This window comes from Pleurodeles waltl, chromosome 7, assembly GCF_031143425.1.
Source record: "Pleurodeles waltl isolate 20211129_DDA chromosome 7, aPleWal1.hap1.20221129, whole genome shotgun sequence".
Taxonomy (NCBI): domain Eukaryota; kingdom Metazoa; phylum Chordata; class Amphibia; order Caudata; family Salamandridae; genus Pleurodeles; species Pleurodeles waltl.
Genome location: NC_090446.1, coordinates 134,365,984 through 134,438,072, shown reverse-complemented (window position 1 = coordinate 134,438,072; position 72,089 = coordinate 134,365,984). Strand labels below are relative to the sequence as shown.

The window sequence follows — 72,089 nt, the reverse complement described above, 5'->3', positions numbered from 1 at the left end:
TGCCTGTGCCCCAAGTGTGGCCAACATCTATGTTGGCTCATTTGAAGAAACCCATATCTACAACGAGATGGCACCATTTTATGAAAATGTCCACTGTTGGTCACGATTCATAGATGATATTTGTTTCATTTGGACAGGTGAAGAGGACGCTCTAACAGAGTTCAGTCAGTGGATCAACGTATGTGATCCCAATCTCAAGTTTACTATTCACACCAGCAGAGATAAAGTTGAATTCCTAGACATTTGGATTGGTCATGCTAACTACAAACTTGAGATGTCGCTGTTTATCAAACCTACAGCGAGGAATACTTTATTACATTATGACAGCTTTCATCCCACCAGTCAGAAACAAGGGATACCCTTTAGTCAATTTCTACGGGTTCGCAGAAATTGCTCCAATATGGGAGACTATGAACACCACGCCAACATCCTACAACAGAAATTTCTGTTACGAGGATACCCCAAAAAATTGATTAGGGATTCATACAAAAGAGCCAAATACTACAACAGAGCAAGTATGTTTGAGAAACAAAATAAAAAATCTATTTCTCCCATAACCTGTGTTATTCAACATTCCAATCTTAATGACAAAGTCAGGAAAATAATATTCACCAATTGGCACATTTTAAACAGTGACTCTAGTAAAGCATCATTAGAGCGCCCTCTCCTGTCTTTTAGGAGAAATCAAAACATCGCGAATAAACTCGTTAGAGCTATTCTACCCAAGAACGAGACCTTTTGTCAAAAGTCGATACATGGCAATCGACCTATTACAGGTAAACATAAATGTGGTAACTGCAAAGCCTGCCCGAGAGCTATTGTGGGCAATATATTTTCATGGAATGGTACCAACTTCCAATTATCAGATATGACTAACTGTAAAACAGTCAACCGTATCTATGCAATTAGATGTCCCTGTCCTCTCCTCTATGTAGGAGAAACTGGAAGAGAAGTGAAAATTCGAATATTGGAGCATATTTCCAACATCCGAAATAGCAAAGAAAATGCTCCATTGGTCACCCATTGGATACAACATGGACATAAAATTGAGGATCTCTCTTGGATTGTCTTAGAAAAGATTAAGAATTCTGGACAGAGAGAAGATCACATAATTCGGAAAAAGAGAGAAGTCTTTTGGATATTTACATTAAATAGCTGCGAAAAGGGATTGAATGAATATACTCCGTGGGAAAATGCCATCATATAAATTTACCTTCTATTATAATCTTTACTTCCACCTTTACCTTTTATCACGGTACTAGTCTTAGCATAACTTGTTTTATGCTATAAGAAGGAGATTTGTATTTGGAAGTAAGTCTGTCAGTGTTTAACTTCTATCCTACTACCATTTAGAGTATACCCTATAGATGTAGTATAGCCAACAATGTCTCCGGCTTCTTGAATTACTATTTCATGGCCAGTCTCAGTAACATATACTATATATGCAATTCACGTTCTGTCTACGATAATATTTTATTTAACATCGATATCTTGGATGCCTCTGTTCAATATTTACAGGCTGTTTCTTAAAACTACTTGTGTAAATATTTAAATTGGGGAGTAAGAGGTATTGATCAAAGCATATTTACTACCCGTTTTGCTCTACTCAAATACTCCCGATACAACCCCAATATGGCCGCCATAGTAGCCTGCCTATTTTTTCCCTTCTGTGCGGCCCAGTAACAGAGATAACATCTCTGCACAGCCGCTTAAATACGTCCTCTATCGGCGGCAGCTGACTTCGTCAGCGAACGCGGGAAGATCCAACGCCGAGACCGGTATGTTTTTATTCGAGTCTGTATCGCTCGTTTCAGTATATTTGTATTACCATCATTTGATTACTGTTACTTAGCTCCTCATGAGCTATAACCACATAAGGGTCTAACTATCTTGGTTTTTTTTCCTTCTTGTCTGTCTTCATTTATTGTTATCTATAAGAGCCCAAATCAATGTATCCAGGCTTTCACTTCCCGAAACCACTCAGTCCATCGGCAAGATTCTGAGGATTTATATCTATACACAGGGGCTCATTTGCACCCAAATTTAGAAACTGACATCAGCCTATATCGAGGTGATTTGTAGACTATATTATTAATAGTAATAATAATATATATTGATTAAATCTTCCACCTATTATCACTATCTCTTTATTTATCTATTTATCTACTCAGTGTTTCTAGGTTCTTATCCAGTCTATTTTCCTGTATCACAATAGGTACTATTATGTTCTGCAGCGAAGCAGCTATGGTCAGAAGAATCAATAGCCTACAAAAACGCTAGACAAGACTCTCCAAATAAGGTCTGTCTGTATTCAAATCTATCATTTTTCCACCATCCTGCATGTATCGAGCTGCATGTTCTTATTCTAAGGGAACTAAGGTATACAGATTAATATTAGACACCTATCACTGTGGATACACTAACTATTGCAACTTTTAATGGCATTAGGCATGCACGGCAGTAATTGACATCGCATGAACTACTCTCATGTTTTCCAATTAAGCAATTTCAGTCTATATTTGTTTATACTTTATACCTTATGACCTATGCATCTTTCCATTAACTACACTATATACAATTCATTCTACTTTCTCTGGGCATGCCTTTTCGATAAGACAATATGCCACTGCCGGTAGAGATATATATGTCATGCTCACAGAGGTGACCACTAGACCACTAGCACGAGAATTTTATACACAATGTTTATATAAATCAATTCTCCCATTAGATTTTTGGACTACACTATCAAAAAGAATATCATGAATTTACAATTGACCTGACCAGAAGACTTGGCTGCCAAGATTCGAGTATTACACATTATTACCACTGGGAACGGCCCTGAGGAAGGTTGTCTTCTATATTACATAACACCGAAACGCGCGTAGGCCTTCGGTCACTATGGTATCATTGGTTCCTTAATATGTTGGTTCACTTGTAAATACTTTGGTTATTTCCCTGTCTGAGCTACGTGCATTATGTTCAGGGAATCCCCTTATAAATATTGCTGTCTAGTTACGACACTTTGTCGTTGGGGGTTAATTATTTTGAGTATTGTCTATATATGTACTTTGCTGATTTGTTTTTCAGTTGTTTGTTCTTGTAGTCTTTTTCATCATATTATCTATTATTAGCTTTTCACGTTCTAGCCCTAGTGGTCACCTGGTCATTTTATCTCCTATTTTTCTTTGAACACTATATGCATGATATATCTATCGTCCAATACACTAAGTTTCGGATATATTTTCTCATTTATCTTTTCTATCTAGGGATAAAGTCCAAATTAGATTTAAAAGGAAAAATAACGAATAATTTCCTTACATATTTGGTTAGATTCTACCATGGAGTCGATTAAGACTTTTGGCTTTAGCGAGGAAGATCTAGCCAAATTATTGGAACAACCTAGATCAGGAACAGGAAAATTCACTTCCTCCAACCAACCCAAAGAAGGGTGGTTCAAATTATTGGAACTCAAGAAAAAAACTAAACGTACAGAATTACATGCAGATTATATTTTAGAATATTTTAGAGCCGGGATCATTCCTGCAGGATTACGAGTGAGAAACATTCCAGGTCTCTTTGTAGAGATTAGACAATTCCTAGAAAAATGGTCCCTGATCTCCAATCGTTGTTCTCGAGATTGGATGATCCTTATTATAGAGACCGCTAGAGAATTGATGGAAACCCTTATTAAAGAAATTCAGTCACTCGAAGAAGAACTGAAAACTCATGACTCTATACAGGAAGCGAAGAAACAGCTAGAGACTATTGAACAAGAACTTGAATCGTTCAATTTATATCTGATTAAGAGAAAGACAGACAAGCTTAGAAAGGACATCAGATGGTTCACCAAAGAACGAGCGTACCCATACTTATCAGATGGATATTATGCGAACCAACAACGAAACGTATCACAACAAGACCGACAATTTTGGACTACGAAGAAAATCGTTACCTTCTCTGACACCTCAGAATCTGAGGGAGAAGGAACTCTTAACCAGTCTGAACAATATAATGTGAGGGTAGACCCCAATGAAGGCCCAAGCCGCTCGAACCATTTTTTATCCAGAGGAGGGAGACTTCGCATGAGATACAGAAACTACCAGAGGGGCAGGTTTCAGAATGTGGACAATCAACCACATACCCTCCAAACCAGGAGACAACAATATGGGAGGGACTAAAGACAGCACCAGTCTTCAATCTAAGTACTTCATCCATGGATATAGATACTGAGTCCCTATTGAAGAAAGGGTTGTCATTTATCCCCACTACTCCCATTAACAAATTCGGTCTTATCTCCGATTTGCATGCCTTCTTTCGAAAAATCAGGCTCTCTAGATATTTTGAAGACAAAACAGATCTTAGGGAACGAAATCTTTCTGGACTAAAACCTGCTTCCACCTTCACTCCCCACCTTGATATGGTGGGACCTGAAATTAGAATTTTTGAGAATATAGTGTTGAATAAGATTCAATCACTGTTGAAATTTGTCCCTAAGCCATATTTCAACTTAAATCAAGGAGAACATCAAGCCCTACAAAGACTGCAAAAAGATAAACTTACTACAGTCAAACCATGCGATAAGGGAGGAGGTATAGTTCTGATGGAAACTGAAGTCTATAAATCCAAAATTCTAACCATGTTAAACCAATCAGACTACTATCAGAAGACAGGTAAAAACTGGCAAGAACGAGTTAAGAGAGAGATAATTAACATAAGCACTGAAGCTTTAGAGAATGGGATCATTTGTCAACAAGAGTTCTCATATCTCAATCCAGTAAAAACTAGGACTCCTGTGTTCTATGGGGTCCCTAAAATACATAAAAATAAGACAGACCCCCCTATGAGACCCATTGTCTCCACGGTAGGAGCACTGACAGAACCTCTATCTAAATACGTTGAGAAATTTTTAAACCCGCGAGTAGCACTACTACCAGCATTCATTCGCGATACCAGCCACATTATTGCCAAACTAGAAGGTCTTCCATTCAATTCGATCACCCAACTACTAGTAACTATGGAAATTGAAGCACTGTATACTAACGTCCCACAGAAAGAAGTGTGGCTAGCTGTTGCACGCCTCTTCGAAAAAGAAGGTAATACGGAACATTCTTCCTTCATTTTACAGTGCCTCAACATTGTCCTTCAAGAAAACTTTTTTGAATTCGATGGCCAAACTTACCAGCAAAAGAAAGGGGTCAGTATGGGGGCTGCCTGTGCCCCAAGTGTGGCCAACATCTATGTTGGCTCATTTGAAGAAACCCATATCTACAACGAGATGGCACCATTTTATGAAAATGTCCACTGTTGGTCACGATTCATAGATGATATTTTTTTCATTTGGACAGGTGAAGAGGACGCTCTAACAGAGTTCAGTCAGTGGATCAACGTATGTGATCCCAATCTCAAGTTTACTATTCACACCAGCAGAGATAAAGTTGAATTCCTAGACATTTGGATTGGTCATGCTAACTACAAACTTGAGATGTCGCTGTTTATCAAACCTACAGCGAGGAATACTTTATTACATTATGACAGCTTTCATCCCACCAGTCAGAAACAAGGGATACCCTTTAGTCAATTTCTACGGGTTCGCAGAAATTGCTCCAATATGGGAGACTATGAACACCACGCCAACATCCTACAACAGAAATTTCTGTTACGAGGATACCCCAAAAAATTGATTAGGGATTCATACAAAAGAGCCAAATACTACAACAGAGCAAGTATGTTTGAGAAACAAAATAAAAAATCTATTTCTCCCATAACCTGTGTTATTCAACATTCCAATCTTAATGACAAAGTCAGGAAAATAATATTCACCAATTGGCACATTTTAAACAGTGACTCTAGTAAAGCATCATTAGAGCGCCCTCTCCTGTCTTTTAGGAGAAATCAAAACATCGCGAATAAACTCGTTAGAGCTATTCTACCCAAGAACGAGACCTTTTGTCAAAAGTCGATACATGGCAATCGACCTATTACAGGTAAACATAAATGTGGTAACTGCAAAGCCTGCCCGAGAGCTATTGTGGGCAATATATTTTCATGGAATGGTACCAACTTCCAATTATCAGATATGACTAACTGTAAAACAGTCAACCGTATCTATGCAATTAGATGTCCCTGTCCTCTCCTCTATGTAGGAGAAACTGGAAGAGAAGTGAAAATTCGAATATTGGAGCATATTTCCAACATCCGAAATAGCAAAGAAAATGCTCCATTGGTCACCCATTGGATACAACATGGACATAAAATTGAGGATCTCTCTTGGATTGTCTTAGAAAAGATTAAGAATTCTGGACAGAGAGAAGATCACATAATTCGGAAAAAGAGAGAAGTCTTTTGGATATTTACATTAAATAGCTGCGAAAAGGGATTGAATGAATATACTCCGTGGGAAAATGCCATCATATAAATTTACCTTCTATTATAATCTTTACTTCCACCTTTACCTTTTATCACGGTACTAGTCTTAGCATAACTTGTTTTATGCTATAAGAAGGAGATTTGTATTTGGAAGTGAGTCTGTCAGTGTTTAACTTCTATCCTACTACCATTTAGAGTATACCCTATAGATGTAGTATAGCCAACAATGTCTCCGGCTTCTTGAATTACTATTTCATGGCCAGTCTCAGTAACATATACTATATATGCAATTCACGTTCTGTCTACGATAATATTTTATTTAACATCGATATCTTGGATGCCTCTGTTCAATATTTACAGGCTGTTTCTTAAAACTACTTGTGTAAATATTTAAATTGGGGAGTAAGAGGTATTGATCAAAGCATATTTACTACCCGTTTTGCTCTACTCAAATACTCCCGATACAACCCCAATATGGCCGCCATAGTAGCCTGCCTATTTTTTCCCTTCTGTGCGGCCCAGTAACAGAGATAACATCTCTGCACAGCCGCTTAAATACGTCCTCTATCGGCGGCAGCTGACTTCGTCAGCGAACGCGGGAAGATCCAACGCCGAGACCGGTATGTTTTTATTCGAGTCTGTATCGCTCGTTTCAGTATATTTGTATTACCATCATTTGATTACTGTTACTTAGCTCCTCATGAGCTATAACCACATAAGGGTCTAACTATCTTGGTTTTTTTTCCTTCTTGTCTGTCTTCATTTATTGTTATCTATAAGAGCCCAAATCAATGTATCCAGGCTTTCACTTCCCGAAACCACTCAGTCCATCGGCAAGATTCTGAGGATTTATATCTATACACAGGGGCTCATTTGCACCCAAATTTAGAAACTGACATCAGCCTATATCGAGGTGATTTGTAGACTATATTATTAATAGTAATAATAATATATATTGATTAAATCTTCCACCTATTATCACTATCTCTTTATTTATCTATTTATCTACTCAGTGTTTCTAGGTTCTTATCCAGTCTATTTTCCTGTATCACAATAGGTACTATTATGTTCTGCAGCGAAGCAGCTATGGTCAGAAGAATCAATAGCCTACAAAAACGCTAGACAAGACTCTCCAAATAAGGTCTGTCTGTATTCAAATCTATCATTTTTCCACCATCCTGCATGTATCGAGCTGCATGTTCTTATTCTAAGGGAACTAAGGTATACAGATTAATATTAGACACCTATCACTGTGGATACACTAACTATTGCAACTTTTAATGGCATTAGGCATGCACGGCAGTAATTGACATCGCATGAACTACTCTCATGTTTTCCAATTAAGCAATTTCAGTCTATATTTGTTTATACTTTATACCTTATGACCTATGCATCTTTCCATTAACTACACTATATACAATTCATTCTACTTTCTCTGGGCATGCCTTTTCGATAAGACAATATGCCACTGCCGGTAGAGATATATATGTCATGCTCACAGAGGTGACCACTAGACCACTAGCACGAGAATTTTATACACAATGTTTATATAAATCAATTCTCCCATTAGATTTTTGGACTACACTATCAAAAAGAATATCATGAATTTACAATTGACCTGACCAGAAGACTTGGCTGCCAAGATTCGAGTATTACACATTATTACCACTGGGAACGGCCCTGAGGAAGGTTGTCTTCTATATTACATAACACCGAAACGCGCGTAGGCCTTCGGTCACTATGGTATCATTGGTTCCTTAATATGTTGGTTCACTTGTAAATACTTTGGTTATTTCCCTGTCTGAGCTACGTGCATTATGTTCAGGGAATCCCCTTATAAATATTGCTGTCTAGTTACGACACTTTGTCGTTGGGGGTTAATTATTTTGAGTATTGTCTAGATATGTACTTTGCTGATTTGTTTTTCAGTTGTTTGTTCTTGTAGTCTTTTTCATCATATTATCTATTATTAGCTTTTCACGTTCTAGCCCTAGTGGTCACCTGGTCATTTTATCTCCTATTTTTCTTTGAACACTATATGCATGATATATCTATCGTCCAATACACTAAGTTTCGGATATATTTTCTCATTTATCTTTTCTATCTAGGGATAAAGTCCAAATTAGATTTAAAAGGAAAAATAACGAATAATTTCCTTACATATTTGGTTAGATTCTACCATGGAGTCGATTAAGACTTTTGGCTTTAGCGAGGAAGATCTAGCCAAATTATTGGAACAACCTAGATCAGGAACAGGAAAATTCACTTCCTCCAACCAACCCAAAGAAGGGTGGTTCAAATTATTGGAACTCAAGAAAAAAACTAAACGTACAGAATTACATGCAGATTATATTTTAGAATATTTTAGAGCCGGGATCATTCCTGCAGGATTACGAGTGAGAAACATTCCAGGTCTCTTTGTAGAGATTAGACAATTCCTAGAAAAATGGTCCCTGATCTCCAATCGTTGTTCTCGAGATTGGATGATCCTTATTATAGAGACCGCTAGAGAATTGATGGAAACCCTTATTAAAGAAATTCAGTCACTCGAAGAAGAACTGAAAACTCATGACTCTATACAGGAAGCGAAGAAACAGCTAGAGACTATTGAACAAGAACTTGAATCGTTCAATTTATATCTGATTAAGAGAAAGACAGACAAGCTTAGAAAGGACATCAGATGGTTCACCAAAGAACGAGCGTACCCATACTTATCAGATGGATATTATGCGAACCAACAACTAAACGTATCACAACAAGACCGACAATTTTGGACTACGAAGAAAATCGTTACCTTCTCTGACACCTCAGAATCTGAGGGAGAAGAAACTCTTAACCAGTCTGAACAATATAATGTGAGGGTAGACCCCAATGAAGGCCCAAGCCGCTCGAACCATTTTTTATCCAGAGGAGGGAGACCTCGCATGAGATACAGAAACTACCAGAGGGGCAGGTTTCAGAATGTGGACAATCAACCACATACCCTCCAAACCAGGAGACAACAATATGGGAGGGACTAAAGACAGCACCAGTCTTCAATCTAAGTACTTCATCCATGGATATAGATACTGAGTCCCTATTGAAGAAAGGGTTGTCATTTATCCCCACTACTCCCATTAACAAATTCGGTCTTATCTCCGATTTGCATGCCTTCTTTCGAAAAATCAGGCTCTCTAGATATTTTGAAGACAAAACAGATCTTAGGGAACGAAATCTTTCTGGACTAAAACCTGCTTCCACCTTCACTCCCCACCTTGATATGGTGGGACCTGAAATTAGAATTTTTGAGAATATAGTGTTGAATAAGATTCAATCACTGTTGAAATTTGTCCCTAAGCCATATTTTAACTTAAATCAAGGAGAACATCAAGCCCTACAAAGACTGCAAAAAGATAAACTTACTACAGTCAAACCATGCGATAAGGGAGGAGGTATAGTTCTGATGGAAACTGAAGTCTATAAATCCAAAATTCTAACCATGTTAAACCAATCAGACTACTATCAGAAGACAGGTAAAAACTGGCAAGAACGAGTTAAGAGAGAGATAATTAACATAAGCACTGAAGCTTTAGAGAATGGGATCATTTGTCAACAAGAGTTCTCATATCTCAATCCAGTAAAAACTAGGACTCCTGTGTTCTATGGGGTCCCTAAAATACATAAAAATAAGACAGACCCCCCTATGAGACCCATTGTCTCCACGGTAGGAGCACTGACAGAACCTCTATCTAAATACGTTGAGAAATTTTTAAACCCGCGAGTAGCACTACTACCAGCATTCATTCGCGATACCAGCCACATTATTGCCAAACTAGAAGGTCTTCCATTCAATTCGATCACCCAACTACTAGTAACTATGGAAATTGAAGCACTGTATACTAACGTCCCACAGAAAGAAGTGTGGCTAGCTGTTGCACGCCTCTTCGAAAAAGAAGGTAATACGGAACATTCTTCCTTCATTTTACAGTGCCTCAACATTGTCCTTCAAGAAAACTTTTTTGAATTCGATGGCCAAACTTACCAGCAAAAGAAAGGGGTCAGTATGGGGGCTGCCTGTGCCCCAAGTGTGGCCAACATCTATGTTGGCTCATTTGAAGAAACCCATATCTACAACGAGATGGCACCATTTTATGAAAATGTCCACTGTTGGTCACGATTCATAGATGATATTTTTTTCATTTGGACAGGTGAAGAGGACGCTCTAACAGAGTTCAGTCAGTGGATCAACGTATGTGATCCCAATCTCAAGTTTACTATTCACACCAGCAGAGATAAAGTTGAATTCCTAGACATTTGGATTGGTCATGCTAACTACAAACTTGAGATGTCGCTGTTTATCAAACCTACAGCGAGGAATACTTTATTACATTATGACAGCTTTCATCCCACCAGTCAGAAACAAGGGATACCCTTTAGTCAATTTCTACGGGTTCGCAGAAATTGCTCCAATATGGGAGACTATGAACACCACGCCAACATCCTACAACAGAAATTTCTGTTACGAGGATACCCCAAAAAATTGATTAGGGATTCATACAAAAGAGCCAAATACTACAACAGAGCAAGTATGTTTGAGAAACAAAATAAAAAATCTATTTCTCCCATAACCTGTGTTATTCAACATTCCAATCTTAATGACAAAGTCAGGAAAATAATATTCACCAATTGGCACATTTTAAACAGTGACTCTAGTAAAGCATCATTAGAGCGCCCTCTCCTGTCTTTTAGGAGAAATCAAAACATCGCGAATAAACTCGTTAGAGCTATTCTACCCAAGAACGAGACCTTTTGTCAAAAGTCGATACATGGCAATCGACCTATTACAGGTAAACATAAATGTGGTAACTGCAAAGCCTGCCCGAGAGCTATTGTGGGCAATATATTTTCATGGAATGGTACCAACTTCCAATTATCAGATATGACTAACTGTAAAACAGTCAACCGTATCTATGCAATTAGATGTCCCTGTCCTCTCCTCTATGTAGGAGAAACTGGAAGAGAAGTGAAAATTCGAATATTGGAGCATATTTCCAACATCCAAAATAGCAAAGAAAATGCTCCATTGGTCACCCATTGGATACAACATGGACATAAAATTGAGGATCTCTCTTGGATTGTCTTAGAAAAGATTAAGAATTCTGGACAGAGAGAAGATCACATAATTCGGAAAAAGAGAGAAGTCTTTTGGATATTTACATTAAATAGCTGCGAAAAGGGATTGAATGAATATACTCCGTGGGAAAATGCCATCATATAAATTTACCTTCTATTATAATCTTTACTTCCACCTTTACCTTTTATCACGGTACTAGTCTTAGCATAACTTGTTTTATGCTATAAGAAGGAGATTTGTATTTGGAAGTGAGTCTGTCAGGTTTTAACTTCTATCCTACTACCATTTAGAGTATACCCTATAGATGTAGTATAGCCAACAATGTCTCCGGCTTCTTGAATTACTATTTCATGGCCAGTCTCAGTAACATATACTATATATGCAATTCACGTTCTGTCTACGATAATATTTTATTTAACATCGATATCTTGGATGCCTCTGTTCAATATTTACAGGCTGTTTCTTAAAACTACTTGTGTAAATATTTAAATTGGGGAGTAAGAGGTATTGATCAAAGCATATTTACTACCCGTTTTGCTCTACTCAAATACTCCCGATACAACCCCAATATGGCCGCCATAGTAGCCTGCCTATTTTTTCCCTTCTGTGCGGCCCAGTAACAGAGATAACATCTCTGCACAGCCGCTTAAATACGTCCTCTATCGGCGGCAGCTGACTTCGTCAGCGAACGCGGGAAGATCCAACGCCGAGACCGGTATGTTTTTATTCGAGTCTGTAGTGCTCGTTTCAGTATATTTGTATTACCATCATTTGATTACTGTTACTTAGCTCCTCATGAGCTATAACCACATAAGGGTCTAACTATCTTGTTTTTTTTTCCTTCTTGTCTGTCTTCATTTATTGTTATCTATAAGAGCCCAAATCAATGTATCCAGGCTTTCACTTCCCGAAACCACTCAGTCCATCGGCAAGATTCTGAGGATTTATATCTATACACAGGGGCTCATTTGCACCCAAATTTAGAAACTGACATCAGCCTATATCGAGGTGATTTGTAGACTATATTATTAATAGTAATAATAATATATATTGATTAAATCTTCCACCTATTATCACTATCTCTTTATTTATCTATTTATCTACTCAGTGTTTCTAGGTTCTTATCCAGTCTATTTTCCTGTATCACAATAGGTACTATTATGTTCTGCAGCGAAGCAGCTATGGTCAGAAGAATCAATAGCCTACAAAAACGCTAGACAAGACTCTCCAAATAAGGTCTGTCTGTATTCAAATCTATCATTTTTCCACCATCCTGCATGTATCGAGCTGCATGTTCTTATTCTAAGGGAACTAAGGTATACAGATTAATATTAGACACCTATCACTGTGGATACACTAACTATTGCAACTTTTAATGGCATTAGGCATGCACGGCAGTAATTGACATCGCATGAACTACTCTCATGTTTTCCAATTAAGCAATTTCAGTCTATATTTGTTTATACTTTATACCTTATGACCTATGCATCTTTCCATTAACTACACTATATACAATTCATTCTACTTTCTCTGGGCATGCCTTTTCGATAAGACAATATGCCACTGCCGGTAGAGATATATATGTCATGCTCACAGAGGTGACCACTAGCACGAGAATTTTATACACAATGTTTATATAAATCAATTCTCCCATTAGATTTTTGGACTACACTATCAAAAAGAATATCATGAATTTACAATTGACCTGACCAGAAGACTTGGCTGCCAAGATTCGAGTATTACACATTATTACCACTGGGAACGGCCCTGAGGAAGGTTGTCTTCTATATTACATAACACCGAAACGCGCGTAGGCCTTCGGTCACTATGGTATCATTGGTTCCTTAATATGTTGGTTCACTTGTAAATACTTTGGTTATTTCCCTGTCTGAGCTACGTGCATTATGTTCAGGGAATCCCCTTATAAATATTGCTGTCTAGTTACGACACTTTGTCGTTGGGGGTTAATTATTTTGAGTATTGTCTATATATGTACTTTGCTGATTTGTTTTTCAGTTGTTTGTTCTTGTAGTCTTTTTCATCATATTATCTATTATTAGCTTTTCACGTTCTAGCCCTAGTGGTCACCTGGTCATTTTATCTCCTATTTTTCTTTGAACACTATATGCATGATATATCTATCGTCCAATACACTAAGTTTCGGATATATTTTCTCATTTATCTTTTCTATCTAGGGATAAAGTCCAAATTAGATTTAAAAGGAAAAATAACGAATAATTTCCTTACATATTTGGTTAGATTCTACCATGGAGTCGATTAAGACTTTTGGCTTTAGCGAGGAAGATCTAGCCAAATTATTGGAACAACCTAGATCAGGAACAGGAAAATTCACTTCCTCCAACCAACCCAAAGAAGGGTGGTTCAAATTATTGGAACTCAAGAAAAAAACTAAACGTACAGAATTACATGCAGATTATATTTTAGAATATCTTAGAGCCGGGATCATTCCTGCAGGATTACGAGTGAGAAACATTCCAGGTCTCTTTGTAGAGATTAGACAATTCCTAGAAAAATGGTCCCTGATCTCCAATCGTTGTTCTCGAGATTGGATGATCCTTATTATAGAGACCGCTAGAGAATTGATGGAAACCCTTATTAAAGAAATTCAGTCACTCGAAGAAGAACTGAAAACTCATGACTCTATACAGGAAGCGAAGAAACAGCTAGAGACTATTGAACAAGAACTTGAATCGTTCAATTTATATCTGATTAAGAGAAAGACAGACAAGCTTAGAAAGGACATCAGATGGTTCACCAAAGAACGAGCATACCCATACTTATCAGATGGATATTATGCGAACCAACAACGAAACGTATCACAACAAGACCGACAATTTTGGACTACGAAGAAAATCGTTACCTTCTCTGACACCTCAGAATCTGAGGGAGAAGGAACTCTTAACCAGTCTGAACAATATAATGTGAGGGTAGACCCCAATGAAGGCCCAAGCCGCTCGAACCATTTTTTATCCAGAGGAGGGAGACCTCGCATGAGATACAGAAACTACCAGAGGGGCAGGTTTCAGAATGTGGACAATCAACCACATACCCTCCAAACCAGAAGACAACAATATGGGAGGGACTAAAGACAGCACCAGTCTTCAATCTAAGTACTTCATCCATGGATATAGATACTGAGTCCCTATTGAAGAAAGGGTTGTCATTTATCCCCACTACTCCCATTAACAAATTCGGTCTTATCTCCGATTTGCATGCCTTCTTTCGAAAAATCAGGCTCTCTAGATATTTTGAAGACAAAACAGATCTTAGGGAACGAAATCTTTCTGGACTAAAACCTGCTTCCACCTTCACTCCCCACCTTGATATGGTGGGACCTGAAATTAGAATTTTTGAGAATATAGTGTTGAATAAGATTCAATCACTGTTGAAATTTGTCCCTAAGCCATATTTTAACTTAAATCAAGGAGAACATCAAGCCCTACAAAGACTGCAAAAAGATAAACTTACTACAGTCAAACCATGCGATAAGGGAGGAGGTAAAGTTCTGATGGAAACTGAAGTCTATAAATCCAAAATTCTAACCATGTTAAACCAATCAGACTACTATCAGAAGACAGGTAAAAACTGGCAAGAACGAGTTAAGAGAGAGATAATTAACATAAGCACTGAAGCTTTAGAGAATGGGATCATTTGTCAACAAGAGTTCTCATATCTCAATCCAGTAAAAACTAGGACTCCTGTGTTCTATGGGGTCCCTAAAATACATAAAAATAAGACAGACCCCCCTATGAGAGCCATAGTCTCCACGGTAGGAGCACTGACAGAACCTCTATCTAAATACGTTGAGAAATTTTTAAACCCGCGAGTAGCACTACTACCAGCATTCATTCGCGATACCAGCCACATTATTGCCAAACTAGAAGGTCTTCCATTCAATTCGATCACCCAACTACTAGTAACTATGGAAATTGAAGCACTGTATACTAACGTCCCACAGAAAGAAGTGTGGCTAGCTGTTGCACGCCTCTTCGAAAAAGAAGGTAATACGGAACATTCTTCCTTCATTTTACAGTGCCTCAACATTGTCCTTCAAGAAAACTTTTTTGAATTCGATGGCCAAACTTACCAGCAAAAGAAAGGGGTCAGTATGGGGGCTGCCTGTGCCCCAAGTGTGGCCAACATCTATGTTGGCTCATTTGAAGAAACCCATATCTACAACGAGATGGCACCATTTTATGAAAATGTCCACTGTTGGTCACGATTCATAGATGATATTTTTTTCATTTGGACAGGTGAAGAGGACGCTCTAACAGAGTTCAGTCAGTGGATCAACGTATGTGATCCCAATCTCAAGTTTACTATTCACACCAGCAGAGATAAAGTTGAATTCCTAGACATTTGGATTGGTCATGCTAACTACAAACTTGAGATGTCGCTGTTTACCAAACCTACAGCGAGGAATACTTTATTACATTATGACAGCTTTCATCCCACCAGTCAGAAACAAGGGATACCCTTTAGTCAATTTCTACGGGTTCGCAGAAATTGCTCCAATATGGGAGACTATGAACACCACGCCAACATCCTACAACAGAAATTTCTGTTACGAGGATACCCCAAAAAATTGATTAGGGATTCATACAAAAGAGCCAAATACTACAACAGAGCAAGTATGTTTGAGAAACAAAATAAAAAATCTATTTCTCCCATAACCTGTGTTATTCAACATTCCAATCTTAATGACAAAGTCAGGAAAATAATATTCACCAATTGGCACATTTTAAACAGTGACTCTAGTAAAGCATCATTAGAGCGCCTTCTCCTGTCTTTTAGGAGAAATCAAAACATCGCGAATAAACTCGTTAGAGCTATTCTACCCAAGAACGAGACCTTTTGTCAAAAGTCGATACATGGCAATCGACCTATTACAGGTAAACATAAATGTGGTAACTGCAAAGCCTGCCCGAGAGCTATTGTGGGCAATATATTTTCATGGAATGGTACCAACTTCCAATTATCAGATATGACTAACTGTAAAACAGTCAACCGTATCTATGCAATTAGATGTCCCTGTCCTCTCCTCTATGTAGGAGAAACTGGAAGAGAAGTGAAAATTCGAATATTGGAGCATATTTCCAACATCCAAAATAGCAAAGAAAATGCTCCATTGGTCACCCATTGGATACAACATGGACATAAAATTGAGGATCTCTCTTGGATTGTCTTAGAAAAGATTAAGAATTCTGGACAGAGAGAAGATCACATAGTTCGGAAAAAGAGAGAAGTCTTTTGGATATTTACATTAAATAGCTGCGAAAAGGGATTGAATGAATATACTCCGTGGGAAAATGCCATCATATAAATTTACCTTCTATTATAATCTTTACTTCCACCTTTACCTTTTATCACGGTACTAGTCTTAGCATAACTTGTTTTATGCTATAAGAAGGAGATTTGTATTTGGAAGTGAGTCTGTCAGTGTTTAACTTCTATCCTACTACCATTTAGAGTATACCCTATAGATGTAGTATAGCCAACAATGTCTCCGGCTTCTTGAATTACTATTTCATGGCCAGTCTCAGTAACATATACTATATATGCAATTCACGTTCTGTCTACGATAATATTTTATTTAACATCGATATCTTGGATGCCTCTGTGGAATATTTACAGGCTGTTTCTTAAAACTACTTGTGTAAATATTTAAATTGGGGAGTAAGAGGTATTGATCAAAGCATATTTACTACCCGTTTTGCTCTACTCAAATACTCCCGATACAACCCCAATATGGCCGCCATAGTAGCCTGCCTATTTTTTCCCTTCTGTGCGGCCCAGTAACAGAGATAACATCTCTGCACAGCCGCTTAAATACGTCCTCTATCGGCGGCAGCTGACTTCGTCAGCGAACGCGGGAAGATCCAACGCCGAGACCGGTATGTTTTTATTCGAGTCTGTAGCGCTCGTTTCAGTATATTTGTATTACCATCATTTGATTACTGTTACTTAGCTCCTCATGAGCTATAACCACATAAGGGTCTAACTATCTTGGTTTTTTTTCCTTCTTGTCTGTCTTCATTTATTGTTATCTATAAGAGCCCAAATCAATGTATCCAGGCTTTCACTTCCCGAAACCACTCAGTCCATCGGCAAGATTCTGAGGATTTATATCTATACACAGGGGCTCATTTGCACCCGAATTTAGAAACTGACATCAGCCTATATCGAGGTGATTTGTAGACTATATTATTAATAGTAATAATAATATATATTGATTAAATCTTCCACCTATTATCACTATCTCTTTATTTATCTATTTACCTACTCAGTGTTTCTAGGTTCTTATCCAGTCTATTTTCCTGTATCACAATAGGTACTATTATGTTCTGCAGCGAAGCAGCTATGGTCAGAAGAATCAATAGCCTACAAAAACGCTAGACAAGACTCTCCAAATAAGGTCTGTCTGTATTAAAATCTATCATTTTTCCACCATCCTGCATGTATCGAGCTGCATGTTCTTATTCTAAGGGAACTAAGGTATACAGATTAATATTAGACACTTATCACTGTGGATACACTAACTATTGCAACTTTTAATGGCATTAGGCATGCACGGCAGTAATTGACATCGCATGAACTACTCTCATGTTTTCCAATTAAGCAATTTCAGTCTATATTTGTTTATACTTTATACCTTATGACCTATGCATCTTTCCATTAACTACACTATATACAATTCATTCTACTTTCTCTGGGCATGCCTTTTCGATAAGACAATATGCCACTGCCGGTAGAGATATATGTCATGCTCACAGAGGTGACCACTAGACCACTAGCACGAGAATTTTATACACAATGTTTATATAAATCAATTCTCCCATTAGATTTTTGGACTACACTATCAAAAAGAATATCATGAATTTACAATTGACCTGACTAGAAGACTTGGCTGCCAAGATTCGAGTATTACACATTATTACCACTGGGAACGGCCCTGAGGAAGGTTGTCTTCTATATTACATAACACCGAAACGCGCGTAGGCCTTCGGTCCCTATGGTATCATTGGTTCCTTAATATGTTGGTTCACTTGTAAATAAGACACGTTTTCTTATTTGAATCATTTAATGTCGATGTGGTATGTTTGACTTAGGTGCTTTGTATGTATTTTTTTCTATTTTTTTGATTTAATGTATATACTTTTTATGATTGTATCATTATGGAATAATAAAATATCTATATTTGTAAAATAAGCTTGTATCAATTATGTAATAGGATTCTGTTATTTGAGTACCTAAACTGAGTAGCCTATTAAAAATACTCTACTGGTCAGTCACATATAGTTAGTATCATCTCAGACCATAGTATTGGTACGTGAAGATGATGGTATCTTCATGGCTATCTTAGTAGCTTTTGTAGTAGTTTTTACCAACCCAGTGGAGTAACCAGCTAAGTAGAATATGGTGATAAGAAATCCTATAAGGTGAGCTGCAGAGCGGCCCAAAGCTGATAGCCTACTGAAAACCATAACTGTATATCTCTCACTCACACCTATTCATCTGCCACACTTCTAAGCGCTGTGGCCAAGAACATGATAATGGCAAACACATGACAAGGAAACACTCCACGTAGTATCACAAAACAAAAATGACCAACTTCGAACTAAGCACCCCACATGGCGTAGCTCGTAGCCCACAAAGGCAAGTGCTTCAGTGCCCCACTTATAGGCAGTAAGCGCGGTATATGTGCAGCAATAAAATCCAATACTCAGCCACTGGGCAGGGAACTCATTTGCTCGGATTAGAGACAGTGCTAGCGTTGCAACGTCACTGCTATTTAGCCAGCGTCCACTGCAAAGCAGCTCGTACTAGAATATTTATATCGGCATCTTTTAATGACGCCGTTTATCCTGCAGTTCTTCGGTTCTCAGAGACACCGTGTTCAGTGCGCTATTAAAATGGGTCTGCGGTACTAAGGACGAGAGCGCCTGGCTGCGCCCGGACTGCCGCCAGGATATAAACCAAGCTACGTAGGGCAGAGGTCTGAAGAGACGGTGACAGGATTCATGCGCCCGGGAAAAAACGCGCGTCTGGTGAATGGGAAATCAGTCTGTGAGCCCTGCGCGGCTACCAGACAAACTCTTGTGAAAGGAGAAATACGATCTCAGCCGAGGTAGGGACCGGCAGCAGTCTTCAGCAGTGGCGTAGAATGGCGCAATGGGCCGAAGGCCAACGAGAAGAGTAGGCCCCATGACGCCTAGTCTAGTGGTAACATACAGCAATCATTAGGTTTCAGTTGGCCCAGAGGCCGGTGGGCCGGGTGCAACTGCACCTGCTGCACCACTGATAGCTTTGTTCACGATCTTCATCTGTGGAATAAAAAACACAACTGTGGCCTTTCTTCAGAGACTGTTTCGCGACACCGTGTTTGCACTGTATAAATTGAGCTTTAGTGAATAAGAAGTGTGTTATGTGGCATTACTCAACATAGTTTTCCTGTCTTGGATGTTGAGTCATCAAAATGCTAGGAAAGGCTGATGAATATACCTCAACTTTTGGACATTGATGACATCACAGACAAGCCCTGTGATGTCACCAATGCTCAATGTGATGTTAGTTTCTCAATAGCCTTCTGTTTTTTTGCACAGAGGCAGTGCTTAATTTGTGCTTATTGTTTCCGGTGCTGAGCACCAGCACCTATTTTTGAGGGCCGGGGCTTATTCTTCTGCCTCAAGTGTTTTCTGCGAGTAAAATACTCATATGGGAAAGATGGAGGAAGGGAAAAATGAAAAAGCGTCACAAAGGGAGGAAGTAGAAAGCTGCACTAGTGAGCTGAAGGGGCAGGGAGTGGCTTTATAGGGATAGAAGAAGCCCGAGATGGCTTCAGGATTACGCCGCCTCAGTATTCCACGCTTCCATATTTAATTGCAGCAGCCGCGTGTTTAAGCAGAGGACTTTGGGCACCAGCACATTTTTATTTACAAATTAAGCACTGCACAGAGGGTTGGGAAATGACAAAGGGACTGCAAACTACAGAAAGTAATTAGGTCTATCAGACACATTCTTTACTTTCTGTTCCTGTGAAAAACCCCAGTGCTGCCCACTGAAGGTTTTCTCAATCAACATGACCAGTAGGGCAACACCAAGACTACCAAGGTGGCTCCAATATTTGCAGGCGTTCTCATTTGACATTAAGTTTGTACTGGGGAACAAGAACATTAATGGAGAGTGTTTATCCCATCTACCTATTCAGGTGGAAGAGAACAGTAATGATTTGTCAGATCATGGTGAATGGCTTGTGGCAATTGTGTCGGGTGCTGTAAATCGGCTATTATGAATCTGGAATGGCTCAAGAAACTGAAGATGTGGATTAAAAATTGTAAGTGTGCAGAAAGGCCGAAATAAAAGAAAAGGACACTACTTTTAAATAATTACAAGATGATCGGAATGAGTTGATGTGGACTGGTAGAAATTTTGAGAATAAGGCAGATTGAGATACTATATAAAGGTCTTGGTAGGACTGACGGCAATGAAAAGAAGGGCTAGAAGCTTTTCTTTTGGTGGAAAAGACCGCATACTTGAAAGGCATGGCTTTGTACCCCAAGTGATAAATTGTGCAAATTGCAAGAGACCTCTATTACTCCTTTGGAGTTCCCTAGTAGACCAGGGTTTGAGACATGCAGCCCATTTCAAGTGAAGAAATTACAGGTAAATGAACTCTGGTACTGATGGAATATTCTTTTAAATGGCCACAACTAAAAATTGTTAACAGTGTAAATACTGATGTTATGATAGAATTTATGGTTGTTGTATGGGAAGGATGCCTTGAGGCAATTCTGATGGGTATTAGCCCCCAGTTTGTTTCAATGCAGATGGAGTGTTACTTGAACAAGAACGGAGTTGATCATCATCATACTGCTTTGTATCATCCACAGTGGCTTGGACAACTGGATAGGTTCAACTGAGTGTTGACAGAGAGTACACAGCTGCTCGCAGTGACCCGCTTTGGAAGGGGGAGGTGCAGAAAATGTTATAGAACTATAGGAGTATTAAACGGAAATGTGACATGGAATTGGGGTGTGATAAGGTGTGAAAATATCCGGAGAGGTACTGAAACAGAAGCAGCAGAAGTGTCAGAAACGTTTGCCGGCAAGTAACATCTGCTATGTTATATGTATACACTGCAGTCTTTGTTCAATTATGTTATGTTCATTGTTATTTTAAGCATTTTCGTTAACTCTGCAATATTTATATGTACTTCACTATTTTATTATTATTGGGAGTGTCGTGTTTAAATGGAATGTTTCAGAGATCCATTCCATTTAGAAACTTGGGGAGTAATGCTAGGAACGAGGGCTACAAACTGTGGCAGATGCTGCCTGCAAGGAGAAGCTGTTGGATGCCTACCTGTAATCCTAATAAACTCAGATTTTACATGAGTCCCTGTGTACGTGGATTTATTGCAAACCATTGCTAAGGAAGTGTCAGGCTGCTGCACACAATTGAGCATACTTACAACCCCAATAAAACAACATACTCTAGCATCAATCACCCATACCCAAAGGAGTGGGCAAAAGTAAACTACAAACACTACACAGATACTAATAACCTACGAAAAGAACTCAACCTTGTAAATATGCAATTCAGCACACTTAAGGAATACATCAGGAGACAGTGGAGAGCCAATAGAAATTGAAGGTTTACACAAACAAGAACACTTTTGCAACATCACCCAGAACGTCTACAGAGGTTTTGATAGCATAATAGACTCCTTAAAATGACAACACCCACATCATGCACCAGAAAAACACATAGCAGGCCATGTCATCTTTGACAGTGCAGCTACGTCACTATGATCGTGCAATGATTTTTTAACAAGGGCCAGTAACTTGATCTTCTTAGAACATTGTAGTTTAAGAATACCTGCAAGACCTTCTCTAAAGGGTCGCAATTGTTCAGTAACCCAGATGCTTATCTAGTAGAATAGCGGCTTAGAGTGGCAACGCAGAGATGGGCGTAAGGTCAAGGTCCAATCTCTGGGGTGCCAAAAGGGCACCTCTCCCCAATCCTGTTAGGGCTCTGATAAAGTCGTTTTTGCTAATGCCCAATAAACCTGTTTGTCTGATAGAGACTTCTAGCTGCAGATTCCTTACCTTAGATTCCTTGGCATCATCTTCAAATCCGGAATTGTTTCTGCTGAGCAGTACCCTGCGCACACCGTCGGGTGGCATCGAACAGATCCGCGTGCGTCGTCCGGCTCCGCGTGGCTTGGTCAGCATCGTTGGAGCTGTCTGTGACATCACGGTCCTCTAAATAGGCACCACCCCGGCGCGCATACTTTTAAGCGCAGGTCCGGATAAACGACCCTTTTTCGATGTTTCTTCTAATACTTTTTTGATTGTCCGTGTGAATGACTTTGAGGAAGACTGGATTCAAACCGTGTGGCGCATGTCATCGCGCCATGTCGGCCACTGATCCGCACCAAGTTTGTATCTGGTGCCTCGAGAAGGACCACGATGCAAAGTCATGCTCCGACTGTCGGGCCATGGCTTCGAAGGCCTTGAGTGAGAGGTCTCTCAAACTTCTAGCGGACCCAGAAGCCATCTTCGGTCGGCGCGACTCCGAGGAGATCAAGGTACCGGTCCAGGAGGAGGTCGCGGTACCGCTCCAGGAGCCCTAAGTCATCTTTCTTGCATTCAAGGTCATCAGGGCATTCAGGTAAGAGGCACAAAAAGAAGAAGAAGTCCAAGCGGACTTTGACTTTGTCATGCCCGTCGGCCGACGAGGCGTCCAGGGAACGCCGACCCTCCGAGTGTGACTCCGCAGAGCCGCCGCCAGGGTTGTCTCTGCGTCTTCCCCCCTTTCTGGGAACCGGAGCGTTCCCGCTCAAATTAAGGGATTTTACGAGGCTTTGCACCTTGTTTTTGAGCGGGCTGCACCCTTGGGTGGGTCTTCGGGCCCTGTGGGGTCAGCAGGGGCCCCATCAGGATTCAACGTCGGCGGCTTTGGCCTCAGCACCGTTGGGGACCCCAGGATCCTATAGTGGATCTGGACCGGCGCCGGGTTCTCACAGTCGACCTCCTCCGGCACCGGGCCCTGACATTGATGCACCCTCCACCACTGGCGCCCACTGTTGGTGGTAGCCCCAGCCTCATTCCAGATGATCCGGAGCTGGAACCACGTCGTGCGATGCCGTATCCAACTTCGACGGCGCTGATTAGGCCCAGATCAGCCTGAGGCTTATTTGGAACAGCCAGGCACAGGTGAGGAGTGGGAGGGGTCTGTGGACCCTTTGGAATATGGAATGGAGCACGAGGACTGGTATGAGGATCAAGGAGAAGGAAGCAATTGGACTGGATACTTCTCCAGATACTGGCATGCTTTCTCCTCCTGCTGTGGCTGCGGAGGAGGGGGCATCTTATGCTATGGTGGTACATAGGCAGCTGAGGTCTTGGACCTAGACTTGCCTACGGTGCCAGTCAGGACTAATCACCATATAATGTAGCACCCCTTGGTTGTGCCTTATAAATCTCCACTGCAGGAAAAATCAGGTACCAGAAGGCCTTTTTGGTGAATCTAAGGATTGCCCCAGCTCTGTGCATTAACAAATGTCAGCTTCTAAGGATCTGAGAGGCTCGTGATCCTGAATCTGCCAAACAGGTCCCAAAATAATTAGATTTGGAGTCATTAAAGACGCAGTTTTGCCCTATCACATCCGTTAGTCTGCAGGGCGCTATGTTAAGCAACAAATGTACTCAAACCACATGTCGTACTGTACACCATCTAGCTCTGGACATCACTGTACGTTCAGTAAACACAGAGAAACACCAATACAACCCCAACCACAGAAGATACACAAAGCCAGCTATATAGCTTTTAGTGGTGCAGCCAGTTCAGTGTTACCAGGACTTCAGAGGTGAGGAGGCCAATACGACCACCACAGACTGCAGTTAATTGACATTTTGCTAGCCCAATTTTTTGTGATTGCCCGCTTGATGCCTGTCAGTATTTGTTCTTTCAGGAGGGAATTGGTCACACAGAGCAAGCGCAAGTCCCTCCCACTGGCACACCAAAGCTGGGAGCATACAACAGTGGCATGTATTGAGTTTCTGTGAGCATGCCGGGGAATTAAGCTGCTGCTAGCATGTGCCACACATGTGACTTGTTTAAAGCTGTTAGTTGGCCACTCCACAAGGTAGCCAAGCAGTTACAAATTGTATCTGAAAAAGTCTGTATGTGCCTGGCATGGAGAGACCTGACAGGCATTTGGAGATACATAGCTGAAATTACCAACCTAGCCACATACAACGTAACGTACCCAAGCAATTCACACATTTTGTTTCTTTTCTGCCAACATCAAGAATTTTTTACAAAGTGGGTATTTAAAATGTGATCTTTTGGATTTAATGCACTAATGAAGGCCTGTTGTTATATTATCATGTGTTAGTCTGTGGAAGAGTTCTATGTTTTAGGATTGTAGCCTCCCCCTTGGTGGCTTGCTTCATCATAGGGTACGTCCTCACACTAGTAACGGTTGTCACTAGCGTGGGTTACAACCCGGTAACACAGGGGATCTCATCTGGATCTTTTTTTAGGTACTTTGCCTATAAATTTTGGGTGTAATGGAGGTAACCTAAATGGACCGGGATGGAGATAGAGAAGTTATTGTTACCATCCATGATACAGAGATGCTGAACTGTTAAAAAAATCTAACATATGGCAATAATCTGTGTTTGCGTACTTGTATGGTATGGTTAAAACATAAAAGGGGAATACTTAAATCCTTGAGGGAAGGGTTTTATTTTGTTCTACATTTAAAATAAATATAGACAATTAATTTACACTGATTTTTTACATACATTGTTTTTACTTTTTTGGGGGGTAAATAAACTTTTTTACTTTTCCCTATGGTTTACCAGAAGGAGATTTCACAGTTGTGGGGGGACCACCATATAGTAACGTATAGATACATTTAAAAAAGTTTATTCAACTTTATAATACATTTGTAAATATTTGTGAAAATAGTTTATGTTAAATATTCACATAAATTAATTCAGGTATTTAATTTTAAACAATGATACATTAAGGTTTCCAAATGACTTTTATATCCCTGACTTTAAGTATTGATTCATAGCTCAAGCCAGAAGACCTCTTGTCTTCCCCAAGCCATCACAGCTCTCTGCAGAGGCATGTGTAAACACAAAAACACTTACTCAAATAAAATGAAATGCAAACACGTAGTTGCACTTGAGTGAGAAAGCTGATTTTTTAGTGGCTAAACCAACACAATGCAGCCCTCTCTCTTAACTCTGATTGGCTGGTGCCAACCAGACAGTGTGAAGGTATGTTTCACAACATTGAAAGTGTGTTGATATAGCTGAACGATGAGGAGTGAGAAGGATGATGCATGACGTATGAGAAGAAGAGATGATGGATGATGGGTGAGTAGTAGGTCTGAGAAGTAGAGATAATGGATGGTTCATGAGAAGTAGAGATGATAAATAGTGATAATGACTGATGGATGAGAAGCAGGGGATGAGAAGTAGCGAAAATGGATAAGAAGTAGGGATTATTGACGAGAAGTAGGGATAAAAAGAAGGAATAATGAATGAATAATAGGAATGAGAAGTAGGGATGATTAATGAGAATTAGGGGTGATAGATGAGAAATATGGATGAGGAGTGAGGAATGAGTATGTCCTAAAATCGATGCTGTACCTGTAGTGCAGGTGAGTCCTCACTGGTAGGTCTTGAACATACTGTTACGACTCTTTGCAACTGCTATAAATGTGCTGGTACTGACAGTTACCGGTACCTGCACTTCTATAATTTGAAGCAGATTGTAAATACCAGCACTTCTTAGAACTGTTGTAATAAATTTAATGTGAGAGTACCTGAACTTCACAAGAGCAAACAGATACTCTGAATGGTAAGTACCTTCACTTATATAATTTTATTTAAAGCACTGCTCTTTCCTGTTTTCAAACATTGGCATCTATGTACCTTTAATACACAGACGCACAGACACTAAAGTGCTCGAATAGTGTCTATTAATTTAGCACACAAATGTTTCAGGATTATCCTATTGGAAAAGGTAATTGTGTTAGTGGCCTATGATAAGTTGCTCTTTTCCCAGATATTCTAGAAGTAGAACTTGCCTAGTAAATTTGACCTTTCAGTGTCCGCCATGCCCAATGCTGCCCTGAGTGCACAGTTCAGGGTAATAAAAATGCTATGGAAACCGAATGGCGGAGTCCTGTCTCATTCACAGTACCACAATGACAGTTGTAATGTTTGTTATTTAATATTTGTTTCAAGTAGTTTTCTGCTATGTTTTAAATAACACGGATACAGGTATTTGAAAACTGTTAAATGAACTATATAAATCAACACTTGAAAACTATATGTGGCGAAAGTTCATTTTGGTTCAATCCTTTAACCACAGCTTGGTGCTGTCCTTGCACCCAAGGCAGGAAATCCCTCTGGTGCAAGCTTCCCCAACTGCCAAAGGCATTTTTCTATCAATGTAATGACAATCAGTGTTCATGGTGTGCTGATGTCATTAAATTCAAAGTGAAATGAGCTGACCGTCTCATTTTATTTTCACTGCATCAGGACTCGGGGACATATCTCAGCCACTTGAGCACCAATTCAGATAGGGGAAGGTGTCATTGGAAAGGGGTCAATCTCCCATTTCCAATGGTACCATTCCCCAGTGGATCAGTACTTAGTAATTGCTGCAGGAGGGTGATCTGTAAGTAGGGATCATCTCACTACACCCCCAGGGACGATTCTTAAAGAGTGGGAGACGCCCCCTGGCAATGGGCAAATGCTCCTCCCCTTCACCCAACACCAAAAGTCCTTCTGCCCCCCTAGGGGCAGATTGAAGGTGTTCGAAATGGCCCTTTTTGCAGGACTATCCTCAAACATTTTGCCTTCTTCCTCCTATTTTTCCAAGGCTGTTTTTGCTGGTTTATTGTCTCTGTGCACTGTACCACTACTAATCAGTGCTAAAGTGCAGGTGCTCTCTATATAAATTGTATTGGTGATTGTTTATCCATGATTTGCATAAGTGATTCACTTGTAAGTCCTTAGTAAAGTGCACTAGAGGTGCCCAGGGACTGTAAATCAAATGCTACTAGTGGGCCTGCAGCACTGATTGTGCCACCCACATAAGTAGCCCTGTGAACATGCCTCAGACCTACCACTGCAGTGTCTGTGTGTGCAGTTGTAAACTGCCAATTCGACCTGGCAAGTGTACCCACTGGCCAGGCCTAAATCTTCCCTTTTACTACATGTAAGGCACCCCTAAGGTAGGCCTAGGTAGCCCAATGGGCAGGGTGCAGTGTATGTTAAAAGTGGGACATGTACTGAAGTGGGTTACATGTCCTAACAGTGAAATACTGCCAAATTCGTTTTTCACTGTTGCAAGGCCTATCTCTCGCATAGGTTAACATGGGGACTGCCTTTAAATAACTTTAAAGTGTAGCTTCCCTTTGAGAGCAGATGGAAATATGGAGTATAGGGTCTCTGGACTCACAATTTAAAAATACATCTTATAGTGAAGTTGGTTTTTAGGTTGTTAGTTTGAAAATGCCACTTTTAGAAAGTAAGCATTTTCTTGCTTAAACCATTCTGTGACTCTGCCTGTTTTTGGATTCCCCGTCTGGGTCAGTTTGACTGTTGGGCTGTTGTGAATTCCCTCTAAACAGTGACACTAAGGGAGCTGGGGTGTAGCATGGATATCTCGATGATCCATCTGAGCTAGAGCGGACAGAGGAGTGGTCACTCACACCTGAAAGGGCTTTGCCTGCCCTCACACAATGCAGTCTCCAACCCCCTGGTGTGTGTCTGTGGCCTGGTCTGGACAAGGAAGGATCTTACAAACAACTGAGACTTTCCTTCGAAGTTTGCCAACTTCAAAGGCAGAAAGGGGTATAAGTATTAGAACCAAAACCCCAGACTTCTAGAATCTTTCTGGAATCAAAAGGAACCTCTGCCTAGGAGAAGAGCTAAAGAGCTGGAGGAGGAGTACTGACCCTCTGCTGTGTTGCTTTGCTGGATTGTCCTGCAGTTGCTACTTCTGTCTTAAGAGAGCAAAGGGTGAACTTTGCTGTGTATCCTGCTTGAGAAACTTCTCCCAGGGCTTGGAGTAGAGCTTGCTTCTGTTGGAAGTCTCAGGGATATCAAAGACGTCAGTTTCAACTTCCTACAGCACTGGGAACTGTGTGTTTTGTGCTGTTCAAGGTGAAAAACCACTGTAACGCCATCAATGACGCCGGTTGCCTGCATAGTGACCTGCTGATGCCACACAGAGCTGCATTGCCCCGCTTTGCACCAAAACCCTGGTCTCACTGATGCCGTCATCGGACAACTTCACAGAGCTGCTGCTTGCACCGCGACCTGTGGGCCCGCAATCCGGCATCGCCGGCTCACACTGAAGCCTAGGCATCCCCAAGGACGCTGCTCCTGCTGACACCGGCGCCGCTGCCTGCACCGTGGCCAGTGGACACCGCTCATGAAGAGCACGAAGTACCATCCTGTCCCGCACCACAGCCCTGGTCCACCGACGCCAGTATCATGGACTCCAGTGTCGTCAGCAGATGTCCCTGTCTGCACCGCGACCCGTGGTTGCCGCACAGAATCTGTCCCAGTCCGCACTGCCGACATTGGCCTACCGATGACAGCGCTTCAGAAAGTATGCCGCCGCTGCCTGCAGGTGACCTGGTGACACCGCAAGTCGCACCGCCCCACTTCACACCGCAGCCGTGGTCTCACTGATGCCGCTGGACGCCGTCACCGAGCCACTGCCTGCACCGCGACCTGTGGGCACTGCACGTCGAATCTTCCCGCTTCGCACCTCTGTCCCGATGCCATCCACACCAGCGCTCCTGACTTCATCAGCCCGGAGTTCGATCTGCAACTCGTGTGACTTCCACTGACTCCAGAACCGACACCGCGATGCCAGCGACGCCGCTCTCCGAAGCTCACCGCGAGGATCATGACACCCTGCAAATCCTAGGTACTGTTTGTGGGTCTTCCCTACACCGTAGCAGGCCTGCGACGCCACTGCCGGCCTGAACTGTTGGTTTTGTTGATCTCATGGAGCTATCGACTTCAAGACTCTGTATTTTGGAGTTAAATCTTACAAAATTCCTATCTTTAGCACTGTATGTTGGATTTTTATCGTTTTTATCTTGTTTTACACAGGTAAATATTGGCTATTTTTCTAAAACTGGTGTGGTCTCCTTTGGTAGTATTTTCACTTATTTATGTGTGCTATGTGCAAATGCTTTACACATTGCTTCTGAGATAAGCCTGACTGCTAGTGCCAAGTTGCCAAGGGGGTGAGCAGGGGTTATATGAGCCGGTATCTCCCTTATCCTGACTAGAGTGGGTGTCCCTTCATGGACAGGGTGCACACCGACTGCTAACTAGTGACCCCGTTTCTAACAGAAGTCAATTATCTCCATCTCTGCCCTGTGGTGGGAACTGAGATCCCATTAGACACCAGGGTTTATTTCTTTTAGCCTACAATGGGTAGGGCGGCCCACCTAGGAATAGGGCCTAGCTCCCACCTACCCATGTAACACCCAGCAGTCTTTCTGTCCCCGTCAGGGTCACATTAGAGGTGACTTCCTCCAATCTGCCCCTAGCAGGGGGCAGAAACCCCACTAGACCACCAGGGACTATAGTTGGAGGGGGGGGGGCGTTTCCCCCTGGTATTTGGACAGTCAAACTGGGGTCAATGAGAGTTGCTGTGCGCAACTTCCATTGACCTTGGTTTGATGCTTGCCTGTTGCATGCACTAGGCCTAACCACATGCGAGGTAGCACTTTTATCAGTAAGGATAAGTGGGCGAACACTAGGTGGTAGAAATGTTGTGGATTCCTACTGATTCTGTTTATGTCACAGAAATGCAAGGAACATGTACAATTTTAGGCAAATCTTGAGGTTTGAAGGGCATTATGGTTAAGAAACCTTTGTGGTATACACGCGAGGCATGCCACCCTGGACTCCCCTGGGTGTCTAGTTTTCAGAAATGTCTGGATTTGGTAGGGTTCCCTGGATAGCCATTGATACCCAGCCAAAAAAACACTGCTACCTCTATTGTCAAATCAGATCATTTTTGTGACAGGAAATGTTGATGTCTCTACATTGTATTTTGGGAACTTTACTGTTGCATGCACTAGGCCTACCCACACAGGTCAGGTACCATTTTTATCATAAGACTTAGGGGAATGCTGGGTGGAAGAACGCTTGTAGCTCCCTGCAGATTCCAGAACTTTCCATCACAGAAATGTGAGGGAAATGTGTTTTTTTTAGACAAAGCTTGAGGTTTGCAAGGAATTCTGGGTAAAAGTACTGGTTAGAGGCATACAAGTCACCCCATCCTGGATTTCCCTAGGTATCTAGTTTTCACAAATGTACAGGCTTGCCAGGTTTCCTTAGGTGCCTGCTGAGCTAAGGTCCAAAATCCGCAGCTACCCACTTTGCAAAAAAGCAGGTCAGTTTTGAGTGGAAAAATGTTAGGCTATTTCCTGTCGCAGCACTAGGCCTACCCACACAGGTGAGGTAATATTTTTGTCAGAAGAGATTTGGGAGCATAGATATTTTTTTTTACCAATTGGATTTCACTGCATTTGTGCCTTCCAAATGTAAGCAAGTCCGTAAGAAAGAAGATGTGTTGAAAAACACCCTCTAAATCATATGCTGGTATGGGTACCCACAAATTCAGAAACGTACAACCAACTCCTGCTTCTAAACTCCATATCTTGTGCCCATTTCAGACATACATAGGTTACCTTGATACCTATTTTTCACTCTACATATTTCACCATATGAATTGTTCTATCCTAAACAATGAAAAAACATTGTACTGGGCAGTTCAGTTGTTGGCTATAGTTACCTCCGTTTCCTGGAGAACCTACAAACCCTATACATCCCCACAACCAAAAGGTCTAGTGAACGTAATGGTACATTGCTTTTGAAAATCGGCCATTGTGACAAAAAGTTACAGATGAAAACATTGGCCCTCATTATGACTTTGGTGGTCTTTTTACAAGATCGCTAAAGCCATGGGCGACAGGAGACCGCCAGTGCTGGAGGTCTCCCACCCGCCATATCACGGGTACTGCTGGATTTCCGCCTCACTTTGGGTGGAAATCCGGCACTTGTGCTGGCGGGCGGAGGCACCCTGGCGGTTCCACCACCGGCCCGCCCTACCAGTAGGACACCACCTGCTGTATTATAGGCCTTAATATGGCCTGACGGTGTCCTGTAGGCGGGGCCCTGCTTGCGGTGGAAGCGCTCCAGCCCCTTCCCTGATGGACAATCTTCTCCCTGAACCAGGTAAGGTGATCGTCCAACAGTGGGAGGGGTGGGAGGGTGGGGGATATTGTATGTGCGTGTGAGTGTGTGGTGTCTGCGTGTGTTTATGAATGTCTGTATGCATGTGTGTATGCGTGTCTGAATGTTGAGGTGAGTGCGTGTCTGCAAGTCAGTGTGTATGCGTGTGAGTATGCGAGTGTGAGTGTTGTGGTGAATGCGTGTTCCTGTGTGTGAGTATGCGTGTTTGGATGGGTGTGAGTATGCTTGCATGAATGCGTGTATGTAGGGAGTTGTGAATGCATGTATGTAAGGAGTTGTGAATGGGTGTATGTAAGGAGTTGTGAATGCATGTCTGTAAGTGCAGGTGAATGGGTGTATGCATGGTGCGTGTGGGTGTATGTAGCATGTATGCAGGGGATAGGGTGGGGGCGATGTGTTTGTGGGGGGGGAACCAGGGGGTCGTGGAGCCATCTGCCGGTGACAGGGAAGGAATTCCCTGTCACCGGTAGCTCTTCCACCATGGTTTTCGTTGCGGTGCTACCGCCATGGAAAAGATGTCAGGAGGCCGGCTCCTAATACTGCTGGCGGTCTTCTGCGGTCTGCTAGATCGGAGATGATCATCTCCGGCCCGGCGGTTCCGACCTCCATGGCGGTATGATCAGAGATGTGGCGGGTTGGCACAGGCCAACCCACCACATTCATAATGTGGTGAAACCGCCACCGTGGCCATGGCGGTCAGGAAACCACCAGGGTCATAATGACCCCCACTGTCACAAATGGCTTTTTTTTTCTACTCGTTTTCTATATTTCTTTATTTCAACGGGTAGTTTTTTGGGGGGCGAAACCTTGAGTATTCTACACATGTGAACCCTTGCTGAATTTGGAATTGTGACTACTTTTCAGGAATATATAGCTTTCCTGGATCACGCATGGGTTGCACACTGGTGCACACCACAAACTGGAAGTAGGTTGAAAACACCCCAAAAAATGCCAAAATCGTGGTTAAAAAAATGTGTTTTTTTGATTCAGCTCTGCATGTTCCTGAAAGCTAGCAAGATGGTGACTCTAGCACATGAAAACCGTTTGTGGTACCATTTTTGTGAAAAAAACAGACACATTTATGCAGAGCACTTTTTTCCTATTCCCCTCAAAAAAATATAAACGTAGCTATATTTTAGCTATTTACTTGGTCTCCTCCAAGAGAATCCACAAACCCTGGATACTTTTAGAATCCCCAGGATGCTGAAAAAAAAGGACGCACATTTGGTGTCGATAGGTAATTTGGACAAAGATTTATGAAGATCTAAGTGCGAACTACCTTAAAAAGGCAAAACATTCTTGGCACTGAGGATGAGAAGACATAGCAGCGAAAGGGTGAAGGAAATACATTAAAGCAGAGGAGCTGAGGTGGCCAAAGGTGAGGCCTGATGATATCTCATTTCATCCACAGCTTCCAAAGAAGGCGCGCTTTACAGTATGAAGGTGCCACTAACTCTACTGCACTTCTGTAGTGTGTGAAGTAACTCAGTGCATGTACTGAGAGAACAGCAGAAACCTCCCTAAAGGCGGATGATAAGCGCTACTGCTCCCATCTCAGCCTCGCTCTCCTGATGCCAATTCTTGGAGAAATGGGACATTTAAGGGCCAATCTGGGGTGTGTTGTTATTTCGCGCACAGCAAGCAGCAGATAGGTTCAGTAAATATGGGAGCACAGCTGAGACGCTTGTCCAATAAGCTTCCATTTATTGTCAGCAAGCTACTTCTTGTATGTACTGCATTTTATATTTAGAAAGCAGCAAAATATTCTGAAAACTTGTGGCCTGATTACCAAAGTTCACAAAGCTTGTGAGCACCTCACATTTGCACTTTGGGAGGATCACATGGTGATCATACCCTAAATGTGCAATCTGCACTTACAAAAGTTCATAATGTTAACTCCAAATTTCTCTGAGTTATTTCATGAGCTATATTCAGCTCAGCTTGGATGCATAGGAAGGCAACGGGTGCTCGCTGTTCTTGAGCTGTGCCCTTTGTAGCCAGAGCTGGCCTTTAGCATGGGCGAATTTGCCATATTTTGAGGGGTGCAAGGAACTGTGTGCATTAAAGTTATGCCAACAGCAGCACCCTTCTCATCTTGCTCCAGCCTTGTCCTTGTCCCTGCCTGTTCTTTTTTGTCTGATTTGCCAATTTAGAGAGGTTTTAATCCTTCGTTACCTTATCGCAGGTGATGTTTTTAACTTCCCTTTAGCTCCCTTTTTTGCCCTGCCTTCGCTTTGTGAGCCCTGTTGACACATCAACAAAACTATCATATGCGTGAAACAGCTAAGCTAGCTGCAATTTAGGTGAGCTGGGGTAGGGGATGTTTGTGTTAGCGGCCAGTAGCTGCTCATCCAGGTACTGACCAATGAACACAAAAGGGACCCGCCTGCTGCCTCATTTAATTCATTACTATCAGCAAGGGTGCCAAATTTCTCTCCACCCACGCCCAAGGTGCTATCTTACCAAAGGCCGGCTCTGTTTGCAGCTCACAACGAATAATATAATTACATCTTAGAAAAAAGTTTTAGATCTGTGACTTCAGGAGTTTTGCATTTGCATAGCTGCTAAGTTTCCCAGGTTCATGCGTGATGTGCTGCTCCAGGGCAGGTTTTTTTTCCTTTGAATTCTGGGACTTGTAGCCTTCCTCTATAATGGAATGAACAAGACTACAAGTCCCAGAGTTCAAAGAAAAACCCATAACTGAAGCAGCACATCACGCATGGACCTGGGAAACTTGGCAGGGCAATATTTGTTTCAAATTATTTTTCGAACTTCAGAAATTTCTCAAACGTTTGAAATTTTGTATATTTTAGCTCTTTCAATGCACTTGATTGCTTACTTATACTTGTGTGATACTCATTTGTATTTGAATGTCATTCGTAAGTGCACTGAAACCATGGAAATGTTACGCATAACCAGTCTGTAAACTTGGCAGCTATGATCTTTCTGTGGTTCTCACGCTTCCGTTGAGTCTTAGGGACAGATGTATGACCATTGTGTTTTGTGACTCACACTTTGGCGAATCGCAAATTGCGAGTTGCAAAACAAAATGTACAACAGTGTCAACCACACTGTTTTTGATTCGCAAATGAGTCACAGGATACCTGCTTCATCAATATTCATGAGGAGGTCCAAATTAGCAACCCATTTGTGAATGGTAATCACAGGGATGGTGGCCTTAAAGGAAAACGGGATGCATTTAAAAAACAAAACTGAAAAGTTTAATTTTCTTTTTGTCAGAGCAGGCAGTGGTCCCGGGACCACTGTATGCTCTGAAACAATCTTGGCTCCGCAACCCCATTCACAAAGGGGAAGGGTTTGAAATTGGTGGTAAATGCGATTGTCTTGTGGCCGCATTCACGGGCGCAAAACGATCATACATGGGCCTTCAAGTCGCAATTAGGAAGGGGTGCCCTAGGCACACCCCTTCCTGACTGCGAGATGCAATCCATATTTTGCGAGTTTGTAAGTGTACCGACTCGCAAAATATGGATAGTACATGCAACCAGGTCATTTTGTGGTCGCAAAATGCGAATTTCGCACTTTGCGACCACAAACTAGCTTGGTGCATTTCATACTAATTCCTGTGCTCATGCGCGTTAGGTATTGTGTTTGGGCTACTTTTAGTAGGAAGTGTGCTCGTTGCGGGCTTCTCTTCACGGGTGATTGCGCTTGTCCAGAGCACCGGAGGGCGGCAGAAGAGGCAGGAGCTCAATGGCTCATCGTGGAGGGGAGCCGGAGCTTGTGTTACGCTTCCTGCAGGAGGTGGAGGAGCGAGCCGAGGAGGTGCTGGCGGACAAACAGCAGGTGAACACGAAAGGGCGTGTGGATTGGGAGGAGAATGCAACCGTGTTGAGGAAAGGGCACATCAAGCAGGAGGTTGCATCGTGGAGCAAAATCAGCCAATGCGCCATACCAAACAACAAAACAAGCAGAAGTTGACAGTGGCGGTTTAGCACAGATTATAGGGATTAGAGGTCGAAAGAAACAGTGGCCTTAAACGTGTCACAGTTTTTGAAACAATACATATATTTTGTTTAGAGCGCGTATGGCTCCAAGAGCATCAGCGTCCTTGCACAAAGCGAAAACAAACGAAGGAAGTATGAGATAATGCAATACATACATTATACAAGTTCGATAACGTTCAGTGGTGTGTCCTTTTGCTAATGGAAAAGACAACGAAGGAAGGCAAAGTCGGGTAGGTCAGAACATTAGGGTCTGTAAACGTTAAGTGGCAGAATAGCAAACCATTGTATTCTACTTGCATATTTTTTGGAGGAGGAGGGTAAGGAAGTGTAAGTCTTGATGGACAGGTTTTATGTGTATGGAGGGAAATGCAGGTTAAGGTGATACAAGTTGTATCTTTAGTTTGAAAGTGGGCAGAGAGGAGGTTGTGCGAACCTACGAGGGTAGTGAGTAACCAAATTTGTTTTAAATTTATTTTTATTTTTCATAGTAAACCCTGTTACTTCTATTGTTAGAGCATGAGAGCTGCAATATGGAGAACCACCAGAATAGTGATGAGCATGAATGAGTTTATGGTCAATGCAGGGTGTCTTGTAGGTAGCTTCAATTGGAAGGACTAGAGCATGGGTACTCGCAAACATTTTCATGGGGGCCGCAGAGTTTGGTCTTTGATGTGACCGAGGGCCGCACTGATGGCAGCAGGGTGGCAGTCGGGGGTTGGTAGCAAAGTGGGTGTAAGGGACACAAAGCTATACTTCTAGTGTCTGAATAGCACAACGTGAAACCATAAGCTTGGGAATAATCACGGCTTCTCCACTTAACCAAACTGTTTGATCCTAAGCAAATGTTTTATTTCACCTTCCCTCCTTTTTGTTCATTATCACATATGAGGACCTCGCATGACTTTAGGATGTGTACTGCACAAAAGCTTTTTGTGTTTTAATTTAATAAACTATAATGTTTTTTTATAATTTAAACCTAGGCCACCGAAAGACTGCACATAGCCGACTTGCCTCTTAGCCCACCAAAGGCATTGTTGTTGGGGAGGGAGATGGGGGAGTGAATGTTTCTAATTTCTGGTTAGAAAATTATCACTTTGAAAAAATATATTTCTTCAATGCACTGATATAATCTGGTGAACTAAGGTGAAATTTCTGCGTGTTAATTAAATACACTTTTTGAATTTTGAGCAGACTTGATCGTGCTTTTACATTTTTGCTTCAAATATGTCTTTAAAAATTAAGGTGTTTCTGATGTTATATTGTACAGAACCCTATCTTATCTCTTTTCTTAACCTTCAACTCACCTTAAATAAATACTGCTGGGCCGCATGTAAAGGTCAGGAGGGCCGCATGCGGCCCCCGAGCCGTACTTTGAGTATCACTGGACTAGAGTGATATACTAGAAGTGTCCAGCTCCTGATATTAGATTGGGAGCAGCATGCATGGAGACTTTGAGCGCTAAAATATGTATTTTTGGAATGCCAGATGAAACTGTGTTACCTTAATCCAGTTTTTTTTTAATTAAGGTAATCCTCTTCTTCGTATTAGAAAGGGTTGATGCCCTTGATTAGTCTAAGTTGGCACTTCACAAACGTGGCCATGGTGTTGATGTGGTCACGTAGATTAAGTTTATTCTCAAGAATGAACTGGAGTGTTTAGCTGGCCAGAGACATATTGGGAGGTTGGCAGAGTCCAGCCATTCTGGGACTAGGATGAAGTGAGTATATGGCTAGATCAAGAGAAACTTAGTTTTGTCAAGGTTGAATCTGAGGTGATGTCCGTTCATCCAGAGATGTGATTTGCTAAGAGTGGATTGGAATGATACAGGACATTTTCATGTATAGTTTAATGTTCTCAGCATATTGTAGATACGCAATGGCAGATTCTTCTACAGTACGCTTAAAGGTTCAAGATATACATTGAAGAGCATAGGAGCCAAGGTAGAGCCTGGTTTTATGCCTTGAGAGATGGTACGTTGGTTGGAAAAGGAACTGTCAGTTTTGGTTAATTGTGAATGATTTGCATGGTATGATATCAACCAATCCAACACAGTGTTTTTCGTGCCCATTTAATTTGCGGAGGAGGCCTAGGTCAGATCTTAAAGGATGTGTTCAGCAAACACATTTAGTCAGTCCAAGATGTTGTTTTTCATAATTGAGAACACTGATCGATCAGGAAGCTGACTTTTTTGCTGTTAATTTTCTTCTCTTAAGGAAGGTCTAGGGTGTTTATGATCCCAAGTAGGGAGTTATTAAGGGCATTTGTAGCCTCATTAGCACATTATTCCGTTCTTGGTAGTGGAACCCATGGAGGAAGGCATCTGGTATCATCCATGTTATTTATGTTTGTGTCTGATCAAAGTTTTTGGTCTTTTGAGTTGGCTATGGGTAGTAGTTCAAGCAAAGAATAGATTAGAAGTATATGATGTGCAAACCAGTCAACTGGAATAAGAACTTCCGCTTGAAGTAGATGATCCTTTTTGACTATGATTGGGTTTAGTGTAGCACCTTTGAACTGAGTAAATTTAAAGGAGTACTGTATTGTCGTTCTCAAGAAGAAAGGAGGAGAAAAGCTATGTGCATAGATATAACGCATAGTTTCTCATCCTGTGTCTAGGGAACAAATAAAAGAAACAGGAGATATATATTGAAAGATCAATAGAACCTCCTAGCTAGTTCTTAGCATCAAATGTATCCTCCCTCAATTGTTTCAACTCTGTTAACCATGGAAAGTGAGTATGATGTGTGTACCAGCACATCCACCATTAAACTGCTGTAACCTCAATATGCCCCATCTCTCCTTTGGCTTAGATGTGTATGGCTATACTGACACTAGTCTCCGTTCTATTGTTGCATGTGACCATATCTTTTACCCAGCCCTCTTTTTGGGTATAGTATTCCTGCACCCCAAAGCTTAGCGATCCTATGCTTATCTAACAGCAATACTATTGCTGTCACTTGTCTGTTTTCAAAGGAATCAGTTTAATATAACCCAGTATAACCGTCAGTGGCTTCAGTTAACTGTAATGGCTATCATACAGGTGATAGTTTGGATGATCTGGCTCCAGTAATCTAAAATTGAGGGACAGGACCAAGCAAGATGGAGATTAATGCTCTGAGCAGAAACTTAAAATGAAGTACTTAAGTATTTCTTCATCTGCATTCCACAATATATCCACTTCGCCTCAGTTAGCTCTTCCCCATTCTCCAATTCCCAGGCCTGTGTACCACTAGAGGATCCAGCTGTCCTGATAGTAGAAGGTAAAGTATTTATCTTGGACGCTCATCTAGCAAAATATGTGGATCTAATTGTATGGGTTTGTGTCTCCAAAAAGTTTGAAGACCACTGCTCTAACGTGAGCAATGCCCTGCTCCTTCAATGTCGAGGTATACCAATTCTATCAACCCTTCTTTGGACAGTGTCTATGTTACTTTAAATTCTAGAATGAGTAGAAGTGGGGTTTGAGCCAGATATCACTGAAGTAGTTTATATTTCAGTGAGCAGTAGTAGTAGATTGGTGGGAAGGGGAATTAAGGTACATTGCAACAAAATCTTGTTAAGTAGTCCTTCTGTTGGGTCTGTTATTTTTGCGGAAAAGACGCTTCAGTATTTTTGTAGCTTAAAGAGCTAGTCTGTATCAGGGAATGGATGCCTTAGTTTCAGTTTACTATCTCTTTTAGCAAGAGAATTTTCCTTGGAGTAGTAGTTTATCAAGAGAGAATTGATTTCAATAGTGTAGGATTTGTTCGGTGAGTATAAGGAATAGAGAAAAAGGGAGTTTTACTATTTATTTCAGCAGATTTGGCCCGTCCATGTGTTCTCTAGTGGGACAGACTGTTGAAGGACAGACAGTAGTTGATTCTAGACACAGGTCACTCTATTGCGTTTTCAGTGATTCAGATTTGTTGGTGATGGTGTTGAAGGCCATAGTGATTTATGTGAGAAATTGTTGTTTAGCGTGGGATCCACTGCATTCAGGTATATGCGAGGATGGACTAGTTGGGGGTGTGGCCGAATGATGAGGACCAGATGCTTCCGGTACATGAGAAGATCGATGTCTAGGGATTGGCTTCAGTGATAACTTGTATTTTTGGAAGCTATAGAAAAAAGAATTGACAAGCTGTTGTTTAGGTGAGTTAACATGCTATTTAGGGTGAATGTGAGATTTGCGGGTGGGTTCAGTGTCAGGAGCTGGATTTCAGATTGTCTCGGAGGAGTGAGGGAGGCTGCCGGAAGCAAAAGTCGAATTATGTGAACGAGATGGACCCCATATGCCCTTGGGCTTAGACGTGAGTGGCTGTGGCGACACATACCTCTCCGTTCCAGCATTGCATCTCTCCGAACATGCAGCCAAAATGTTAGACATAGACTTATAAAGCAGTGCCCTGAAACATGAATCATGCACTAATACTGTAGTCTGAAGAATGGTAGTCTAAAAATACCTTATGGTTTAAAGGATTCAAGCTAGAAAAGTTGGCTAGTGGGTCAGATTTTGGGTTATGAAGATGAAATCCAGTATTTAAGGCCTTGTATTTGAGATAGTTTTCTTCTGTCTAATTGTCGTTGCAGTGCAGTAAAGATTTGATTTTTAAGATGATTTCAGGGGAGTTCACTTTGAGTGTCATAGGCATATTGATGAAACAAAATACTAAGCGCTTTAAGAAGTTAACCCAGTAGGTCAGCACAAAGATTGAAGAGGACATGTGTTAAGATCGAACCGTGAGGTACTCGGCAATAATGATGGTGTAGTCGGAAAGGGAATTACCAACTTCCTTGGGGTGAGAGCATACCAACAGATAAGGCTGAAACAATTTCAGGTCAGTTACAATATATATGTCAATCTTATTCTTTTTTTTTTTTTTTAAGTGTCCTAGAGAATCTGATGGTCCACAGTTTTGAACACAGTAGTTAAGTCCGGTAGAATGATGAGGCAAGTGAAACCTTCATCAAAGGTTCGGAGGAGATAATCTGCCACCATTAGGGTCACACATTCCATAATGTGGGCTGTAATGAAGCCCGATTAAAGGAAATCTAGAAGATCATATTCCTGGATATGATTAATTGGGAAGAAGCACTTTTTTCTCAATAACCTTGGTAATCCAGGGAGGCCAGATATGTCGATGTGTTCTCAACATTAGAGAGATTGAATTTACTTTTTTAAGGATGGGTTCCATGTGTAGCTTATAGGCAGTTAAGTACACCATCTTTTGTAAGAGAGCAATTGGCATGGGCCATTGAGACCGAAAGGAGTGAACCAAGGCCTTGGAATTGAAACCTAAAGACTGGGTCATTGGAATACAATGAGGGTATCTTATCTGAGATGGGGAATAGAACGGTTTATTCAGAGATGGAAGAGCAGGAGCTCCCAGGGATCGCCTGGTTTGGTGTGAGAAAGGGATGAGTTATTGGAGAGTTCTGCCCTGCTTCAAGAGTCTTTTTCTGTCTAATTTTGTTAATTTTATCAAATAAGAATGAGACAGTGCCGTTCCTTATAGAATCGTCAGGGCCAGAAAGGGTTGAGCTCTTAGTTTGGAATTTGATGATTTCATCATTTCTGTGGTCTGTCAGAAAGTTTACAATTTTAGATGTTCTATTTTTGCAGAGAGAATGGAGCACGTATTTCTTTCTTTTACTTTGGGTTATGAAAGCCAGTGAGAAGAGTGTTGAAGACCCTTCGCAACCTTTAAAGTCTTATTACAGGCCATCTTTTGACCTTGAGACTGGATGAGAACCATTTCTTTAGGCGAATGCAGTCTTTTCATTGTATTTTTCAAAAAGACAATGTGTGTCATGATTTGGGTGGTGTGTAAGATTTGGACGTAATCTTGTTTGGCGTTAATGAGACTGAGTGTAGACCTTCTGCCATGGATTGATTAGCATTATTTTAGATAGATGTTGGCTGAGAGAAAAGATGCCAGTTCAGCAGCGAATGAGTCAGATGACCGATTCCACTTGATATTAAAATCTTCCTGAAGAATGGTTTCATAGGGGAGAAGAACGTTAGAGTTCACAAGTACAATGAGCCCTTTTAATAAAAAGGAGTTCTACCCAGGAGCAATATAGTGACAAATCTCATTCTGATGGGAACAATATAGATTACCTTTGTGGGTGACAAAAGCCCCAGCCGCTGCTTTTCTCAGTTTATCGCTTTTGATGAGAGAGGGATATCTGGAACAAGAATGTTGATACGGGGTGAGGCTGAGTGATGGTTCCCATCCTGGGTAGAAGCAAAGATCAGCAGTATGGAATTCCCGTCGCCTGACACCCAGGATATACTTTGTGGTCTAAGACAATACGTTTTCATGCTTACTGGACAAGGAGCCTCAACCCCCTGCAGAATGAAACCCTTGGCTGCTATTTTACAGTACCACAGTGTGGCTCTGTGAAAGAGGACTGCTTCCTAATAAGTCAAGGTTTGTATCCATACGTCTACGTGCTCAAATTTGTATAAATCATTATTGTAAAGGTTTTACTATTTTTGGTGAGGACTCTTATGAAATGCAGTAAGCTGTGACCTCATCTTGCATTACTGACAGTGGTCCCATTATAATCATGTGCACAGATGTTTGCAAAATGTAACAATTTGAAACTTTTGTGAAGCTCCCTGATGATACTCCAAAAAAACATGAAACACAGATTGGTGACCTGTTTGATTTGAAAATCAAAAGTACACAAAAAATTAGCAAATGCAGAATAAAAATGTTTTGCTAAGCTCTTGTGCAACCTTAAACGTTATTTATATGTGCCATCATTTTGTAAAATGTTTGACATTAATCAATTTTTTAATTAAAAAAAAAAGAAAAAGAGAGAGAATTGATGTCCTGGATAACGGGGGAAAAAATTAGGGTTCACGTTTTTAAAGAAAGTCACAAAAGTGCACCCACAGGTTTTCTCATTGAATTGATGCAGTTTTATGATTTTCAGGAATTCGTAATTGTTTACAGAAATAGGCCTGGATACTGTCCTTCTAGCAAACTTTCTCGGTGTGGGAAGCGATTGGAGAGAAGTTGGTTAATACTTCAAGGATGTGTAGCTGTGCTCTAAAACTACTGCTTCTCACCACCTTCCAGCCCCTGCATGTAGATTAACAGAAAGCTAGCAAAATCAGAGCGTTACTAGTATCGAACCCCTAAATGTAATATGAGCCCTGACATAATCAGTAGGGCTGTTTTCAGAGCTCCGATATAATGGGAATGCTGCCATAATTTATCACCCCACTGCATGCAACCAAATGTAACTAGTTGTTTTCTGAAGCATTCTGTCCCTTTGACACGTACACATTATATAAAATTCCACACCCCTAAGAGATGTGGGTAAAGCTGGAAGCCACAGATCTGCAGTTCAGGGGGTACATTGTATAGAGAAGGAAGAGTAGACATGGGAGGAAGCCCTACATGAGACATCGGTTGTGGGGTGATTCTCGGGACAGGGTCGTCTAATACAGTAATTCATTTTTTGGAGTATGAGTGGATTAGGTTTGAGAATGGAGAGTGACAAAAGATGAGGAGGAAGGCCTAAAAGGGCATGATTGGGGAGGAGCTGTTACAGATTGTTTTTTTAATAAAATAACATACCAGCGTAATGCATCTGCTTCAAAATATGTCTACCCTGCACATTGCCCCTCGCATTCTAAGGTAGATAAGAGGATATAAGTTCCTGTTGCAGTACGATACCTCCTTGAGTTTATTTGCCTGCTGCAGAGGTGTGTGTAAAATGTGCATGTTGCATTCTCATTACACTAAAATAGTCCAGGGTATTATCATAATCTAATCTACGTGCAGGTTAAGGTTTTTTAGGGCAGAGCGTGTGAGAGCATGCGCTAGCTTCTCACTTGCGAGACACTGTTGTGAGCATAAAGGGCTCGTAATTCGTCACTGCAGGCCTAGCATTGTGTTCTTTCTTCTTTGTAAAGCAGGGACCAAGCACTGATTGATTCAGCTTAATCAGTGCCTGTCTGCTGCGCCCTATGTGATTGAGGTACTATTTTGTTCTTTTTAATTTTTAGTGCTATGCATACAGAATGCGTGTGACTGGCTAAAACGTGTCAACATGACAAACAAAATTGCAAAGATTTTCTATAATTAACTTTATTATATTTTGCCATGTCTTCTTTTCTCACTTTGCACTCATGTTTTCTTTTGTTTTTGCTCGTGGGCGCTGTTCTCAAAAGAGGATTATCTTGTTCTAAATATTGCAAATCTATATTGTTTATTTTTTATGTGTAATTTCTGAAATTATGCTTTAGCACATAATCATGCAGTGGACCCCAGTCCACCCCACTCTAATCCACGGCAATCCACCCCACTCAATCTAGTCGCCCCAGACCATCCAATCCACCCAACTCCAAACCACTCACTCCAATCCTCCCAACCCATGCCACTCCAATTCGCCCCACTCCAATCTGCCCCTCCTCCAATCTAAAACAATCTGCCCCACTACAATCCAGAATAATCTGCCCCACTACAAAACAATTGACCCCATTCCGGTCTGCCCCAATACAATTTGCCCCACTCCAATCCAAAACAATCCGCCCCACTCTAATTTGTCCCACTCCAATCCACAACACCCACCCCACTCCAGTACAATCTACCCCACACTAATCAGTCCACCTAGCTCCAATCCAATCCAGCCAAATCCAATCTACCACCCCCACTCCTCACTACCCCAATCCAGGTCACCCCATCCCACTCCTCACCACCACAACCCAGTTCACCCGAGGCCAATCCAATTCACCCCACTCCAATTCTCCACTCTAATTCACCCCACTCAACCTAGCCTCATTCCATCCCATTGCTGTCCACCCCACCTAATTCCAATCCATTCCCCCTCAATGCAATCTGCCCCACTCCAACCCAAAACAATCTGCCATAGACCAATCTGCCCCGCTCCAATTCACGACAATCTGCCCCACTCCAGTCCAAGACAATCAGTTCAACTCCAATCTAAACAATCTGCCCCAATTTAGTCCGCCCCACTCCAATCTGCCTGACTCCTATCCAAAACAATCGGCCCCACTCCAGTCTATCCCACTTCAATTTAAAACAACCTGCTCCACTCCAATCTGCCCTAGCTCAAAACAATTGGCCCCTCTTCAATTCATCCCACTCCAATCTGCCCCACTCAGTCCAAAACAATCTGCCCCACTCCAATTCAAAACAATTTGCTCCACTCCAAACCAAAACAGTCTGTCCCACTCCAATCCGCCTGAATCCAGTCCAATTCTCCTCCACCCACTCCACCCAAATTCAACCCACTCCAATCCACTACAACCCCCTACTCAATTCCAGTCTACCCCACACCAATTCAATCCAGTCTACCCCACACCAATCCAATACAACCTACCCCACACCATTCCAGTCCGCCTCAGACATTACAGTCCAATCCAATTACCCACTCCCTTCCCAATCCACCTCACTCCAATCCACCCCATTCAGGTCCAATCCAACTTAATCCACCCCACTCCGATCCAAAACAATCAGCCCCACTCCGATCCAAAACAATCAGCCCCACTCCGATCCAAAGCAATCTGGCCCACTCCAATCCAAAGCAATCCGCCTCACTCAAATCTGTCCGACTCCAATCCAGAACAATCTGCCCCACTCCAATCCAGAACAATCTACCCCACTCCAATCCAGAACAATCTACCCCACTCCAAACCAAAATAATCCCCCCACTCCAGTCTGCCCAGCTCCAATCCAAAACAATACGCTCCAATCCACCCCAACTCCAATCCATTCTACCCGACACCAGCAGAGTCCACCCAAATCCAGTCCACCCCAACCCACTCCAATCCAATTCACCCCACCCCAATCCATCCCAGTCCACTACACCCCACACCAATCCAATTCACCCCACTTCAGTTCACGGCACTCTAATTCACCCCACTCAACCCCATTCCATTCTGCCTCATTCCATTTTACTGCTGTCCACCCCACTCAATCCATTCCCCTCTCCCGTCTACCCCACCTCAATGCAATCCGCCCCACTCCAGTTCACCTTAGCCAAATCCAATTTAGCCCACCCCACCCCATTTCAATCCACCCCACTCCAATCTAATCCAACCCATCCAGTCCACCCCACTCAAGCCCACTGTACTCAATCCACCCCACTCTGCCACAGTTCAGTCCACCCCAACTCACTGAAGCCATTACATCCAGCCCAGCACACCACAATCCACCCCAACTCCAATCCACCCCACTCCAATCGAGTCCACCCCACTCCAGTCCAATCCAACCACCCCACTCCAAACCACCCTACTGTAATCCAGTCCACCCCACCACAGTCCTATCACTCCAATCCACCTTACTCTACTCCAACAAATCCAGTCTATGACACTGTAATGCAACAAATCGAGTCCAAGACACTCTCCTTAACTGTAGGATACTGCACACCACTAACGTTTAGCCATGCTGAACAGCAGCCACACTGATGTATAACATGATAAAAACACTTTACCAAAGACAATTGCTCTTTTCTCTGTGAGACCTACTGGCTTTGCCAATGCTTGTCGATCCTTGTGGGATTCATTGGTGAATGCGCGAGTTTGAGGTTTATTCTGAAGACCACAATTCTAAATCCCAACAAAATATCTTGTAACTTGGTTTGCTACAGAAACCTATGTGTACCCTAAAGACCGCAAGGTTGAATCCCAGCTGGACCAACTCTTTTTTTACCTTTCCTATCCCAACCATACCTCCTAACAGTGTATTTATAGAAATTCTGTTACCTCTCTGCTCAAACTGCTTGTTGTAAAAAGTTGTATCTATAGGATTGTGACTTTCAGTGTAAACTACAATGTGCATTTTATCTCTGTGCATGTATAGTCTATTCTTTCTCCCCTGTAAAGCTCTCCGACTGATGAAGTCTGTGCTATACGAAACTGCAGCTACATAAATAAATCCTTTATAAGGTAACTCGGCAGACTTCTTAGTTACTCTTATACCCAAGTAGGTAAGTTCAAATTGCACATATCTCACACAATCGTTCTCTGCGGTTGAGAGAAACAAAAGTACACAGTGGTCTTTAGTGTGATCTTTTTAAATCCCTTTATTGGTCATTCTTTTTTTCGGTAACATAAACGTACTTGTGGCCAACGTCTTTTGTTTGACCAGCACTTCTACACGGATTAGTCAATATGGGGATGATTCCCGTAATGGTCCATTTTCTGACATGTTAATCCATTGTTTCATATTTTCCTTTGATAAGAAACAAGCCGTGAAGAAATTCTGGTCAAGCAAAATGCGTTGGCTATGTTCTTCCGTTCCCACAAGTGCCCTCTGTAGCGCCTCGATGGCACCTCGCAGAGCAGCAATGCACGTGACAATCTGTGTCTGTTCTGTATCAGCCGGAACAGTTTGTTAACTTTCATGGTTTGAGAGACTTGTATATTTCTGCTCTTCCCACCTTTTCCTGAATGTATCCCTTTTCAAATACTAAATGTTTTCTTCACAGACCATTAACTACTTCAGATTGCAAGCGCTCGTGAGGGTATCTGGGCAGTGCCCACGCCGCCCCGGGGAACAGAAGAGGAAAGGTGGTGACATGAGTACTAACAGGCTGGTTTTGAGACGCTGCTGTTTTAATGGACTTTTGATTGACTGTTCGTTTTGTGTTAATTGTTCTATTAATGATTCATTGTATTCGTTATCCTTGAGCTGTCCTCTTGACCTCACCCTCTTCATCAATCTTGAACAGACTGGTTTAGCAGACACATTTGTGGGTGCCTACTTCGGTGCTCCCACCCACCCCCCTAAAAAAAAGACCAAATACTTTGTATTCTGGACATCATGTACCTCTGTAATTAACATTACCATTGGTTTTCTCCAGATAGTGGACCTGGATATAAAGAGGAACCAGAACCGAGAAGCTCTGCGAGCCTTGCAGAGAGACCTGGGGTCACCTGGTGAGTCCTTTTAAAGAGAGGTGGCCTACACAGTGCAGACCCCTACCTGAATGCACATACTTTGGGTCTAGGGCAGTCAAGCAAATATTTACTTACACTTTAAATATTACTTCAAGGAACAGCAGTGGTAAACCCTGGAAATTGGAGGAAATTTGCAAAATATATATCTGAAAGATATGTTTTCTGAGGTACAGGTTCCAACAATAAAGTGGTAGTTGCTGCTCTGTTACTATGCTATCCTGCTAAATGTTCTCTAATGGAATTCCTTTCTTAATGGATGCTGGTGCGATAGGGATGAACTGTGTGTAACTGCTGTTCTGTGATACCTGAAATTTAGAATTTGTAATTCTCTTCACTGTTCTATCTTGGCACCATCTATTCATGGGTTAGGCTTTAAGCAGCTGCAATGAGGAATTTGATCATAAGCAATTCATACCTTTTCACATTTCTTTATCAACATATGGGAGCTGTTCAGTCGGAAAGTTAATTGCATGGCTTCTTTCCCTCTGTTGCATCCCTGTGATCCCTGTGATTCCTGTGGCTTTTCTGTCTGTGAAATTGCAGTTATGCAAGTTCACTCAATGTCGATTGACTTGCTGTGCTTGGAGGTTAAGGGGGTACCCAAAGTTCACCTTTCTTTTCAAAGCGAGGCCACTGAACGCTTTCTTGGACTATGTGAGAGTGTAAGTCATGGCAGGATGATTTAGTGAAGGGATGGACCTTTTTACCTCTAACCTTCATGGGGTGATACCTGTCCCTTCCCCATGTAAAAAGTACACTCGATCTCACTTGGACAGCCCTTTACCTCAGTTTTACGTATGAGAGTGAGACGTATGAATGGTGAATGTACATGACTTGGTTTGTTTGTGGTTCGGTGGAAGGTCTGATGTACGTATTTGACTGAATGTGTGTGTTGGATGTCATTAGACATTGTGTGTGCATTCAGATTCGTGGTTAGCTTTGTGCAAGGCTACCGTGTGTACACATGGGACCTGATAGCCTGCACATTTACTTCACATTCCATACTCCCAGCCTACCCCTGTCCCTAAGAACAAATGTTCCTGCATGTGGTAGGGTCTCTGCTTCTCCACTCTCCCTCCCTCCGTCTGACCTGGCCTTCTTGACTGTGATTGATAAGCATTTTCCTGGCCCATTGGAATCTACACTTGTTCATGACCTCTGCATGTGCTGACCATGCTGTGCCCAGCCTCTTTGGTTTCGAAGGGACCCCATTCCTCCAACCCCTGTTTGGTCTTTTGGCCAGTACGATGGTCCAGGATGTTTTCAACATACAACGTGAAGCTGCACATAGGTGTAGCAGAGATGAATGTGCTCCATAGATAGCACTCTTCTGGCGACCACCTTCATTTCAGGCTGGGAACAAGCCTGTGCCAAAGAATAGAGGGGAAATGGTGCTGGGATCATCTTGTTTGAGGAACGAAATTGAAGGAATCCTGCAGAATAGTATTTACTCAAGAGCAGGGAAGTTATCAACGTTGGAGAAATGCTGATTTCAGCATGCACAGAAACTGTTTGGTATCTTGACCAGTACGTTAGTCCAGTATGTTTTCAACATCCAAAGCTAAGCTGCACACATTTATTTATATTTATGTAAAACCACAAAGGCCATTTTAGGCATGTAATGTATACTTCTGGTCACAGTTCAGATCTGAAATTATAATCCAAACAATTTCAGGAAACGCTTCACATATGTCTCAAACCATCCATGTTGAGTTCACCATAATGTAGCTGTGTCTGAAATTTCTCTTGGGTCACAGATACGAAGGTACACAGCTCAGTAGATTGAGTGTTGGCTTTGAGGCCTGCAGGTTGTAACTTACGGTGCCTAATTAAGACATTCATCCTTTTGAGGCTGATAAAATGAGAATCATTAAATTTGACAGTAACACTAATTTTTGGAGTGTGTACAATGCTTCCCTTTCTTCATAGTTCTTTTAAAAGATAATTCTAGTGACAATTCCAGCCCCACTTATTTTTGAGGACCCTCTTCCACCTTTGTTTGTGAGTCAGCCCTATAGATAATTATTTGCAAATTTAGTCTTTATAGATTATCATCACAGTAGTGTTTTCTGAAAGGAAGAACTCAAAATTGTTTTACAGCTTTTGCTACCACAATGCTGAAATCACTTGTGTCTGATAATGCTTGGGAAGTCGAATGGGACATCTGGGGCAGATTGTCTTTTGATTTCCTGCAGGTCCTAAATTACATTGTTTTTCTTTTGTGGAATAGAAGATATTGGATGTAAAATCATAATTCTCGCTGCTTAAAGTGGCGTGATCTAATTGCACTGCAGTTTTGACGGATGCTGAGGGATAATGGAACTGATGCTCTTCATCATTCTCACCTATCATCTGCTGACATGAGGTGATTTCCACAGAAAGATGTTTCTTTCAACTCAAAATCTTTAAACCAAGATTAACGTCCATAAATATAGTGACTTGCAACTTTGAACAATCTTCTGAGCAGGTGCTGCTGCCAAACCATCCAGGAGTACTATTCATTACTCAAACTTGAGCATGTCAGTGGCCCTTGCACACTGGAAGTCTGTTGAAACTCACCTTCAACGTGTGCAGGAGAGAAGCAGGATACTCAGATTGTCTCTGATGGTCTTAAGTCAGAAAAAGCCTGATATCTGAACAAGCATACATACTTTTTATAGACTTCTTTGAATGGTCACAGTTCTGCCATTGACATTTCTAGTGTCCAGGGCAGGGAGAAGTTCAAAGCATGGTTTACTCAATAAAAAATAGGAGGAAGGACCACTTTTGCTATCCTCATCGACATAGCAGAAGATTTTTTTACATTGACATCAAAGACTCCATTTACAGAAACTATTATTTTGTTACTTCCTAACTTGTCTACCTGGGGTTGATTATCAGAAACCTATTTAAGATGAGGATTTGGACTTTGACTTCTAGTTCCTTAAGACCTGTGAAACCAAATCCAGCAGACCAAGACAATTTTGAGTTTTCCATACACCAAGCTCATCTCATTGACAATGAGCCCTCATTTGTTTTGTTAATACACAACTATATTGAATCAAAGTGTATAAGAAAGGCAGTATAATATCTGCAATTGTTAAACAGCTGGTGATCAATCCTAATTACCTTCCCAATCCCGGCACCAAATGTAGGATGGGCCCCATGATGTGTGATCAACTTCCATATACTTGCAGGCAAAATGCAACTTCTCCTGATCTATCTTGGCTCTGATGTTCTCAGCTCGTTGAGGAAGAAGAGGTCACCTGGCGGTTGACCCGAGCTTTTAAAAAAACAACTGTCAGTAATATGTAGTTAGCAATGCTGTCTCTGAAATGTTGAGGAGTGCGTGTGGTTCTTTAACACTAGTTCCTGTGAGAATAATTTCTCCTGCATGATCAGATTATAAGTGATTCGAATGTTTAAATTGCACAAGAGATTTAGAGGCCAGCTCCAACTCTTCAGTAATGTCTTAAGATCATCTTTAGAACACAGAATGTAAACCTGTAGTCTTAAAGAATAGACCCCACATTAGAGATAGAGAAAAGATCAAATTAAGTTATTAGAATGTACATACATTGCCATGTTGGGAAGAGGACAGGTGGGCATGGGCAGACTATGTAAATTTCATTTGTGAGTGGGGCTTAAAAGGCCTCTAAATTCCCACCACTGGGGGTCGCAGTGAGTAAGATGTTCGATTGGCATGTGCCGATTATGTTCAATTTATTGTCAATTGTATGACTGCAGAGGTGTATTTTGAGAAGTTGATGGATTGCATGCTAAGAGGTATGTGTAAACGTGTGCTGAGAATTTATTTTCACTTCTTTCAGAGAAGGTGATGGTCTGCTTTGGGAACATGTTCATTAAGTTTCCAAAAACAAAGACAACGGAGATGATTAAAAAAGGTAAGAAATTCAGATTTGAACAGTGTCTGTCTGCCACTATAATAATGCCTATATCAGAGATTGCCCCACTCACGCCAGGTGTCTGACACACACAGACTGCATGTACATTGGAAGTGTTTGCTGATCAACCTATACTGTTCATCAAATGTGTTCCCTTCACTTGTTTGACTGCTTTGCTACATTTTCAGTTGTGAATGTAGGTCAAGCAAAAAATGTATAACAATCTAAAAAGGAATGCGGGTTCTACACATGGTGACCCACATGGAGCTAGATAACAAAAAAAACTTTCCTGTAACTGTGAAATGTGCCATAGGTTTACACGCTTAGAGTAGCTCTCACTGTCACAAGACAGTGATTGGGACAGTTTATGAAAAATGCATTGACATAATTTATTACACTTATAAGCTTTGTAGAGAACAAACATGAAACCCCAACTCTTGCTGTGAAGTTAGGAATGCTCTTGCTTAGTCTTTAAGTGTCAGTGCACTTGTACTCGCCTGTGATTAGAATTAGGTTCCCTGAAGATTACAGTGAGTTTGATGGGTTAGTGGCAGGAAGCATTTTGAATGCTGGGGTGACTATATTTGGCTTTATTTTGCGAGTTTGGTAAGGATAATGTGGACATGTTTGATTTTACTTGTTTCCTCAACAGGCAGTAAGTAGGTTGGTTGTGTTCCGAGGGCTAGTTTCCTAGAGCAAGGAATCCAGTTCCCTAAGATCCCAACTTGTGGTTCTTTTAACTAGCCCAGTTGTGGTTGATCTGTGCAGAATGTCTGAACTTTAGATCACTAGTGCGCATATGCCTAATGGGAGGCACTTTTCTGGAGATTGTTCTCTGCCATAGGAGGCCTTATGTAAGTTATCCACTAAGAATTCAGTTCTTTTTTTTCATTGAGTGCCATAGTCATTTGAAGGTCATAGTTATTAGGTTGTGTTTATGCTTAATGAGATGCACCTTGACAGCATTGCTCTGCAATTTTTCGTTAACCATTTCAGATAGGCCAACATACTGGATAATACGGTAGTCCAGTTTTGAGAATATCGTGACTTACTAAAGCTCCAACCAATGGTTTGAATGAGCTAATAGGAGGATCAGCTTTGTAAGCTTAGGATTGTGATACTTTTGCTTGTTGACTTTTACATATGCTTGGAACATAAAGAGAGGGGGGGAGGAGTTGCATGAGGAACAGCTGTGATTTTTACAATTCTTCATTAAAAAAAATCTCTGAATAGGTGTTGTCCATGAATTGGACCTAGGTTCTAGTCCCAGCTGTTGGATCCAAGGCACAGACTACCTGCGGGCATTTAACCAACAGACCTGGTACCCCAAAGGCACAATTGCTAAAGAGAGGAGAATTTACAGCCCGATCACTGGGTAAAAATATTTTTGTACCTTGCGTCCTTGTCTAACTTCTTGAGGAGGCCCTAAAGGAAGAGGCTGAAACGCATCTAGTAGTATATTTTGTGAAGTTCCTCAATCTAGATACATAAATATGTCCAAGAATACTACTAACTTGGGACTGAATCTTTTCCCCACATGGGTCTAGATTGAGTTAATGGAACTATCTCAAAGTGGACTCTCTTCTGCAACTAATAAGGCGACAGATGTAAATCGTAAAAGCTAACAAGGACTTTTAAACAATATGTCGAACATTGTATAGAAATTGGTATTGTAAGTCTTTTTCAATGTCTTGTCGTGATTTATTGTACATAACTTGAAATTATGTGATACTGTGTACAGTCAAACACAAGCAAATTGAATTGCATTAATACATAATTTGTATTCCAATAGCAAGCAATGCTACGATTGTCGAACCTCGTAGAGGTGTATATGAACCTTGTAGAGGTATATATCAAACAGTACTTACAGAGAACCTTTTTCTGGCTGTTTTTAGCTGATCCAGCTTCGCACAGGATGTACGGCCCCCCCTTCTCTCCTGACAACCAGTAGTCACTTTAAAATAGCTGCTTTGTGCTACTGATAGAGTGAAACAATACCTTGATTTAACATTGCCTTACCCTAGGAATTAGGTTACATGAAAGCACAAACCTACCCAGATTGAGAACACTGATTGCAGAAGAGCTTTGAGAATACCTGCCGTGACCCTGCAGTTCTCATCATTTATAGAGGATGCTCAAAGCTAGGGGAGTAATGACTTTCTGCTTCAAGTAGGTATTCTGCAACAATTGGGACACAGTTCTAAGAATCGACTTAGGGTGTGCATGTTCATACCTACCTAATCGAAACAGATTTCTTAAAGCACTTCAAGAAAAATTTCCTCTTTACAAATTTTAAGGCATTCTGGCAGCTTTTGTTTTTTCTTCATTTACCGGTTTATCCAAGTATGTTTCCTTGCTTTGAAAAGTTTCTTAAATAATTTTGACACTTTATTTCATAGAAAATGTGCAGTTGCATCTGACTTTGCCTAACGTTTAGTCATCCATTCGTTATCATGCAAAATTCTAAAACATGTCACTTTGTGCAGCTCTGCCTTTGACAAGTAACTACATTTCAAATGGATCCTTTTTAAATGCTAGTGAGTCATTGTTCACTCAAGAACAAAAGTCCCCTTGTTTTTTCTTACTCCAGACTACAACCTGGTGCCTTTTGTTTAAGATTGACTAAAGTATACAAGAAGTGATAAATGGGGTGATTGCATTAATCTTAGCCACTGGTAATTACTCGAGCCGCATCACGGTCCGTCATTATTTTCCTTGAAATGGGCTTATCAGCAGCATACATCTTGGTTCCAGTGGCAGTGTGCACGGGACCCAAATCTGGACATACCCTGCCCACTTAGGGCGACATGCTAAGTTATACAAAAAGTGATGGATGGAATGCATGAATTATTCTCAGTCACTTGTAATTACTCGGGCTGCATCTCAGTTCATCCTTATTTTGCCTACCATGCCACCTCAGTTTGGAGCCACCCAAATGCAACCCAGTCTTGACCCTGCTGCAATGGGAACAGTCCATCCGAACTGCCAAACCACGACCCCCCTGAACCAAAACACAAGTAACCTGGGAGTGGTTCCACCCTTGTTAAGGGCTCATCAGCCAGATGTAGCTTGTTTCCAGTGACATTGTGCACAAGACCCATGTGTGGACATATCTGCCCCACTTATGGTGACATACTTAAGTGTACTAAAAGTGATGGATGGAATGCTTGAATTAATCTCAGCCACTGGTAATTACGCTGACCGCATCCCAGTCCATCCTTCTATTGCATACCATGCCACCTCAGTTTGGACCCAGCTATATACAAACCAGTCTTGACCCTGCTCCAATGGGAACAGTCCTGCCCGAACTGCCAAGCCTCGCCATGGGATATCCAGAAACAACTTGAATAGGGTAGCAAGATAAAAGCACATTGTTGGAGGTTTTGAGACAGTGACAAACAGAAATTAACTATTATTGTGCAAAGAGGTCTGACCTACCAGTGTGTCAGTTTTTTAGCCAAAGGCTGTACAGTGATATTTGGTTAATGTGTGACTGGCATCAAAGTCGCACCTTTTAGATATCTTGCGTTGGAACCTTCTGCACAAGAGCAACAGTAGGTGCTTTCCGGCCACTAGAAAGAGCCTTAGGTTGACCCGCAAGGTCTTTATTTGCTTTTTTGAAAGCAAGTAATGAGGCAAGAATCAGTCCTTCTAGCTATTGTATGCTTTGAAGAAGCCAAGTGTGTGTGGACTGCACCATAGATTATGAAAATCTGTTTGGACTGTTGGGTGAATTTAGTCTTTTCAAAGTAGCATTTAAAAGTCCCCTATACATCTAAGGTATAATTCAAACTTTATGTCAAAGAAAATTGTTTAGCAAGATCGCTGGAAAAGAGATTCTGCTTTTTTTTTTAATACTTTATTTTGCATTTTCAGCCGCCAATACATCATAAAGTAAGCAATTAGGTTTCGCTATTTGGCGCAGACATTAGGTATGGTAAACAGCAGCCAACAACCTATTACGAACATATTTGACCCAAGATCAGTAAGCACTGCAAGTTCTAGGTAAGCAGTACAGAACTGCCAGACAATTAGTTTCAGTGCTGGCAAGCACAATCTTACTCCTCCATGGTAGTGATTCCCTTTTGACCACATAGGATCTCCGTGATGACCAGATATCGCTAGGGCAGGAAGCGAGAGGAAGCAGGGCAGCATATATTTCAGATTATCCACTGCATGTTAATAAATCAGTAAGCTACTGCTCCAATTTAGGAGCCCTGCCATGGCTCCAAATCATAGCCTCTGTGTGTTTTGCAAAGAACAGTGCCACTGCCACGTATATACGTTGGCTCTTTGAGATCTTTTTGACATACCCCAGAAATGTCATAAAGCGGAAAATCTGTAATTTCAGGCAATGCAGCTGTTACTTCCTGCCAAAAGCGCTGTATCTGGGGACAAAGCTAGGCAAGATGTAGGAAATTGGCCTCCCTGGCATCACAATGACAGCCCATATGTGAGCATGCTCACTGGGATATAATATGGCCAATGGATATATTTTTAGTTTATTAAACAGTCTGACATTTGTGGATATGTCTTAGTGGGATTGCCAGCAAATACATTTACTTCGGTTCAGCATGTCAGTGAACCACGCCTAGCCCATGCACAGATTGTACAGTTTATTGCATGAATGTATTTCCCCTGACTATATGGTTTCTGAAATAAGGATACCTTTAAAGTGCAAGGGCACAGTTCAGGCTATAAATTCTGGTGTAGGTTATGCCTGTTTTAATGGAACCCAAACAATGTTTAAATTGGGCCTGCCCTACATAATAATAAAGTTTGATATTTTGGGCCGCACCCCACCCCACCCCACCCCTTCTGTGACAGTTGGAGCTTAGACCATGCCACTCTGGGCTGGTGGCCTTCCTGGGCAAGTCCAAGCAACAGAAAATTTAGCTGCACAAAAAAATACCTATTTAGGGGGTTTGGGATATTTTAAAACAAATATAGTAATCTAGCTAAGAGGGCCACCTTCATCAGCGTTATCCTAGCAGCTAGTGATAAAGACAATCTGATCCATCTGTACCAAGTCGGCAGTGTTGGTGATACTTTTCCCATAGTCTGTCTGCAGTATTAAATCTGTATCTCAGTGATGCATAATGCCTAGATAATGTATTAGCTCGACTACCCAACTCGAGCAGGGAGTTCAGGGCTGGAAGAATAGTTTATTGAGTTAGGGATATTATTGTGGTTTTCAGAGATTGTCTGGTTGATGTGAAGGTCCAAAACTTCTTTATGGAAAAAAAAAACAAGGGAGGTTGAAGCGATAGTTGAAGCAGATCTGGATTCCACCATTGCTTTGGCCAGTCCGATGCTATGAGTATTATCTTCATCCTGCACTGCACTGCATGATGTGGACTCTGGGTACCTGGCTTTAGAGGTGTGGCATTTTGTGTTTTCTCCTGTGAAAAACGAATCTATTTCTGGAGTACCCCAGTCATAGAAAATGTTTTGTAGCACAATGTTGTCTGCCACCCATTTGTGGTGTTCCAGTAGATATCTGCTGAGTTCACCTGCCTCTGTATTTTGAAACTTGGAAGATGCATTGCTGTAAGAGATATTTTCCTCTGTAATGTGCAGTGCCAGATCCATTGTGTGGTTAGATAGACCACTCAAATAAAAAAGATTCATATGGTAGAGATTCGCAACAGGAAACCATCTGAACTGAAAGGTCCCCCATGTTAACTGCTCAGCCTGTTAGCAATGCATCTTTGGCAATTGAGATGGAGTTTGGAAGTTTCTGGAATGGAACTCTTCACCGTATTTGTTGGCTGCACTACCACACAAGAGCGGATGGTTGTAATGTTCAGAGTAGTAATCTGCTTCCAGCCCCCTCTATCGGACATCTTTGATCTTCTGTGCTTTAAGGTTTGTGTAGCTGTAAGTCTGCCGAGACGTCCTTCATTTTCCCCAGGCTCTGACTCAGTAGTCTGTCTTATTAGGTCTCCAGACCGCCCACCTCCTAGACTCTCCCTGGTCTGTTGCTTTTAATGATGTGACAAACAGAGCTGCTACAAACTTCTTATTGAGACAACTATTCACGTTTAAACACCTACTGCCATTTTCGAGATATTTCGACGTCTCAAGCAAGGCTTATTGATTCAAGATCTTTTTGAATCAGTTAAACATTGACATCAATGAAATCTGTCAAACGCTTAGGGCATAAGAAATACAGAGTGCCGGAATCGGATCTTCTTTTCCTCTATGATCTCATCTCTTGATTTCAGTGGTTGTCGCTGTGGCCAAAGAAGCAGTGTAATGCTTCGGATTCAACCTACTCTGCTCAACCAGACAAAGAACGCAAGAGGATGGACTTGTTTGGTGAGTTTCAGTCTCGGCAAGGACTCGGCAAGAGAAATTGGTCATGGAGTATCTATCACGCACAGCTCTTGGCTTAGGCTCTCCTCTAGAAGAAGGGCATGACTTTCGCAGGATCTCTCCGTCTGCAGGCCACACACAGATGAAATGCATCAATCAAGGGGGGCAGAGTTAGAAACTCATAAGTTGGCCTCCAGACGAGCAATGAGATCCTGAAGGTCCAATCTAATGGATATAGGAAACACCAGCCAGGTTCCCATGTACCTTTTTGGGAAAGGTAGCAACAGCTTTGGCAGCAAGATCAATAGTTGCAAAAATATTTTTTAATGATCAAGGTTTTTCAGTAGTCGGCACACCATTGTTGTTTATAAATTCCTTCCATAATGGAAATGATTGGAAATATTCCCTCATTCAGCGCGAAGTTCAGTGGTTCAGAGTGAGGAAGTCATTACTTTTCAGATTGGACGTTGCCCACAGCTGTGGAACTTGGTTGAGAGCCCCTGCGTTTTTTGCAGTTTCATTTCTTTGTTTCTGTCCCCTGAGCATCTGCAGTAAGGGTCTGTCCTTTTGAAGGGTTCGTCCTTGCAGTGGCTGTGTTCCTTCTACTTATGTGACTACTGCAGGTCAGAAGGAAGCGGCATAGACGAATCAGACACCATCCCCCTCCCCCTTAATGGGGTGGTAATAGAAGTACTGTACCTCTTACTGGAATAGTCATTCTCCACCTTCTGAGCAGGAAGGAACTCTTTAATGGAAGCATGCGACTCTGAAGAAGGTGGGACATTCACGATGCATCTCCAGTGCATGCGTTTCTTGTGGAATTCAGCATCTGACCTCCTAATGCTGAAGTAGTTATAAGAAGATATCTTGTCTCTCTCGACCACCTAATGCAGAGACCGGTTTCACTAAAAAGGAGCTGGCAAGGAGTCTCCTGAAAACTTTGAAGTGGAGTGTCTCGCCCCCTGTTTTTGCAACAGTTACCTTCTTGATGTTGCATTCCTTGACATCGACTTGATGAACCAGAGACCCGAAAACAGCCCTGAGGGTCCACAAGGGGAATCCGTCCTGGCCACACCAGGAGCTGAAAAAGAGGCTGAGAGCTCCCTTGCGCCTTTGTCCGTGGTGGACTGTGAGGCAGAGCAGCCCATTTCTGCTTGCTTCGTCCTCCGGCAAAGTCTCTCCATCTCCCTGAGGCGCCTGTCCGGCACCTCTAAGAGAATCCCACACTTCTTGATGGAGTGAGAATCTGGGAGGCAGAGACACTATGTTTATTGCTTCAGGACTTACAGCCACATGTAGCACATCTGTCAGACTGCTGGTATGATGCTTACAGAAAAGGTGTGAAGGTCAGAAAATCAGAGGGGGTGCAAAAGACAGTTTGTGCAAACAAAATGAAGCAGCTTAAAGGAAAGTGTCAAATGACATTAACCAATTAATGTCAAATGATAGTAAGATAAATACAACTTTGAACATTGCATGATTTATGCCAAAAAGAGCCTTGGGAAGGCAACAGTGTGGTATCCTTCTCTCTGAGCCAGAAAAATGAACTCCTTCAAAGACCCTACATTTTCTCTAGTTTAGTAAGTTTTAAAATGGTGTATGTAGCGCATTAATGTTTTAGCCACATTTTTTGCATACTAATTTGAAAATACATTTTAAAACCAAAATCGGGTTGTAGAAAATGTTGCCACTTATAGGCATGTTTTTCACTGAAATAAAAATGGCGTTCCGGGTATTATCCTCGTGCTCGCATGTTTTCAGTTTTGTTAATCAAAATGTGTCCCCATCATGCCTTGAAAACCATCTCATTTCACAACACAACATAGTCCCACTACTTTGATACCTACCGTTTGATTGTAAGATTGTGCTGCCCCACTGCTGTGCCCCCCCATAAATCCAGTGCCGTGTTTATTATGCCTGTCATAAGGTTGTGCCATTGCTTCTTCTGGGGGAGCTCCCTACACCCATTACTGTGAGGTTTATGATCAGATTATGGTTGTTGTATTGTGCTACCTTTCCACTCATGTCTTCCGCTCCATAGAAAGATTACTCTGATGTCTCTGGTTGCCCTGGGGCTGTGCTTCTGGGGTAAAGCCGTTATGCCAACTACCTTGGTCATCCTTGGGGTTCACCACTGCCAATCCTAGATTCCCCATTCCTCAAATCCACATACTCCGCTGCATGTACATGTAACCTCCATAAGGTATTTTTAGAAAGTACATGCTAATGGGATTCGCACAACTTACTGTTTCATGATGTGCTTCAGCACAGCAACCAAGTCCCCACGAAAGTATGAGCACCCTCTAAAACTCGTACACAACACCCAAACTCTTTCAAAGTAACTTGAGTTAAAAAAAGAACTCTACCAAACATGTATAACAAACAACTTTAATTAACTTACTTGAACACCCGCAAAGTGCTTTAGGGTCAAGGTGTATGGAAAGTGCAGTACACCTACCAATATGATTCAATACAGTACACCAGTCCCCCCCCCAGTACGTTGGGAATGTGCTTAACTGTTAATGTCCTATCTGTATTAAAATCTGCTATGCATTGGCTAAGAAGCAGCCTCCTGAGGGCTTGAGAGCTCACTCTACAAGGGGGAAAGCTGCTACTATGGCATTAGCTTGAGGCGTACCAGTCCTAGACATCTGTCAGGCGGCAACGTGGGCTTCCTTGCACACGTGTGCAAGGCACTACTGCCTGGATAGCCAGGTGGTGAGAGATGGGCACTTTGCTTGCTCGGTCCTACAGGACTTTCTTGTATAAAGTATACGTCCGCTGCCCACCACCAGGAGGTTATTTCTTGGGTATCTATTCTAAGGTAAGGAATCTGCAGCTAGAAGTCTCTGCCAGATAATTTGTTACCGAAGGCATCTGATAGAGACTCTATCTAGCTGCAGATTCCTTACTACCACCCATGCCTGCCCGTTCTGCGGATAGATCATGTATTTTCAGATTTTTACCCTTTTTCGGGGCATGTCATTTCGCACAGACAGAGAAAGTTGGTTCTTCCATGACTCTGCGCTTCAGGTGTGGGAAGTTGTGGAAAAGAACTGACGTACACGCGCCTGGGTTGTGCCTATATAGAAGACCGTGACGTCACTGACGGCTCCAACAATAATGCTGCCGCCACGCGTATCCGAACGATGCCACCTAACGGCACGCGCAGGGTACTGCTCAGCAGAAAAATACCAGATTAGAAGCTGATGCTAGGGAATTCTAAGGTAAGGAATCTGCAGCTAGATAGAGTCTCTACCAGATCATTCGTTACCGAAGGTAAGTAACTTGTTCGTTAAGAGGTAGATGTCTAAACAGACTGGGCATGGCTTCAAGAAAAGAGGGTTGCGTTATTGTTCAGCATTCCAGTCTCTGTTTTTTCTTGATTTTAAATTGATTTACTTTTCTTTTCCTCATGTTAAAACTCTTCAGTGCAAGACGGCAAACCACAGGCTGTTATTTATTCAGAAATGTATGTGGGCATCCTTAACATCAATCTGGCAAGGAAATATGTGGGTTTGCAAGGTATTTTTTTATGACAAGGTTGAAAAACCATGATGGCTGGAGAGGCACAACAACCCAATTAAAAAGAAGGGAAATATTCTATTTCACATTGATGCCCCGCGATAAGAGTTTAACTAATCTCAAATTATTGTCTCTGAATAGACAGATTTGCATAGCTAGCTGTAGCTCATAATCGGTAATCCCGCTCACAGAGGACCAGTCCCAGAGTAACAGGGTTAAAGTCCTTTCCCTTCCAGGATGTAAATCTTTTTATCTTCAGACTTGGCATCTTGAGCCCACTTAAAGCGTTTCCAAACCTAGCCAGGAGATTAATTAATCTAGACACTGCTGTACCTGAATGGTGGTTTCTTTCTCTAGGGTTCTCTACTAATGAAAAAATAGGTTTGTTTTTTGACGATTTTTCATCATTGAGTGGTAAAAGACACATGGCTGTTAAGGCAATGTGAAATGAATGATGAGTGGATTACAGGTGTTGAGTTGATTGGTAGCAGTATGAAGCAGTCAATGTTGGCGAGCATTCCTGAATGCCACTGCCCCCTGGCTGTGTCATTTCACGTAGAAGATGAAAGGTCTCAATTATTTTACTGCTTGCAATACTTTTGGCGCACATTTCCAGAGCTTGATATATGCGGAACCGCAAGTGACAGCTGCTTCTTTGCTGACCCGTGATTTCACATTTTCTACATAGATGCAAATATATGGAAATCGAAAGAGGACAGCTATTCCCATCTACTCTTTTCATATCTGTGCCACATGCGTGGGCTTCCTTGACAGCAGCCTTTGTTTCCATCCATGTCTCCATATTTGCAGGCCCTACACAACTCGTTGGCTGGTCCTTTTTTTGTTTTTTCAGTCTTTGCCTTCTCTGTTTATACTTTCAGATCAGCAGCAGTTGGATGAGGAAATCAACAAACTGCGGAAACAGCTGAAAGTGAAGGTGAACAACCTTTATGAAGCACAGGGTGAGTGGACACAGTGTGAGGTGCCTGGATAGCCAACAGCTAGGTCTGTATTTGGAGGAAAGATAGTTATTGAAAGCGAGGCAAGTGATGAGGAAGGGAAGATACATTGGCCATACAATCCTGCTCCATTCACCATTTATCTCAAGTATGTTTTGGTTTCAAGCAGTGTATTTCCAGTTGAGGGCAAAATATGGTGTTTGAGCCTTTTAACCTGTTCATTGTCAAGGTACTTGCATCCATTTTTCATATGTTTTTTAGCCGTACTATTGGGTTCTCCAAACAGGTTTCCTACTGTTTCCTTCTGACACACCCAGGCAAGTTGTTTTTTAGCACATCCAGCACTATTTTCTAATGCAAACCCTTGCCAAGATCAGTCTGGAGGCTGAATTTGGAAAGAGAAATTAATTTTGAGCGACATCTCTGAATACTTTGTTGTACTTAGACAGATGAGCATTATTCCAGAAACACTCCCCAGGAAATGGTTACCTTAGTCTAGAAACTGCTGTATGCGAGGTATTTCATAGAGATCATGGCCTGCATAAGCGCGCTCAATGAGCAGTAAATTGTGAGTTGCTCCCCAAAGGAGTACAGAATCACCCTGGGGCCAGGTACCATTATTAGGAAGCAGCGGAAAGCTAGAAAAAAATATATTTTCCTTTTCGGCACAGACTGTTTGTGGGCTCCACGTATTTTCCCCAAGTTTAGCTGACTAAAAGAATTTGGTTTTATCTGGCAGAATTTGTTTAAAAGAGAGTAATTATATAATTTAAATGTAAAGCTCACACTCAACATAATTTACGTCTTGCTACTACCACCATTGTCATCCTGTATAGACCGGTAGTCTCAATTCATAGTTTCATTGTTTTGCCCTGGCAGATGGCATTTATTTCCCAGCTGCCTAACTCAAGCAGTTCTGAGTGGAGAAGGTGGTCCCTTATTCTTATTTCTTAAAAGGCTGACCTTTTAGGAAACTGAATTATTGAAGCCAAAGGAAGAGAGTCCAGAACTGTTTTGATTTGAATATTATTATCTGTGGATTACGCTGTTTTTGCCAACATGGAACCACATGGTAGTAAGATGCCTAGAATCAGATGCCCTGGAGCCTCTGAAGCCACCATGCTGAGGTATGGGGTCTCGACCTACTGCTTTTGATTTAGTGTGTCTCTTGTCTCTAGGGAAGTCTGGGCCTTTCCAAGAGAACTATCCAACAGATTGCCTATAAAATGGCAGTCTTAGCGAGGAGCTAGTCAAGACGTCTTTACGTGTATAGAAAAATCTATGTTGAGACAAGTGCATGGAACTAATCAGTGTGTTTTGTGGTTCTGTCTTTCCCATAGTCTGCCTTTATTAGCCAGTCATTGCGATAAGGGTGCTTGCTTGCAGAGATGAGGTGCTGCTACAATGAGCAATTTCAGCAACATCTTTGAGGCTGAGTGAGGCTAAAGGGGAGGCCTATCTATTAATTGCTTCCCCCTGCGACAAGCGTGAGGTATTGCTGATAATCCTTCTTGAGGTGAATATTAAAGTTGCATCTTGGAATGGCGATCATTTGTGAAATTTTGGAAAGGTGGATGGAAGGTTCAATGTGTTTCTTTGCAGTATTAATTTCACGACTCATTGGCCTTTGTCGGTCGGAGGAAACCAAGCAAAATGTTTGGATGTGTCTAAATAAGGGCCATGAAAGGCAGCAGGCTTCTATGCTTAGGATGAAACCTGTGCTTTATTAGGGAAATATTGGAAGGCAGTTGATTGTTTTGCCTTGCATGCCCGAGAATGATGGTAACACAATTTTGTTGCAAGTAGTCGAGCTTTAGTGCTATCGTTGCGTTGAATTGTATTGCAGCATTTCTGTAGTTCTTGTCTAAATGGGCTTCAAGCTATGCTGTGTAGGGTGTGTGGTTTGGAATAATGTCTTTATTTTGTGATCCTATGAGGGAAGTGTTTCCATGTTGTGCTTGGTGACCATCAGGTGCAGTCAACGTGTTACGGGAAGTAGTGCTTAGCAGTGTGGCTGATGAAGAGATGAGAGAGATGGTTTTCAGTGGTCTAGCAGCTTTTGGAAGAGCAGCAGGTCCCTATAATGTATTTTTTTATTTTAACAATCTGCTTAGTGCACTATGTTGTTGGACTAGATATTTTAGTTAAAGTTTTGGTCCCGAGTAGGTATTATTAGAGAGAGAAATAGTGAAGGAGATCTGCCAAGATAGGGTTCCTTACTATCATTCCATGTCTGAATTGCTTTGTGAGTTGTAAAGCAGCAGTTACAGTGTGTATCTAGCTGATATCGGCATTGGTGGGCTAGATTAGTTTTTCGTTTGGCCAGTAGTATTTGACAGATCTGCTGAGCATACCTTTTGAGTTGAGAGGATAGCTGTTTATTGGCTGGTACTGTACTGGGTGATGTACAAGACCTGTAGGAGAGAGAGAGAGTAAAAAGTGTGTGTGTGTGTATAAACATAGGTTAGCCATTCTTGGCATACCTGGATATGGAAGGTAGTGTGCTGGTTAGGTTGTTTAATATCTGTGGGTTGTAAATGTAGATTAAATTTGTAAATTGACTGAGAAATCTTGCAGCAATCCAATGGTCCACGTTTCCCAAAGGGACCCTTTCCTCAATTTAGGAGGGTCTACCTTGGATTAGGTCTTTAAGCTTTTATGTAAGTCTCTTTTTCTTTGTTTTTTCACATTATAGACATATTTAAGGTGTAAAGAAATGGCTCCCTGTTGCAGTTACCCCCCCACTTTTTGCCTGATACTGATGCTGACTTGACTGAGAAGTGTGCTGGGACCCTGCTAACCAGGCCCCAGCACCAGTGTTCTTTCACCTAAAATGTACCATTGTTTCCACAATTTGCACAACCCTGGCACCTAGGTAAGTCCCTTGTAACTGGTACCCCTGGTACCAAGGGCCCTGATGCCAGGGAAGGTCTCTAAGGTTTGCAGCATTTCTTATGCCACCCTAGGGACCCTTCACTCACCACAGACACACTGCTTGCCAGCTTGTGTGTGCTGGTGGGGAGAAAAAGACTAAATCGACATGGCACTCCCTTCAGGGTGCCATGCCAACCTCACACTGCCTATGGCATAGGTAAGTCACCCCTCTAACAGGCCTTACAGCCCTAAGGCAGGGTGCACTATACCACAGGTGAGGGCATAGGTGCATGAGCACTATGCCTCTACAGTGTCTAAGCAAAACCTCAGACATTGTAAGTGCAGGGTAGCCATAAGAGTATATGGCCTGGGAGTCTGTCAAAAACGAACTCCACAGCTCCATAATGGCTACACTGAATACTGGGAAGTTTAGTATCAAACTTCTCAGAATAATAAACCCACACTGATGCCAGTGTTGGATTTATTAAAAAAAATGCACACAGAGGGCATCTTAGAGATGCCCCTTGTATTTTACCCAATTGTTCAGTGCAGGACTGACTGGTCTCTGCCAGCCTGCTGCTGAGAGACGAGTTTCTGACGCCATGCGGTGAGAGCCTTTGTGCTCTCTGAAGACAGAAACAAAGCCTGCTCTGGGTGGAGGTGCTTCACACCTCCCCCCTGCAGGAACTGTAACACCTAGCAGTGAGCTTCAAAGGCTCAAGCTTCGTGTTACAATGCCCCATGGCACTCCAGCTAGTGGAAATGCCCGCCCCCCTGGACCCAGCCCCCACTTTTGGCGGCAAGTCCAGGAGAGATAATGAGAAAAACAAGGAGGAGTCACTGGCCAGTCAGGACAGCCCCTAAGGTGTCCTGAGCTGAGGTGACTCTGACTTTTAGAAATCCTCCATCTTGTAGAAGGAGGATTCCCCCAATAGGGATAGGAATGTGACCCCCTCCCCTTGGGAGGAGGCACAAAGAGGGTGTACCCACCCTCAGGGCTAGTAGCCATTGGCTACTAACCCCCCAGACCTAAACACGCCCTTAAATCTAGTATTTAAGGGCTCCCCTGAACCTAAGAATTTAGATTCCTGCAACTTACAAGAAGAAGAGGACTGCTGAGCTGAAAACCCCCGCAGAAGAAGAAAGAAGACACCAACTGCTTTGGCCCCAGTCCTACCGGCCTGTCTCCTGCCTTCTAAAGAAACCTGCTCCAGCGACGCTTTTCCCAGGACCAGCGACCTCTGAATCCTCAGAGGACTGCCCTGCTTCAAGAAAGACTAGAAACTCCTGAGGACAGCGGCCCTGTTCCAAAAAGACTGCAACTTTGTTTCAGAGGAGCAGATTTAAAGACCCCTGCAACTCCCCGCAAGAAGCGTGAGACTTGCAGCACTGCACCTGGCGACCCCGACTCGACTGGTGGAGAACCAACACCTCAGGGAGGACCCTCCGGCGACTCCGAGACTGTGAGTAACCAAAGTTGTCCCCCCTGAGCCCCCATAGCGACGCCTGCAGAGGGAATCCCGAGACTCCCCCTGACCGCGACTGCCTGACTCTAAAATCCCGACGGCTGGAAAAGACCCTGCACCCGCAGCCCCCAGCACCTGAAGGATCGGAACTTCAGTGCAGGAGTGACCCCCAGGAGGCCCTCTCCCTTGCCCAGGTGGTGGCTACCCCGAGGAGCCCCCCCCCCCCCCCTTGCCTGCCTGCACCGCTGAAGAGACCCCTTGGTCTCCCATTGACTCCCATTGGAAACCCGACGCTTGTTTCTACACTGCACCCGGCCGCCCCCGCGCTGCTGAGGGTGTACTTTTGGTGTGGACTTGTGTCCCCCCCGGTGCCCTACAAAACCCCCCTGGTCTGCCCTCCGAAGACGCGGGTACTTAGCTGCTGGCAGACCGGAACCGGGGCACCCCCTTCTCTCCATTGAAGCCTATGTGTTTTGGGCACCACTTTGAACTCTGCACCTGACCGGCCCTGAGTTGCTGGTGTGGTGACTTTGGGTTTGCTCTGAACCCCCAACGGTGGGCTACCTTGGACCCCAATCTTAACCCCGTAGGTGGTTTACTTACCTGCAAAACCTAACAATACTTTACCTCCCAGAGGAACTGTGAAAATTGCACTGTGTCCACTTTTAAAACTGCTATTTGTGTTTTATGTGAAAAGTATATATGCTACTGTAATTATTCAAAGTTCCTAAAGTACTTACCTGCAATACCTTTCAAATGAGATATTACATGTAGAATTTGAACCTGTGGTTCTTAAAATAAACTAAGAAAATATATTTTTCTATAACAAAACCTATTGGCCTGGAATTGTCTCTGAGTGTGTGTTCCTCATTTATTGCCTGTGTGTATGTACAACAAATGCTTAACACTACTCCTTTGATAAGCCTACTGCTCGACCACACTACCACAAAATAGAGCATTAGTATTATCTCTTTTTGCCACTATCTTACCTCTAAGGGGAACCCTTGGACTCTGTGCATACTATTCCTTACTTTGAAATAGTGCATACAGAGCCAACTTCCTACATAAGGTCTCCATAGTGAGGACTTTGACGTAGTTTTTGGTACTGATGAAACGCCACTTGATCTAAAGAGTCGTTTTTAGGCATGAAACATGTTGACCTACACATAGGGGCAGAAACAATTCTGCCTTCCCTTGACCATCTTTTAGTGAGTGCAAGAGTATTATCTCTGGCGACACTCCGACCTCTGTTTTTAACTTTACATAGACCCGCATATTGCTTAACATATACGGCCGCGACCTCTATAGTCAATTTTTAACTCCTTTTCCAGTTCCTCAGTTTTTCTTTATCCATAGGGCTACTTTACCCTTGCACTCAACTTCACGGCATTATACAGAAGATCTCTGGCAAAGAGCCCCTTGTGGGGCCTGTCAGACATTGCAGCGCTGGTCTGACGAGGAGCAGGCCCAGGGATGAAGCATGATACCCAATTGGGTGTGTGAGGGTCCTTGCTTCTATTTAGAGAAATGCCTAGATTGACCTGAACTGTAGCGAGGGGCCAGATTGGAACTCCGCCTTCTGAACTGTGTACCTTCATTTGATACTTATATCGGGGGGACTATACACTGCAGAAGCTCAATCCCCCCTACCCCTGCGTGACCGCTTAAAATATTAACAGATTAACAAATTGCATATAAATAAAGTGGTTAAATGTACAATTGAAAATTTTAAAATGTATTGTAAATGCCAAGAAATTTGAAGTTGAAAGCTAAAAATTAAATTAGTATCCTAAGATTGATTTGTGGGAGCAGTACAGGTGCGTCTAACAGAACATAGTATGGACGATGTGTAGCTTCAATTGAATTTAGAAAAACTCCAACCTTTCTAATACATTTTGTTTTCATTTTGTTTGCAAAGAAATAAAATGTGTATTGTTTTGTGGTTCAAATCAACAACATTGTTTAGGGCTGGGTCTCTGGATTCCAATAATGATTCAGTGGGGTCCCCTGGTTCCAGTAATGATAAAGGGGGGGGTACAGAGAAGATAAAAAAAGGTTGGGAACCACTGCTCTGGAGTGTTTCAAGTTCGTCCTGTGGTGTAATGAGTCAGGTGATAACAATGTCAGTTTAAAAATGTTGTCTGGTACGATGGAACCACAAGTCTTGTGTCTGGCAGCTTTCCCTCCAAGACGTAGCAATAAGTGTGTTTTCCAGAAAATTTACCACCAGAACAAGTAATTGAGATACCCGAAACAGAACAGGTAATGTAACATCGTGAATATATACCCCAGCTAGTTCCGACTCTCTCTTACCCAGATGCTAAAGGCTGCCACAAAGTCCATGAAGCCTCACTTTTAGCAAAATCTTCTGAACTTTTTCATGGAACGGATAGGAACTCATCAGATGAAAGTTCCTAGAACAGTATAGACAAGGAATCTGAGGATCAGCTGTCCAAAAGAAACGTCTGCAATGTATACTTTGCTGGACGAGTGATTAACACCTCTTTTGGAAGAAGGAGTAATTTGTTGTGGCAATCAAAAACAAGAAGGCCAGCGAAAAGAGCGCGCCTTTTGCGCCTTCTAAAAAATGTTTGATAGCAAAAACAGAATTAATGCTCCAAAAAGATTGACCAGAAGGAGATACCTTTTTTGCAGATAGGTTAAAAAAAAAAAAAAAAAAAAAAAGAAACTGGACTAGGGTGGGTGCACACAAAGGAAGGAGCAGAGTCAGCATAGAAGAAAAGCATTTTTTTTTTCACAATTGTAGTGCAGTGCTAAAAAAAATGTTTGGATGTAGTACAGAATGAAATGGGACCTGGTACATAACAAAGATCAGACCTGAAGTGGGATTGCTTTTGATAAGATTTGAGGCGTTCATTGCCACTTATTTGATCAACTCTGCCTACATAACATAGAAATTAGTGACCGAGAAATTCACTGCTATACACGTGAGAACAGCATGAGTTTCGCCAAACCCTCAGGATGCTTAACTTGGTGAATATCTTCAAGGTTTTGAATGACACTTTTGGGGAACAAATCTTCACAGTTGGTGTTACGGAGGGGGTGAGACGCTGGATGTTTCCCAGTTCCCCTAAGTATAAATACTTCTTTATCAGGTAGTCTGCTTCCTCATAGTTTCTTTTCAGCGCTTTTTTTTAAATATCCTATGTAAGCGCTTGGAGGTGGCACTTGAAAAATAAGTACTATTACCTGAAGCTCATGCAGGAGGTCAAAACAAAAATCGATCATTTAGTCAGTTGCACTTTCTCCAAAAATCAAGCAAGACTTGTTCTGTTAGATAACGAGGACTGTCTCACAGGTGATCACTTTAAGCCCATGTGTGATTCATTTTTTTTTTTTTTTTGTTGCCATCCGCCGTCAGAGCCACATAACATGAGTAAGTAGGGGTGGGCAGGCAGAAAGAGAGACATTTACACTTACAGTGATAGCACAGTAGGTCTATACAGGATTATAAACAGGACTAGCAAACACACTTTCAAATGTGTGTGAAATTTCTTCTGTCTCAAACTTGGTACTTAACCTTAATCTCTCTTCCCTCCTCCCCAGGTAAACCGGAACTAAAAGGTTTCAATTTGAATGCTATGAGCAAGGAGGAGATGAAGGCCCTAAATGCGTTCCTGCAAGGCTGATGTCAAGAACTTGACTTTAATGAGAGGTACATGGAGCTTTGGAACACGAAGGAAGACATGCAATGGACTCGCCACAAAATAGTAATCTACAGTGTCTCCTAAAGCTCATGGATGGATTTGAGTGTGGTAATAAGTTGGGCACTTGTCCTGGACTCTCTATCCCTAGTGCCTCCCTGATCTCAGAGATTTGTTTACCTGAAGAGTCTCATTTCGGGCCTGCACATGGAGGCAGAATATTGGCTTCAAAGCTTGGAATAGACATGTCTGGTCTCTGCTCTGCATTTATCTCCGCCTTCAAGTAGGGCTTCTGCTGTTCTTCTTCTCCCGAATGCAGAACATAAGGAAGGCATGGGAGGACTGGGATCAGAGCCCAACTACTGTGTGGGTGGTTGTGTGCCACTGTGTTTGTCGGGGGTGGAGGAGGAAGAGGTTTGCTGAGAACTTATCTTTTTTGTTTTGAACAGTGAGAATTTGAGGAAATAATGTACTTGTATTTTATTAAAATGAGATACAAAGTGTGTAAACAGTACCATTAAAGCATTGTAGAGTCTGTGGTACTTGGGTTAATGCTGCAAATGCATGACTGCTGGCCAGTTTTTCTTTTTGGACTCTGAAAGATGACATCCATGTGGAATGATTCTGTAGGCATTACAGTATCCATGCAAAAAGTTGAGTGGAAAATATTAAGAACAGTTATAAAAGTTTTCTGAATCAATGGCCAGGACCTTGGCTGTGGAGAACACATTTTTCTATTTATGTGAATTCCTCTTTATTTCAAGAGACAACTTGCCAGCTGTTGAACTCAAAGAATGTTAAAAATCTATAACAGTTGTATTGGTTTGATGTTATTTATGTTGCACAAATGTGCTTTCAAATGGCATCGTGGCACAATGTCAAGTCTTTCTTTCAGACTTGTGCTAGCAAAGAAAAGAGTTAACTATATTTCTTAGGAGCCAGTACTGGTGATTTGACATCTCATCACAGTGTTCTGGAAGTGATTTCTTGCCTTTCTTTGTACCACACTTCTAATTCCATCCACCCTCAGTAATTTGTTTTCTTCAGCTACAGGTTGTCATTAAAGCTCTCATGGTGTGTTTTTGAGGTAGGACTTATTGTGTATAGCTGGGCGTCAAAGCACGGATGGCCTGCGTTCTTAGACCCCAGTGTCAGCCTTGTGGAACCAGCTGTTCCTAGATGCCCTCTGGGTCTAACCAGGATTAAAGGCCACAGTTTATCTAACAAGCTGAATACCGAGAATTCTTACAATGGGGCAGCTAAACATAAATATACAGCATACAATTAAAAGATGCAAGTCAGGCCCACGTTTCTCGAGGCCCTCCTAGAGTGAGAGACACTTTGACTGTGGACAGCTTGACTTTAATCGGAGAGAGCTGCTTCCACAGACTGCCACTTTGATTCTTAGCAATAGTGTCATCACAAAAACAGATTTAAAACATTAACCATAGCCTTGGCCAGTGCAGCTGCCATCAGCCTCTGGGTACAAGTTGTCCAGACCTCAGTCGAGTTGAATCCAAAATCTGTGCTCTTATGTTGTTGAAGCTTTCCACCTCTCAGAAACTAAAGATTAGATCCTCATTGATGTTAGCATTCTTGGAAGGCTAGACAGGTTTTGGAGTTTGCTCTTGCAGTTGTCGATGACTGGTACGGTGAAAAGGAGTTCCCCTTCCAGCCAAAGTC

At 42.0% G+C, this 72,089-nt stretch overlaps 1 protein-coding gene across 2 annotated transcripts; it reads left to right on the top strand.

Moving 5' to 3' along the window:
- The first annotated feature begins 35,472 nt into the window (after positions 1-35,472).
- On the top strand, positions 35,473-70,948 carry PDRG1 (p53 and DNA damage regulated 1). 2 transcript variants are annotated; one of them, XM_069243373.1, is made up of 5 exons: positions 35,473-35,631; positions 47,619-47,694; positions 51,525-51,599; positions 62,324-62,404; positions 70,309-70,948. In XM_069243373.1, the coding sequence occupies exons 1-5, from the start codon at positions 35,539-35,541 to the stop codon at positions 70,389-70,391; spliced, it is 408 nt and encodes a 135-aa protein (XP_069099474.1). In that variant the 5' UTR covers positions 35,473-35,538; the 3' UTR covers positions 70,392-70,948. The 2 variants fall into 2 exon arrangements, with proteins under 2 accessions (XP_069099474.1, XP_069099475.1); XM_069243374.1 differs by lacking the exon at positions 62,324-62,404.
- Positions 70,949-72,089: the final 1,141 nt, after the last annotated feature.

What these genes read in the sequence shown, in the direction of transcription:
- PDRG1 (XM_069243373.1), top strand. Translation starts at nt 35,539, where the DNA reads ATGGCTCATCGTGGAGGGGAGCCGGAGCTTGTGTTACGCTTCCTGCAG. An exon ending in GAGAGACCTGGGGTCACCTG is followed by an intron (nt 47,695 to 51,524) that starts GTGAGTCCTTTT and finishes CACTTCTTTCAG; the next exon opens with AGAAGGTGATGGTCTGCTTT. An exon ending in AACGGAGATGATTAAAAAAG is followed by an intron (nt 51,600 to 62,323) that starts GTAAGAAATTCA and finishes TTATACTTTCAG; the next exon opens with ATCAGCAGCAGTTGGATGAG.